This window comes from Eubalaena glacialis, chromosome 4 (genome assembly GCF_028564815.1).
Source record: "Eubalaena glacialis isolate mEubGla1 chromosome 4, mEubGla1.1.hap2.+ XY, whole genome shotgun sequence".
Lineage (NCBI taxonomy): Eukaryota > Metazoa > Chordata > Mammalia > Artiodactyla > Balaenidae > Eubalaena > Eubalaena glacialis.
Window position 1 is genome coordinate 176,039,801 of NC_083719.1, and position 66,673 is coordinate 176,106,473.

Sequence of the window (66,673 nt, forward strand, 5' to 3'; positions counted from 1 at the left end):
GGCAGCCAACTTGGCATGGGCAGATGCCAGCCTGGACTGAGGGTCCAGCCAACACTTTCCTCTAAGCCCTCTCCCACTGGGACAGCAAAAGACCCAGAATGGGGGGGGGGGAATCTTGGTGGAATTTTCTTGGCACACCTCAAATTGGGAAAGGACATCAGGGGGAGAGATGTTCAACCAAGAAATGAATCCAGGACCAAGGAGAAAGATATTTTCTTGCTGTTTCTGAATGCCCAGAGAAGTCAGGAAATAAGGCTAGGGTCACAGAAGGGAGTCAGTACTAAGACTGGGGACAGAGTGGAGGAGACCAAGGTTATGGTTCAGCTCCATCTTGCAGCCCTGCCTTGTGGGGTCACTATGACCTTGGATGAGTGACTTGACCTCTCTGGACCACATTTTCTATTTTTGTAAAATGGGGTTGCATTATACAGATAAGACACAATGCATGTAAGGAGACTGGCACAGAGTAGGTGCTTGGTGGAGGTGAACTCCCCTCCCTCTATCCCCATTTCAACTTTTTTCATAAACTATGGATGCTATTCTTTCATTTGTCTCACAGATATTTGTGGTTTTTTATTTTATTTTATTTATGTTTTACACAGTACGTTCTTATTAGTTATCTGTTTTATACATATTAGTGTATATATGTCAGTCCCAATCTCCCAATTCATCACACCGCCACCACCACCAACACCCGCCACTTTCGCCACCACCCACCACTTGGCGTCCATACGTTTGTTAACTACATCTATGTCTCTAATTCTGCCCTGCAAACCGGTTCATCTGTACTATTTTTCTAGATTCCACATATATGCGTTAATATACGGTATTTGTTTTTCTTTCTGACTTACTTCACTCTGTATGACAGACTCTAGGTCCATCCACCTCACTACAAATAACTCAATTTTGTTTCTTTTTAAGGTTGAGTAGTATTCCACTGTATATATGTACCACATCTTCTTTATCCATTTGTCTGTAGATGGGCATTTGGGTTGCTTCCATGACCTGGCTATTCTAAATAGTGCTGCAAGGAACATTGGGGTGCATGTGTCTTTGTGAATTATGGTTTTCTCTGGGTATATGCCCAGTAGTGGGATTGCTGGGTCATATGGTAATTCTATTTTTAGTTTTTTAAGGAACCTCCACACTGTTCTCCATAGTGGCTGTATCAATTTACATTCCCACCAACAGTGCAAGAGGGTTCCCTTTTCTCCACACCATCTCCAGCATTTATTGTTTGTATATTTTCTGTTGATGCCCATTCTAACTGGTGTGAGGTGATACCTCATTGTAGTTTTGATTTGCATTTCTCTAATAATTAATGATGTTGAGCTGCTTTTCATGTGTTTCTTGGCCATCTGAATGTCTTCGTTGGAGAAATGTCTATTTAGGCCTTCTGCCTATTTTCTGACTGGGTTGTTTGTTTCTTTAATATTGAGCTGCATGAGCTGATAATATATTTTGGAGATTACTCCTTTGTCTGTTGATTCGTTTGCAAAGATTTTCTCCCATTCTGAGGGTTGTCTTTTCATCTTGTTTGTACTTTCCTTTGTTTTGCAACAGCTTTTAAGTTTCATTGGGTCCCATCTGTTTATTTTGGTTTTTATTTCCATTACTCTAGGAGGTGCGTCAAAAAATAGCTTGCTGTGATTTATGTCAAAGAGGTTCTTCTTATGTTTTCCTCTAAGAGTTTTATAGTATCCGGTCTTACATTTAGGTCTCAAATCCATTTTGAGTTTATTTTTGTGTATGGTGTTAGGGAGTGTTCTAATTTCATTCCTTTGCATGTAGCTATCCAGTTTTCCCAGCACCACTTATTGAAGAAACTGTCTTTTCTCCATTGTATATCCTTGCCTCCTTTGTCATAGATTAGTTGACCATATGTGCGTGGGTTTATCTCTGGGCTTTCTATCCTGTCCCATGGATCTATATTTCTGTTTTTGTGCCAGTACCATACTGTCTTGATTACTGTAGCTTTGTAGTATAGTCTGAAGTTAGGGAGTCTGGTTATTCCAGCTCTGTTTTTTTCCCTCAAGAGTGCTTTGGCTATTCGGGGTCTTTTGTGTCTCTATACAAATTTTAAGATTTTTGTTCTAGTTCTGTGAAAAATGCCACTGGTAATTTGATAGGGATTGCATTGAATCTGTAGATTGCTTTGGGTAGTATTGTCATTTTCACAATGTTGATTCTTCCAATCCAACAACATGGTATATCTCTCCATCTGTTTGTGTCATCTTTGATTTTTTTCATCAGTGTCTTATAGTTTTCTGCATACAGGTCTTTTGTCTCCTTAGGTAGGTTTATTCCTAGGTATTTTATTCTTTTTCTTGCAATGGTAAATGGGAGTGTTTCCATAATTGCTCTTTCAGATTTTTCATCATTAGTGTATAGGAATGCAACAGATTTCTGTGCACTAATTTTGTATCCTGCAACTTTACCAAATTCATTGATTAGCTCTAGTAGTTTTCTGGTGGCATCTTTGGGATTCCCTATGTATAGTATCATGTCATCTGCAAACAGTGACAGTTTTACTTTTTCTTTTCCAATTTGTATTCCTTTTATTTCTTTTTCTTCTCTGATTGCCATGGCTAGGACTTCCAAAGCTATGTTGAATAATAGTGGCAAGAGTGGACATCCTTGTCTTGTTCCTGGTCTTAGAGGAAACACTTTCAGTTTTCACCATTGAGAATGATGTTTGCCGTGGGTTTGTGGTATATGGCTTTTATTATGTTGAGGTAGGTCCCCTCTATGCCCACTTTCTGGAGAGTTTTTATCATAAATGGGTGTTGAATTTTGTCAAAAGCTTTTTCTGCATCTATTGAGATGATCAAATGGCTTTTATTCTTCAATTTGTTAATATGGTGTATCACATTGATTGATTTGTGTATATTGAAGAGTCCTTGCATCCCTGGGATAAATCCCACTTGATCATGGTGTATGATCCTTTTAATGTGTTGGATTCTGTTTGCTAGTATTTTGTTGAAGATTTTTGCATCTATATTCATCAGTGATATGGGTCGGTAATTTTCTTTTCTTGCAGTATCTTTGCCTGGTTTTGGTATCAGAGTGATGGTGGCCTCGTAGAATGAGTTTGGGAGTGTTCCTCCCTCTGCTATATTTTGGAAGAGTTTGAGAAGGATAGGTGTTAGGTCTTCTCTAAATGTTTGATAGAATTCACCTGTGAAGCCATCTGGTCCTGGACTTTTGTTTGTTGGAAGATTCTTAATCATAGTTTCAATTTCATTACTTGTGAATGGTCTGTTTACATTTTCTATTTCTTCCTGGTTCAGTCTTGGAAGGTTATACCTTTCTAAGAATTTGTCCATTTCTTCCAAGTTGTCCATTTTATTGGCATAGATTTGCTTGTAGTAGTCTCTTATGATGCTTTGTATTTCTGCAGTGTCTGTTGTAACCTCTCCTTTTTCATTTCTAATTTTATTGATTTGAGTCCTCTCCCTCTTTTTCTTGATGAGTCTAGCTAAAGGTTTATCAGTTTGGTTTATCTTCTCAAAGAACCAGCTTTTAGTTTTATTGATCTCTGCTATTGTTTTCTTTGTTTCTATTTCATTTATTTCTGCTCTGATCTTTATGATTTCTTTCCTTCTACTAACTTTGGGTTTTGTTTGTTCTTCTTTCTCTAGCTCCTTTAGGTGTAAGGTTAGATTGTTTATTTGAGATTTTTCTTGTTTCTTGAGGTTGGCTTGTATTGCTATAAACTTCTGTCTTAGAACTGCTTTTGCTGCATCCCATAGGTTTTGGATCGTCGTGTTTTCATTGTAATTTGTCTCTAGGTATATTTTTATTTCCTCTTTGATTCCTTCAATGATCTCCTGGTTATTTAGTAACGTATTGTTTAGCCTCCATGTGTTTGTGTTTTTTACATTTTTTTCCCTGTAATTTATTTCTAATCTCATAGCAGTGTGGTTGGAAAAGATGCTTGATATGATTTCAATTTTCTTAAATATACTGAGGCTTGATTTGTGACCCAAGATGTGATCAATCCTGGAGAATGTTCCAAGTGCGCTTGAGAAGAAAGTGTAATCTGCTGTTTTGGGGTGGAATGTCCTATAAATATCAATTAAATCTATCTAGTCTATTGTGTCATTTAAAGCTTGTTTTTCCTTATTAATTTTCTGTCTGTATGATCTGTCCATTGGTGTAAGTGAGGTGTTAAAGTCCCCCACTATTATTGTGTTACTGCCGATTTCCTCTTTTATAGCTGTTGGCAGTTGCCTTATGCATTGAGGTGCTCCGATGTTGAGTGCATATATATTTATAATTGTTATATCTTCTTCTTGGATTGATCCCTTGATCATTATGTAGCGTCCTTCCTTGTCTCTTGAAACATTCTTTATTTTAAAACCTATTTTATCTGATATGAGTATTGCTACACCAGCTTTCTTTTGATTTCCATTTGCATGGAATATCTTTTTCCATTCCCTCACTTCAGTCTGTATGTGTCCCTAGGCCTGAAGTGATTCTCTTGTAGACAGCATATATATGGGTCTTGTTTTTGTATCCATTCAGCGAGGCTGTGTCCTTTAGTTGGAGCATTTAATCCCTTCATGTTTAAGGTAATTATCGATATGTATGGTCCTATTACCATTTTCTTAATTGTTATAGGTTTGTATTTTTTTGTTTGTTTTTTTTATAGAAACGCATTTTATTTTTTTTTTATTTTTAAAAATTTTTATACAATTTTTAAATATAGGTTTGTTTCTGTAGGTCCTTTTCTTCTCTTGTGTTTCCCACTTAGAGAAGTTCCTTTATCATTTGTTGTAGAGCTGGCTTGGTGGTGCTGAATTCTCTTAGCTTTTGCTTGTCTGTAAAGCTTTTGATTTCTCCATCGAATATGAATGAGATCCTTGCTGGGTAGAGTAATCTTGGTTGTAGGCTCTTCCCTTTCATTACTTTAAATGTATCGTGCCACTCCCTTCTTGCTTGTAGACTTTCTGCTGAGAAATCAGCTGTTAACCTTATGGGAGTTCCCTTGTATTTTATTTGTCGTTTTTCCCTTGTTGCTTTCAATAATTTTTCTTTGTCTTTAATTTTTGCCAATTTGATTACTATGTGTCCCAGCGTGTTTCTCCTTGGGTTTATCCTGCCTGGGACTCTCTGCACTTCCTGGACTTGGGTGGCTATTTCCTTTCCCATGTTAGGGAAGTTTTCGACTATAATCTCTTCTAATATTTTCTCAGGTCCTTTCTCTCTCTCTTCTCCTTCAGGAACTCCTATAATGTGAATGTTGTTGTGTTTAATGTTTTCCCAGAGGTCTCTTAGGCTGCCTTCATTTCTTTTCATTCTTTTTTCTTTATTCTGTTCCGCAGCAGTGAATTCCACCATTCTGTCTTCCAGGTCACTTATCCGTTCTTCTGCCTCAGTTATTCTGCTATTGATTCCGTCTAGTGTATTTTTCATTTCAGTTATTTTATTGTTCATCTCTCTTTGTATGTTCTTTAATTCTTCTAGGTGTTTGTTCTTTCATTCTTCTAGGTCTTTGTTATACATATCTTGCACCTTCTCGACCTTTGCCTCCATTGTTTTTCCGAGGTCCTGGATCATCTTCACTACCATTTTTCTGAATTCTTTTTCTGGAATGTTGCCTATCTCCACTTCATTTAGTTTTTTTTTTTTTCTGGGGTTTTATCTTGTTCCTTCATCCGGTACAAAGTCCTCTGCATTTTCATTTTGTCTATCTTTCTGTGAATGTGGTTTTCCTTCCATGGGCTGCAAAATTGTAGTTCTTCTTGCTTATGCTGTCTGCCCTCTGGTGGATGAGGCTATCTAAGAGGCTTGTGCAAGCTTCGTGATGGGAGGGACTGGTGGTGGGTAGAGCTGGGTGTTGCTCTGTTGGGCAGAGCTCTGTAAATCTTTAATCTGCTTGTCTGCTGATGGGTGGGGCTGGGTTCCCTCCCTGTTGGTCGTTTAGCCTGTGATGACCCAGCACTGCAGCCTACCCAGCTCTTTGGTAGGGCTAATGGCAGACTCTGGGAAGGCTCACGCCAAGGAGTACTTCCCAGAACTTCTGCTGCCAGTGTCATTGTCCCCACCGTGAACCACAGCCACACCCCGCCTCTGCAGGAGACCCTCCAACACTAGCAGGTAGGTGTGGTTCAGTCTCTATGGGGTCACTGCTCCTTCCCCTGGGTCCCGACGCGCACACTACTTTGTGTGTGCCCTCCAAGGGTGAAGTCTCTGTTTCCCCCAGTCCTGTTGAAGTCCTGCAATCAAATCTCGCTAGCCCTCAAAGTCTGATTCTCTAGGATTCCTCCTCCCGTTGCTAGACCCCCAGGTTGGGAAGCCTGACATGAGGCTCAGAACCTTCACTCCAGTGGGTGGACTTCTGTGGTATAAGTGTTCTCCAGTTTGTGAATCACCCACCCAGCAGTTATGGGATTTGATTTTATTGAGATTGTGTCCCTCCTACCATCTCATTGTGGCTTCTCCTTTGTCTTTGGTTGTGGGGTATCTTTTTTGGTGAGTTCCAGTGTCTTCCTGTTGATGATTTTCCAGCAGTTAGTTGTGATTCCGGTACTCTCACAAGAGAGAGTCTCACAGATATTTTTTGAGCACCTACTATGAGCTGAGCAGTGTGTGGCCACTGGAGAAACAATGATGAATAACTTTGAATCACAGACTTGTAGCTTTGCTCAACTTTTCTCCCAGGCAGGACCCATGCATTTCTGGAACTTTCCACTGGGTATGACTTCAGGGATGACCAATAAATATTGGTTCAAGTCGTTCCATTTCCCAAACATACAGCAGCCCCTGCCCTGTACCGGAATCTGTGCTCACAGCTGCAGATGAAGAGATTGGTCAGACCCCCATCTCACCCTTAAGAAAAATGTTCTCCACCTACTTTCCTCCAATGCCCTTAACTGAGGGAGTGTGGGACAGTTTCCATTGTGTCTTCAATCTGATCTCATATATATGAATTTGGTTGATACTCTTTAATGTTTGTGGTAAAGTGTCAGTGGATTTCCTTTTTGGATCTCTTTAGCTTGATGGGTTTCAGGGAAGCTAAAGAGCTCATCACTTCCCCAGGGGTCTGTCATATCTTCATTGTATTTATCTCCAGTATATGAATGAATGACTAATGCACTCGCCTGTCTCCCTCCCTTGTCCAGGACCTTTTAGAAGGGAAATTTGCTTCCCTGTCATTTTTCATGTCTAGCACAAACTGTGTATACCATAAATGTTTATAAGATAAAATTCCCACTAAGGATTGACAGGTAAGTGTTCTTCAAATCCTTGGTCAACATTTTGCTCAGGAGGTCCCTCTTTTTCTGAGGTAAGTGACTGTCTGAAAGTAAATAGAGGAAGGGACTCTCATGCTTGAACTGTTCTTTGACAACTGGGAAAAGTCAGAACTGGCCACACTCACTGGTTAGTTTGATAAGCATGACCAGCCTCAGCATTTAAAGACTATGTGTGAGATAACGCTTATCTCCAGCTCAAAGGAAGTCCAGCCTCAGCAATCATGTGTTCAACAGATGTGTAGGGAACATCTGAGCCCATCTCTGGGGAGACCACAGTGACCAGAACTAACACAATACCCACTTTCGTGGACATTACAGTGGAGGGGAGAAGGCAGATGATGAATAACTGAATTTAGTCAAGAAGGTTAGGAGTTTTAGGATAAGGCAATTATTGTCTATGAGAGCCCAACAAGATAATCCATAGAGAGTAAGGCATGTTTGGAATGGCTTGGAGGGGTGGTTCATGGAGAAGGTGGCATTTCAGCCGAGACAATCTGCTCCAGGGGCAGAGGGAGAGGAAAGGTTGCACCAGGTAGAAGAGACAGCATATGCAAAGGACCTGAAGTGGGAAAATGATGGCCCATCCAAGGAACAGAAGAAGGCCAATATGACAGCAATATGACAGGGAGACTGGGCAGCAAGGAGGGGTGTGAAGGGCTCAAAATGGCCTAAAATGACGTGGAGGAGATTACAAAGGACATTACCCCACAATCCCAACAGGCATGAGATGACACTCATTTACACAGCGGATACTGGCCATGATACATACACAAGGGCAGGTGGGTTGCTGTGATGTCAATCGCACCTAAAAAGTGAATTTCAGATAAATAAGGGACTAGCCACTCACATTTCAGAAGGATTTTGCAGCTCACAGACTTTCCCATAAAGTTGTTTGTTTTCTCAGCAAGTATTTAATGAGCAGGTATTAGGTGCCAACCTGTGGGAACACACTGGTGAGCGAGTTCAGAGTGGTCCTACCCTCTCGGGGCTGCCAGTCTAGTGGGGGCGGAGGGGAGGTGTTGATCAGTAATTTATATAACACAGCACAGTGAGCACTACAATGGAAGTAGAAACATCAGCCACCCTCAGAGCTCTAGAGACCTTCACTTCCATGCATACGCAGCAGCCTGGAGCCCTTGCAGTGGCTACTCACACCAGGGGCTTACCGTGCTTTGGGTTCTGCTACCCAGAGCACCACAGTGCATGCTGTAGCTAGCATTTGGCTACTTGGAACTGTGGGGATTTTGTCGCTTAAAGGAAGAGAATGCCACCTCCAGTTCCCACTTAAGTCTCTTGATGCTAATCAAATGCCCAAGTTTGGGCTTGAAGTTAAGGGGTGAAACTCTCTGGGGACCATTCCTCCAGAGTGGGGTGAACCCGTGACTCTGTCTGCACCTTATCCCTAAGGTATGCATCAGACCCCATCTGCCTGCAGCACTGAGGCTGATCCTTAGGGAAAGTGAAGGGAGAGAATTGCGAGTCAACTTTTAATGAGCCCCAGGTGGCACTGAAAAATCCCATGACTTGTTCTCTAACAAAACTTGGAATTGACTTCTAGGGATTACTATGCCAGCAGAGTTTGGCAGACTGTGCCAGATGAATGCCCCATTGGGCTCTATAATGCCAGTCAATTCCATAATATTTCTAATTTATAGTCTTCTCAAGGAAGAATGCCCAGGGACCTTGACTGATGGGCACAGAGAGCCCATGGGATGGGGCTGGAGGTGGCAGATTCAGATGAATTCTACTAATTATCTGCTAAGGAGACCCTATGACATCACTTCAGTTGAATTCTCTGGGGACTTTTTGTTTTCTTTTTTTCAATTTATTGTTTTCATCTATTAAACAGAGACCAGCTGGCCACCAGGGTGAATTGTTCACTTCTGTTCAGGGTTTTAAACACAGATTAATAGGCAAGAGGAGATATGTAGTAGCATGGATAGCTTCCTGCTTTAGGGCACTGACTCACAGCAGGCAGTTATGGGTTCAAAACCTGACCATACCACTTCCTGGCTGTGTAAACTTGGTGAAGTATATTGACATCTCTAAGCCTCTGTCTGCAAATGGAGAAGCTAATTAGTAAAAAGCACCTGCCTCATGGTGCTTTCCATGAGGAAAAGCACCCAGCCCACCCTCCCGCCCCAAACACCAGCAGGTCAAGCACCACTCAGAGAAGGGGGCCTTTAAAGGGCTTTAGAAAAATCTTAGAATCCGGATATGGAAGCTACTATGTTTCACTTCTGGCTGATAGCTCTGCTCCCAGAGCACAGGATGACCAAGGGGGGCGAGATGGGAGGGCCTCGCTGTGACCCCGAGGCACTGCTGGCCTTTTCAGCCACATGCCTGCCTTCCTTGGAAATACATTTCATTAACAGCCAAACGGAACACCCTGAGAAACAGGAGGAATTATTGGTTCGTTTCAACCCTTAGCAACAGTGAGTTTTCACTACCTTGTATTTCGCCTGCTCTCTGCAATGCGCTGGAACCTTCCTTTGGGTGAAAAGTGCCTCAGCTGTCCAGGGCACCCGACACACTTGGCGACTCCGGCTGACCCGGGAGCGCCCTGGGCCCCAGGGACAGGGTGCCTCCTTCCTGACCACCCCCTCGTGGGAGTGCTGAGGCCAGTCAGCCCCCAGCTCTGGGGGCTCAGCGTCCCCTCGGAAGTGACTGCGAGTCAAGCTCCCCACCGACCCCCTCCCCCCGGTCTCCCTCCCGCCAGGGCCGCTTCGTGCGCGGTGCCGGTCGCCCCTCCTCAGGGGGGAGGAGGCCCGGGCCGACTCCGCTCCACTGACCTGCCGCTGCCCGTCCGGGACGTGGCCGAACAGCCGGTAGGTGTCGGGGAAGCCCCGAGGGCGGGCGCCCTCCCGCACCCTCACGACGCGGTGCTGCTCCGGGTGGAGCCCGCGGCCCGGGGGGCAAGAGGCGCGACGGGGGTGGGAAGCAGACGGGGCCACGGGAAGCCCGGGCCGGGGCGCGGAGGCAGGCGGCGGCGAGGGGGGCCGGCCCAGCCGCGAAGCCCGTGCCTCCGCCCCGCCCAGAGCGGCCCTCAGACCTCCGTGCCGGCCCCTGGGCTCGGGGTGGGTGACGGGCGCGCCGAAGAAGCCGTCCCGCTCGAGCCGTCCGGAGAGGCCGGCCCAGGGGTTGTGCCTGTTCCCGGCGTGGGGCGAGCACCGGGGCCTGAGGGTGTGGAGCCGTCCGGCCGCAGGTCACAGGCTTTGCCTGTCGGAGGGGAGGGCTGCGATGGGGCTGTGCCGACGGAAGGGGAGGATGGAGCCGCCCACAGTCCCCGTTTGCCAGGCAGAGCTTCATCGCGGACCCTGTTCTCAGCAGCCGTGCGCAGCAGGGACACCCAGGCCTGGCGAGTCTGCGCCCCACCCAGGGCCGCTGGGTTCCTGCGCGGCAGCCCCGGCATCTCCTGCTGAGAAACCCTGGAGACCGTGCTCCTTCCCCCGAGCCCACCGCAGCGCTGCAGAGCCCAAGGGGGCTGGGGCTTCACCCCAAACTTGAGGAAGCCACACCTGGGGGCCGGGGCACAAGCGGGGGTCGCACCTTCCCCGCAGGAGCAGACCCCGCGGAGGGTCTATCTTTTGGAAGTAAATTTAGACTAACAGGTTTTACACACAGAATCTTAGAGCTGGGAAAAGTCCTTTGTGTCATTCATGTAGCTTCATAAGATGTTTTTTTAATGAGAGGATGGATTTCCTTGAGCAAGAGTGAATTTCCAGGAATGGGTCCCTGGATACCAAGGAATGTTTTGGGGAAGAAAGATGAATCTATTCTGTGAACGCCTTATAGAACTTATTCTATGTTGTAGTTCTGTCTGGAAACACATGTACCGTTGATCTTTGTAGCAGCCCTTAACATCCTCAAGAGAAGCTCTCATTTCCCCATTAGTACTTGTTATAGACTGAATATTTGGGTCCCCCCAGCATTCACATGTTGACACCCTACCTCCAATGTGATGGTATTAGAAGGTGGGTCTTTTGGGAGGTGATTAGGATTTGATGAGGTCATCGGGATGGAGCCTTCATGATGAGATTCTTACCCTTGTGAGGGTCATGAGAGAGCTGGCTTTTTCTCTCTGCTCTCTGCCCTGTGAGGACACAATGAGAAGCGGACAGTCTGCAACCCGGAAGAGAGTCCTCACCAGAAGGCGATGATCCCGGCACCTAGATCTCAGACTTCCAGCCTCCAGGACTGAGAATACATTTTTGTTGTTTACAAGCCCCTGCCCCACCCCGTTTATGGTACTTTGTGACAGCGGCCCAAACTGACTTAGCACTCTTTTCTTCAACTAAATGGAAGAATTTGTGGAGCCCATCCATTTTATGATACAATTTCCCAAGTAACCGAGATTCTCTCTATACACTCTGATTTCTCAACTTTTTATTTATCAAAATTGTTATAAAAATGTTTCCATATTTTTTCCTAATAAATTGTTTCCAATCCATGTTGTCACTATAATGGTTCTATGATATTAATAATTTGAGCCCTAATACCCTGCTTAAAATAATCATTTATTTGTCTTATGAATAAGTTCAGGATTCAAATGCAAAAGTTTTAAAAGGATATACTGTGTAAAACATCTGTGTCATCCCTCTGAAGGAAAGAAGGAGGGAAGAAAGGAAGGAAGGAAAAAACATTGAATTTGCCCTCAGTTTAGCTGCCACTTCCTAAGGGAAGCCCTTTCCAACTCCAGACCCCCAGGCATCACAAATAAGCTCTCATGGGACACAGTCCATACTGTTGCACGTCATGTTTCCTGAAAAGCTGATTCTGAGACAAGGACAGACTTTCACGAAGTTTCTTGGGGTGTGTATTTTGGGATAAACATAGAATTACCGTATGACTCAGCAATTCCACTCCTAAATCATTAAAAACAAACACTCAAACAAATCTATGTACACACGTTTATAGCAGCACTATTCACAATAGAAAAATCATGGAAATAACCCAAATGTCCATCAATGGATGAATGAATAAACAAATTGTGGTATATACCTACAGTGGAATAGTAATTCAGTCATAAAAAGGAATGGAGCAATTAAATATCAAACAATTACACGGCCAAAAACATTTTTTTAAGGAATGAAATACTAATACATATTACAGTGTGGATGACTCTCGCAAACATCATGCTAAGTGAAAGATGCCAGACACAAAGGTCACACATTGTATGATTCCATTTATCTGAAATATCCAGAATAAGTAAATCCATAGAGAAAGAAAGCAGATTGGTGGTCTCCAGGGCCTGGTAGAGAGAGTGAAGTAGTATCTTCTTAATGGGTACAGAGTTTCCTTTTGGGGTGATAAAAATGTCTGTGGGAAGAAAAAAATTTTTAATTGGAAAATGATTGATTAAAACCAGAAGTCTGTGGGTTATTTCTTGGTACTGCCTTTCCCAATTTTGACAGTAAATGGTCAAGTACAGCAGCCATGGTTTGAGAAAGAAATGATGACCAGGGCTCAGAACACTCACTCAGGGATGAGGGTGAGGGTCACCCCACCAAGTAAGCCATCCATTTTAGCAGAGATATTATCCAAGGATGAGGGGACTTGAGAATGGATAGCACAGGAGGGAGACAATGACTATCAGTTGTGGCCTTGAGGCCACCTACAGTAACAGAGGCTATAGTTCCACCCACTGACCCTCCTTTCACTAGTAGTTCATCTCACTCACCCTCTCCCCTACAAACGATCCATGGAAACTATGAAAGAGTTGTTTCCAGAACTTATGCAAAGACGTTGATCCAAGTAAAGGCAACAAAAGCAAAAATAAACAAGTGGGGCTACATCCAACTAAAAAGCACAACAAAGGAAACCAACAACAAAATGAAAAGGCAACCTACCGAATGGCAGAAAATTTTTACAAATCATATATCCTATAAGGGGTTAGTATTCAAATTATATGAAGAACTCGTACAAAAAAAAAATAGAAAAAATATCCAACTAAGAAATGGGCAGAGAGTCTGAATAGACATTTTACCAAGAAGATACAGAGATGGACAGCAGATAATTAAAAAGACACCTAAAATCACTAATCAGCAGAGAAATGCAAATCAAACCACAAAGAGATGTCACCTCATACCTGTTAGAATGGCTAATATCAAAAAGACAGGAACTAACAAGTGTTGGCAAGGGTGTGGAGAAAAGGGAAGCCTTGTGCACTGTTGGTAGGAATGTAAATTGTTGCAGCCACTATGGAAAACAGTATGGAGGTCCTCAAAAACTTAAAAATAGAACTATCATACGATCCAGCAATTCCACTACTTGGTATTTGTATGAAGGAAACAGAAACTCTAATTCAAAATGAAATCTGTACCCCCATATTCATTGCAGCATTATTTACAATAGCCAAGACTTGGAAACCCCTGTGTTCATCGATGGATAAATGGATAAAAGACATTAGGCATATATATGTGCCAAATTATTTATATATATATATATATAATTCAGCCATGAGAAAGAAACAAATCCTGCCATTTGTGACAACATGAATGGACCGTGAGGGCGTTATGCTAGGTAAAATAAGTCAGACAGAGAAAGAAAAATCCTGTATGATCTCACTTTATATGGAATTTTTTAAAAAGCTCATAGATACATAGACTGGTGGTTACCAGAGGCAGGGGGTGGAGGCTGGGTGAAATGGGTAAATGTTGTCAATATGTACAAACTGGCAGTTATAAAATAAGTCCTGGGGATGTGACTATAGTTAATAATATCGTATTGCATATTTAAAAGTTGCTAAAAGAGTAGATCTTAAAAGTGCTCATCACAAGAAAAAACGATTTCTACCATGTATGGTAATGGATGTTAACTAGACATACTGTGGTGATCATTTTTTAAATTGAAGTATAGTGGATTTACAGTATTACATTGTAATAACAATATATTAGAACAGTGATTCAATATTTTTATAGATTATACTCCATTTAAAGTTATTATAAAACTGACTATCCTTATAGCTTATTTATTTTATGCATAGTAGTTTGTGCCTCTTAATCCCCTCCCCTACCCCTATCTTGCCCCTCCCCCCTTTCCTCTACCCACTGGTAACCACTGCTTTGATGTCTATATCTGTGAGTTCATTTCCTTTCTGTTACGTTTATTCTTTATTTTTTAGATTCCACGTACGAGTGATAACATACCGTATTTGTCTTTCTCTGTTTGACTTATTTCACTAAGCATAATAGTGTTGCAGCAAAAATAGAAATGAAGTTTTTCCTCTCCTGAAAATAAGGAAAGTAAAGGGGACATTGAAAAGTAAAGGCTAGAGAAGACACATAAAGTGGCCTGAAAGGGTTAATCGATCCTAGTTTTATTTAAACTGTTACTAATCTATAGAGTAAGTAACTAGATTTATCTTTCACAGAGCTAAATTACATTCTGTTCCGATCACTCCCTAGCTGTCTATGTAAATTACATCCTGCATCCGGTGCTTAAGCTCCCTGCACTCTATTGTAGCAAATCACCCTGTGTAGCTGTTTGCATTTCAGGAAGCAGATGGCAGGCAGATAACGCAGAGGCAAATGAACCTAATTACCGGTCCCCCGGACCCAATTACCGGACTGCCTGACGCCAGCGATGCCGGTTTTGAAATAATGCAAGAAGAAGAAGAATGCAGGACTTTTACCACTTTGCTCCTTATTATCACTCCCTGGGCTGCGGTGGCCGTCCGAGGGGCGGGGACGCCAGCCGGGGCCTCCAGGCGTGTGTGGGCATCGTGTCTGCAGCCAGCGTCCCCGAGGCCGCGCTCGGCCCATAATCACTCAGTGAAGCTGCGCCGCGACAGCGCGGCCGACTTTTTCTGGCACTGTGAGGACCTGTGCGCATTGCAGGATTCAGTGCCTCTGCCGCCGTGCGCGCCTCCCTGCGGGAGGGCCTGCTGGACTTCAACGCCGACCGCCTCCGCGGGGTGGACTGGGCGCCGCCCCTGCGCACCCTCTGCCCCCGATCTTCTTCCAGCCACGGCTTGGCGAGACGGGTTTGTACTTCCCGCTTCCAGGGGCTCTCGTGTGGTCGCTGCGAAGCTGGGTTTTAGATGGTGCAAGGCGGAGGGTGGGCACGAGAATCGGTGCCCGGTGCCCAGTGCCCGGGTGTGCGTGCACTAGACGGGGCGTGCGGCCTAGGACTCCTGCCGGCTCAGTGACCCCGGCCAAGTGCCTTAAGGCTTCTAGGTCTCAGTGTTCTCATCTGTAGCATGGGCTTAACAGAACCCACTCTGTGGCGGTTACAAGGTCGCATTCTGTTAATGCTTGTAGACTCAACAATGTAGAACACTTAGCGCAGTTTGGAGCATCGTTAATTGTTGCACAGATGTTACCTGGTCTGTTGAACGACTTTGCCTGGTACACGCCAAAGCGTTTAGGAAATGGATATGTCCCAGCTTCATTTCCTTTCCATTAAAACAGGGCTCAGGAAAAAAAAAATCTTTTTTTCAATAGTCATATCATATAGTGGAAAGAGCACTGGTGTGAAGGCAGCTTAGGGTTTGAATTCCAGGGCTTATGCTCTCTGTGGACTGCGCAGGTTACTTTTGAACTACAATCCCCACACTTGTAAAATGACATTAAAAAGCACTCTTTCTGTGGGTTCTTAGAATTAATTAAGCAGGTTATGTGTGTAAAGTATCCTGGCACTTGAATGAGTTGTCAGAACCAAGGGCTGCTGGAGACGATGCTTCTGCCCTAGGTAATCTCCCCTTCTACTGGGTGGCAGGTAAACACAAGCACAGTAGTCAGTGCTCTGGAAGAAGTGAGATCTGGTGCTACAGAGCACAGAATCTTTTTTTTTTTAATTTAATTTTTATTTTATATTGGAGGATAGTTGATTTACGATATTCTGTTAGTTTCAGGTGTACAGCAAAGTGATTCAAAGTGATTCCGTTATACATATATCCATTCTTTTTCAGATTCTTTTCCCATACAGGTTGTTACAGGATATGGAGTAGAGTTACTTGTGCTATGCAGTAGGTCCTTGTTGATTATCTATTTTATATAGAGTCGTGTGTATATGTTAATCCCAAACTCCTAATGTATCGCTCCCCCCCACCTTTCCCCTTTGCAGAGCACAGAATCTTGGAAGGGAAAGTTCAGGGTAGGCTTCTTGGAGGAGGTGCCATCCTTTCTAAGGATATGTAGAAGCTCCTGGGGTGGCAGGAGGGAGCAGTGTGTGTCAAAGTTTGAGAAATATAAGAAAATATGGCAAAACTAAGGTACACGAGTGGAACTCCGGGTTTGGGAAAGAAATGAGAGTTGATACTGGAAACCTAGTGGGGCCCAACAGAAGGGGGCCTTGTTTGTCCTGTCAGAAGTTTAGATGTTTATCCTGAAGGCTGTGGGAAACCCTAAAGAACAGTGAGATGGACTTCTGGTTTAGAGACTCACTCGGACCTCCATGTGGAAGGCACTTGATTTGGTGCAGGGTGAATTGTAATCTAAGGGTCCCACTTAAGTTATAAAAGGTTGGACTGGATTTTGCAGATCTGAGAGAGAATGGGTGGGGACTGGTGACCAGTTAGAAAAGGGAGGGCAGCAAGTGTGGGTGACAGTTTACAGCTGCATCTTTTTGTGAGATACAGAGCACAGTAGGAGGGGATTGGGGCTGGGGAGAGGATCTTACTTCATCTTCAGTGCTTTCGAGGGGCCTGGTAGACAGGTCTGGGCCCAAGGTACAGATCTGGGCTTTTTGGGAGGACAGGTGTTTGAAGGCATGGGAGAGACTTAGGTTACCCACAAGAAGATCCAAAGAATCATAGGTCTGAGGGCTTTTTAAGTGGGTATATTGAGGATGTTTATAAGCTGAAAGAAAGTAGCCAGCAGAGAAAGGGTGTGAAGATCTAGGAGAGGAAATGATTGTTCATTTGTTTTCAAAAAGCTGAATACTTATTGTGTGCCTGGCCCTTTTCTAGGATCTGGGGTTCTCGCCATGTGTTATCTCTTCTGCAAGGACAGTTCAACTCATCCCCTGGTGAAGAGAAGTCAGATTATTCTTTGCATCCCATTCAGGTGTAGGAACTGTTCTGTCCCTCTGAAGGGACTTTACTTAACCAGAGTAATAAGTTAGAAATCAAAAGAAATTAGAGCTGGAAGGGACCTTAAAGGCCACTGTACTTAATTTTGCCTAATATTTTATATTGATTGTAAGAAAAATTTATTGCAGAGCCCATTCTCTTCAGAGTTCCTTCACTGAACTTTCTTTATGTCTTTCATCCAGTGGGTCTAGCTTGTAGATTTTGGCCTCCTCGTAAATTTGCTTCTTCATCCACGTTCCATTTTGCCCGGACTATGGCAGAAGCTTCTGGGTGGTTTCGCGGCCCCTGGACTCAGTTCCTCTAAGTTCATCTGCCTACTCGGGTTGAGTGATCTTCTAACGTGAAAAGATACGCCTAAAATAATGCTGCTAATGACTTGCCCACACAGAGTTAGTGCGTACTAGCCGCCCAGCGTGTGCTCTGCCCAGAGGCCTGTAGTCTGAACTGTGCTCGGCCAAGCCTCCTGGGGCTCTTTGGCCCTGAGGAAGGGGAGCTTTTTGTGATCACTCCCTTTATCTAATTGGTCCTTCAGCAGCAGGGCGCCTTTTTCTAATCAGCGGAGGCACCCTTACTCAGCCAGTGGTAGCCCCAGGCCTCATCACCTGTGGGATACAAGCCATGCTCTCTCCCAGGCTTGCTTCGGCCAACATCTCTATTTTCTGTCCCCTCTCACACTTGGCCCCCTGGCCTTTAGTCATCCCCACCTGCAGTATTTACAGTGCCCAGCAGGTGTCAGGCTTGAGTGTCTGCACAGGTGCTCCCTCTGCAGTTAAGGCACCTCCTCCTCCACCTCTGCAGGGCCTCATCTTTCTCGATTATACTTCAGGGTTATCATGAAGCCGTCACTTAGATATAACTTTTTGCCTCCATAGGAACCTCTGTGCATAAAGGTTATGGTTCTTTATCTCATGTGATTGAAATTTTGAGTTTATACATGTCCCTCCTTAATGAGGCTTTAAGGGCAGCAGTCGTTTCTAATCCTTAGCACAGAGCAGGTGCTTTTTTTTCTTTTTAGATGCTTTTTAATGATGATAAAATGTACGGTTTAAATCACTCATTTTACAATAATTTTGCTTTAGGTTGTGACAGAAATAAAGTTTCCAGAAGTTGCGTTCCTGCCATAAGAAATAAAGATGTGACCTTCCAGTTGTGTAAAGCTCATGAATGCTGTGTAAGTGCGTCGGGTGCAATAAGGAACCTGGAGCTAAATGGGCTAGTTCTGAGAGAGAGAGACTTAACTACGTTAACAAAGGTAAGCCTTCATTGTGTCCTGCCAACATTTGATAGTTGCTTTAGGGGCAAACTAAACGGTTAAAATTTTAAACTGTTTCTCCCCATTAAAGGGATTGAATAAATCGGCCACTTTGGTGCACCTGTGTCTTGCGAATTGTCCAATTGGAGATGGAGGTTTAGAAAGTGAGTTTCAGTCTCGTTTAAGTCTCTTCCCATCAGACTGGTCTCGTGATTTCCTACACACCCTGTTATTTCCTGTCTACCTTTTCTTGGTGTTGTTCATGCCTGGATTGTCTCCTGTACCTGCTCAAACCTTGGTCCATTCTCATTTGTACCATGGAAGTTTGTCATGCTGGATACTGTCAGAACTAATTTTACTTAAGTTTGTGTTAAGCCGCAAAGCACACAGTTTGTATATTTTCTGTTTTTTGTGTTTGTTTATATTTTTATGGTTTCTCTTCAAGAAATATTATGAGAAGGGAAATAGCAAGATGTAAAGAGCAAAAAAGTCATCATTCTCTTTAAATTGTTAGAACATGTATCTGCAATCATAATTATAATGCACTGTGGTATGTGTTAAAATAGGAAATATATGTAATGTCCCGTAGGAGCAGCAAAGTCAGTGGTGTTAGTGGGGGTGTGTTATGGAAGTAATCACAAAGCAGGTGACTGTTGGTTGGGGTCCTGAAACATTAGTGTGTGTTCCCTGTGTCCAGTAGTGGTCTGGAGGGGTCAGGAAGCCTGCCTTTCAATTTGAGGGAACAGAGGGTTTGAGGTCCTCTCTCTCATATTGCTCTAGTATACTGCATAGCACCTCATAACATACTGGGTTTATAGTTGACATTTAAATCGCTGATTGATCATCAAGGTTGGGATGTATCATTGGAAATGAAAATAGGAAGAGTCTTATGCTTTTTAGGTTTTTCTTTTTTTTCCTATGTCTCAAAAGGTACGTAGTACTTTACTGAGTGGTTGGGAATAAAGTTTGCAGTATTCAGTGTATTCCGTTTTAGTATCTAAATAGAATTAAACTGTTGCTGTAAAGTGGAATAACACTTTGTTACTGACAAGTTTTAGAATGCATCTGTTTGTCAATTACCTGTTTGGGACGATTGTAGTTAATGATTTTAAGAATGTGGCTATAAACCTCCAATTGACTCAAGAAAAGCAAGTAAGTTAAGACTGACAAATGTATAGGCTCTTCATCTTATTGTGTGTGTGGTTTTTTTTTTTTCCTTTCAGTTATTTGTCAAGGCATAAGGAACTCTATCACTCTTAAGACAGTAGACTTCACGGGCTGTAATCTGAAATGGCAGGGAGCAGATCACATGGTCAAGATCTTAAAGGTGATTTTATGTTTAAACTTCCATGAAAACATATGTGATTGAAGCACATTAACATATTGATACAGATGGCAGTTAATTTTTGTCTTTTAATACATGTGAGTGCAGCTTTCGTTTTGTTGAAAGAATATGACCAGTTTTCAGTTTGGGATTCTACCATTTAGTAAAGATAGTCCACTTAATTTTAGAAATAAGAGATTTAATATATAATACATACTAATACTTTCATGTATTTTTAGTTACTGAAAACTTTGTGATACTGTGAAGAAAGTATGCCATTATCGTCTTCAAGACTTAAATGAATCAAGTGTTTATTAGCTGCTGTAGTTTATAAACTCATAAAAATCACTGCATCAGCAATTTGTAAATACAGTTTTTAAAATAATGCCTTAACAACTTTACAGTGGTTATAATGACTGTATTTAGGCCTAAAGTTATTTAATAATTTGACATGAAGCCTTTTTAATAGTTTGATGGTGCAGATCAGGGATAGGTAAACTATGGCTGGTGGGCCAGATCCAGCCCGTCGCCTGGTTTTGTAAAGAAAGTGTTTTTGGAACATAGTCGCACCCATTGTTTACATGGTAGTTGTGGCTACTTTCACCCTACGCCAGTGGGGCAGAGTAGTTACACCAGAAACTGTAAAGCCCAGAAAGCTGGAAATGTTTAAATTTAGATTTGAAAAATTGAAAAATTCTTTGAGCCTATACAGGGCAAGTCCATTAACTCCTGGGGTAGAAAACAGTCAAAAACTTGGGTGCCGAAGCCAAATGGCCTAGGTTCAAATTCCCTTTCTCCCTTTTCATAGCTAGTGACCATGGACAAATCGCTTAACGTCTGTGCCTCATTATGAGGTTTAAATGAACTCATTTGTATAAATAGTGCCTGGCACATACTAAGCACTGTGTAAGTGATTGGTGTTATTTCTGCTTGGAGCTTTTATAAGTTATTGTTAATAGAAAAATGACACTAATGATTTTCCTTTTAGAGTATCAAAGGCACTTGGAGTCTTTTGTTTTTTCAAGAATGTAACAAGACTTTTTCCATTTAAAGTCAGTGTTCCCTGTTACCAAAATTTATTTTATGAATATAAAGAATTGAATGTCTTTAAGACAAGACTTGTGGTTAAATGTCAAACCACTATTTTCCCAAGGCGCATCCCACTGGCTCTGCATAGTCCAGGCCTCTAAAGTTGGTGTGCACACCCAGCATGTGAGATCCATTTTGTAAATATAGTTTTAAAAATAATGCCTGGGACTTCCCTGGCGGTCCAGCAGTTAAGACTCTGCGCTCCTAATGCAGGGGGCCTGGGTTCGATCCCTGCTCAAGGAACTAGATCCCACGTGCCTGCCGTAACTAAGAGCCCAAATGCCACAACTAAAAGATCCGGCATGCTGCAACTAAAGACCCGGCACAGCCAAACAAACAAATAAACAAATAAATAAATATTTTTTAAAAATAAATAAAATAATGGCTTAGGAGTTAGGAAAAGAAAATATTAGAACCTATTTAGCTTTGTATCATTTAAAAAATATCTGTGTAGCTTATAATGTACGTACATTATACGTATAGAACTTCGTGTATATAATTTGTTAAAAAATAAGATGCATATTAAAAAGTTTTCTTAGGGATTGCCCAGTCAGGTGTTTGGAGACCATTGGAGGACAGAATGATGAAATTTAGAGCCTCAGCAATGATAGAATTTAGAACCAGTTCCCTGACTTAGAAGATAAGGAAAATAATTCATAGACTGTAATTGAGTTGTCCAACTTTACATAACTGTTCAAAAGCAGGTCATCCAGTGGCTGGAATCTAATCACTGACCGACTAGAATCTGGGTCACTGGACTCATAAACCAGAACTGACTGTTTAATTTCTCAGGTTGATTCCCCTGCCATATATGCTTGATATGTGTGTGTGTAAATCTCTGACGTAATAAGCCATACTCAGTAGGCACACCCTGTTTCCTTATTCAAGCATCGTAATTTCATCCCATTAAATCTTTGAAGTATCAGACTACCAGAAGGCATGAAGAAACCTGGGCTGAGAGTCTTCGTTCCAGGAGACCTGATCTTGACTGTATGGCTGGTTTGAGGCGCATCACTCTGAACTGCAGCACGCTCATTGGTGACCTGGGTGCAAGTGCTTTGGCAGAATCTCTTAGTGAGGATTTATGGCTTAGAGGTAAATTCTAAAATTGAAAATATTGAATTTTTAATATGATATATGCTTAGCTTTTGGCATGATACTATTGTGATAGGATTTTTTTGTAAAGCCTCATCTTACTGATAGCTTTTATTTTGCTTTTAAACTTTCTCTAAGAGTTGCATATATTCTTTACAGAAAATACAGAGTAACAAGAGAACAATTACCTATAATCTTAATACCCAGACATAATCACTGTTCATTTTGGTGCATACACTTTCAGTCTTTTATTTTTCTATAAATATATTTGTACACTTAGGGATTACAAAAATAGAATTGTAGTATACTTGCTATTTCATATTCCTGCTTTTTTCACTTAATGATGTATCATGTAGTATTCCATCGTATTGATGTCCCATAGTTTAATCAATTCTTTGCAATTAGATTTACACAGTTTGCTTTTCCCTGTCAGAAACAATGTGACTACGTTATATATACGTCTCTGTGTCCATTGGGATTACTTCTATAGAACAAGGTCCTAGAAGTGGAATGACTAAGTGTGACATATTTTTAAGACTTTTTTTTTTTTAATACTGCAGGTTCTTATTAGTCATCAATTTTATACACATCAGTGTATACATGTCAATCTCAATCGCCCAATTCAGCACACCACCATCCCCACCCCACTGTGGTTTTCCCCCCTTGGTGTCCATCCGTTTGTTCTCTACACCTGTGTCTCAACTTCTGCCCTGCAAACCGGTTCATCTGTACCATTTTTCTAGTTTCCACATACGTATGTTAATATACGATATTTGTTTTTCTCTTTCTGACTTACTTCACTCTGTATGACAGTCTGTAGATCCATCCACGTCTCAACAAATGACTCAATTTTGTTCCTTTTTATGGCTGAGTAATATTCCATTGAATATATGTACCACAACTTCTTTATCCATTCGTCTCTCGATGGGCATTTAGGTTGCTTCCATGCCCTGGCTATTGTAAATAGCGCTGCAGTGAACATTGGGGTGCATGTGTCTTTTTGAATTACGGTTTTCTCTGGGTATATACCCAGTAGTGGGATTGCTGGATCATATGGTAAATCTATTTTTAGTTTTTTAAGGAACCTCCATACTGTTCTCCATAGTGGCTGTATCAATTTACATTCCCACCAACAGTGCAAGAGGGTTCCCTTTCCTCCACACCCTCTCCAGCACTTGTTGTTTGTAGATTTTCTGATGATGCCCATTCTTACTGGTGTGAGGTGATACCTCATTGTAGTTTTGATTTGCATTTCTCTAATAATTAGTGATGTTGAGCAGCTTTTCATGTGCTTCTTGGCCATCTGTATGGCTTCTTTGGAGAAATGTCTATTTAGGCCTTCTGCCCATTTTTGGATTGGGTTGTTTGTTTCTTTAATATTGAGGTGAATGAGCTGTTTATCTATTTTGGAGATTAATCCTTTGTCCATTGATTCATTTGCGAATACTTTCTCCCATTCTGAGGGTTGTCTTTTCGTCTTGTTCATGGTTTCCTTTGCTGTGCAAAAGCTTTGAAGTTTCATTAGGTCCCATTTGTTTATTTTTGTTTTTATTTCCATTACTCTAGGAGGTGGATCAAAAAAGATCTTGCTGTGATTTATGTCAAAGAGTGTTCTTCCTATGTTTTCCTCTAAGAGTTTTATAGTGTCTCATCTTACATTTAGGTCTCAAATCCATTTTGAGTTTATTTTTGTGTATGGTGTTAGGGAGTATTCTAATTTCATTCTTTTACATGTAGCTGTCCAGTTTTCCCAGCACCACTTATTGAAGAGACTGTCTTTTCTCCATTGTCTATCTTTGCCTCCTTTGTCATAGATTAGTTGACCATAGGTGTGTGGGTTTATCTCTGGGCTTTCTATCTTGTTCCATTGATCTATGTTTCTGTTTTTGTGCCACTACCATATTGTCTTGATTACTGTAGCTTTGTAGTATAGTTTGAAGTCAGGGAGTCTGATTCCTCCAGCTCCGTTTTTTTCCCTCAAGACTGCTTTGGCTCTTCGGGGTCTTTTGTGTCTCCATACAAATTATAAGATGATTTGTTCTAGTTCCGTAAAAAATGCCATTGGTAATTTGTAAGGGATTGCATTGAATCTGTAGATTGCTTTGGGTAGAATAGTCATTTTCACGATATTGATTCTTCCAATCCAAGAACATGGTATGTCTCTCCATCTGTTGGTATCATCTTTAATTTCTTTCATCAGTGTCTTATAGTTTTCTGCATACAGGTCTTTTGTCTCCTTAGGTAGGTTTATTCCTAGGTATTTTATACTTTTTGTTGCAGTGGTAAATGGGAGTGTTTCCATAATTGCTCTTTCAGATTTTTCATCATTAGTGTATAGGAATGCAAGAGATTTCTGTGCACTAATTTTGTATCCTGCAACTTTACCAAATTCATTGATTACCTCTAGTAGTTTTCTGGTGGCATCTTTAGGATTCTCTATGTATAGTATCATGTCATCTGCAAACAGTGACAGTTTTACTTCTTCTTTTCCAATTTGTATTCCTTTTATTTCTTTTTTTTCTCTGATTGCCGTGGTTAGGACTTCCAAAACTATGTTGAATAATAGTGGTGAGAGTGGACATCCTTGTCTCGTTCCTGATCTTAGAGGAAATGCTTTCAGTTTTTCACCATTGAGAATGATGTTTGCTGTGGGTTTGTCATATATGGCCTTTATTATGTTGAGGTAGGTTCCCTCTATGCCCACTTTCTGGAGAGTTTTTATCATAAATGGGTGTTGAATTTTGTCAAAAGATTTTTCTGCATCTATTGAGATGATCATATGGTTTTTATTCTTCAAGTTGTTAATATGGTGTATCCCATTGATTGATTTGCATATACTGAAGAATCCTTGCATCCCTGGGATAAATCCCACTTGATCGTGGTGTATGATCCTTTTAATGTGTTGTTGGATTCTGTTTGCTAGTATTTTGTTGAGGATTTTTACATCTATATTCATCAGTGATATTGGTCTGTAATTTTCTTTTTTTGTAGTATCTTTGTCTGGTTCTGGTGTCAGGGTGATGGTGGCCTCATAGAATGAGTTTGGGAGTGTTCCTTCCTCTGCAATTTTTTGGAAGAGTTTGAGAAAAATGGGTGTTAGCTCTTCTCTAAATGTTTGATAGAATTCACCTGTGAAGCTATCTGGTCCTGAACTTTTTGTTTGTTGGAAGATTTTTAATCACAGTTTCAATTTCATTACTAGTGATTGGTCTGTTCATATTTTCTGTTTCTTCCTGGTTCAGTCTTGGAAGGTTATATCTTTCTAAGAATTTGTCCATTTCTTCCAGGTTCTCCATTTTATTGGCATAGAGTTGCTTGTAGTAGTCTCTTAGGATGCTTTGTATTTCTGCAGTGTCTGTTGTAACTTCTCCTTTTTCATTTCTAATTTTGTTGATTTGAGTCCTCTCTCTCTTTTTCTTGAGGAGTCTGGCTAATGGCTTATCAATTTTGTTTATCTTCTCAAAGAACCAGCTTTTAGTTTTATTGATCTTTGCTATTGTTTTCTTTGTTTCTATTTCACTTATTTCTGCTCTGATCCTTATGATTTCTTTCCTTCTGCTAACTTTGGGTTTTCCTTGTTCTTCTTTCTCTAGTTCCTTTAGGTGTAAGGTTAGATTGTTTCCTTGAGATTTTTCTTGTTTCTTTAGGTAGGCTTGTATAGCTATAAACTTCCCTCTTAGAACTGCTTTTGCTGCACCCCATAGGTTTTGGATCGTCGTGTTTTCATTGTCATTTGTCTCTAGGTATTTTTTGATTTCCTCTTTGATTTCTTCAGTGATTTCTTGGTTATTTAGTAACGTATTGTTTAGCCTCCATGTGTTTGTGTTTTTTACATTTTTTTCCCTGTAATTGATTTCTATTCTCATAGCGTTGTGGTCAGAAAAGATGCTTGATATGATTTCAATTTTCTTAAGTTTACTGAGGCTTGATTTGTGACCCAAGATGTGATCTATCCTGGAGAGTGTTCCGTGCGCACTTGAGAAGAAAGTGTAATCTGCAGTTTTTGGATGGAATCTCCTATAAATATCAGTTAAATCTATCTGGTCTGTTGTGTCATTTAGAGCTTCTGTTTCCTTATTTATTTTCATTTTGGATGATCTGTCCATTGGTGTAAGTGAGGTGTTAAAGTCCCCCACTATTATTGTGTTACTGTCGATTTCCTCTGTTATAGCTGTTAGCAGTTGCCTTATGTATTGAGGTGCTCCTATGTTGGGTGCATATATATTTATAATTGTTATATCTTCTTCTTGGATTGATCCCTTGATCATTATGTAGTGTCCTTCCTTGTCTCTTGTAACATTCTTTATTTTAAAGTCTATTTTATGTGATATGGGTATAGCTACTCCAGCTTTCTTTTGATTTCCATTTGCATGGAATATCTTTTTCCATCCCCTCACTTTCAGTCTGTATGTGTCCCTAGGTCTGAAGTGGGTCTCTTGTAGACAGCATATTTGTGTGTCTTGTTTTTGTATCCATTCAGCAAGCCTGTGTCTTTTGGTTGGAGTATTTAATCCATTCACGTTTAAGGTAATTATCGATATGTATGTTCCTATGACCATTTTCTTAATTGTTTTGGGTTTGCTTTTGTAGATCCTTTTCTTCTCTTGTGTTTCCCACTTAGAGAAGTTCCTTTAGCATTTGTTGTAGAGCTGGTTTGGTGGTGCTGAATTCTCTTAGCTTTTGCTTGTCTGTAAAGTTTTTGATTTCTCCATCGAATCTGAATGAGATCCTTGCCGGGTAGAGTAATCTTGGTTGTAGGTTCCTCCCTTTCATCACCTTAAGTATATCATGCCACTCCCTTCTGGCTTGTAGAGTTTCTGCTGAGAAATCAGCTGTTAACCTTAAGGGAGTTCCCTTGTATGTTTTTTGTCCTTTTTCCCTCACTGCTTTCAGTAAGTTTTCTTTGTCTTTAACTTTTGCAAATTTGATTACTATGTGTCTCAGCGTGTTTCTCCTTGGGTTTATACTGTATGGGACTCGCTGCACTTCCTGGAGTTGGGTGGCTATTTCCTTTCCCATGTTAGGGAAGTTTTCGACTCTAATCTCTTCAAATATTTTCTCTGGTCCTTTCTCTCTCTCTTCTCCTTCTGGGACCCCTAATGCGAATGTTGTTGCATTTAATGTTGTCCCAGAGGTCTCTTAGGCTGTTTTCATTTCTTTTCATTCTTTTTCCTTTATTCTGTTCCGCAGCAGTGAATTCCGCCATTCTGTCTTCCAGGTCACTTATCCGTTCTTCTGCCTCAGTTATTCTGCTATTGATTCCTTCTAGTGTTGTTTTCATTTCAGTTATTGTATTGTTCATCTCTGTTTGTTTGTTCTTTAATTCTTCTAGGTCTTTGTTAAACATTTCTTACATCTTCTTGATCTTTGCCTCCATTGTTTTTCCGAGGTCCTGGATCATCTTCACTATCATTATTCTGAATTCTTTTTCTGAAAGGTTGCCTATCTCCACTTCATTGAGTTGTTTTTCTGGGGTTTTATCTTGTTCCTTCATCTGGTACCTAGCCCTCTGCCTCTTCATCTTTCCTATCTTTCTGTGAATGTGGTTTTTGTTCCACAGGCTGCAGGATTGTAGTTCTTCTTGCTTCTGCCTTTTTAAGACTTTTGATACACATTGCCAAATTACCATCCAGAAACGCTATGCCAGTTTGTAGTCCACCCCAACAGTGCATGTGAAGCCTGCCTCACACAAACACTGGCTTGTAGCACTTTTAAAAAAGTGTAAAACTACAAAAATGAGTACCTCTCCCTTTTTCATGCAAGTGGGATTACTCCAAATTTCATAACTTTTTTCAGTTAATTTAGTGTGAGCATCTTAGCAAGTCAGTAAATTTGCATCTACTGTATCATTTTTTGTGACTGTTCAGTGTTCCATTATATGAATATGCCACAGTACACATAGCTTATCCATTCTTGTATATAAGCTATGTCCAGTTTTTCAGTTCCAAATAGTACTCTGATATGTATCCTTGCCTATATCTCTGACTATTTCTTTTGCTTAAATACTTAGAAAGAGAGTTGTTGGATCAAAAGGATATACACATTTTAAAGGCTTGGCTTAATGTGATAGGAGAATAACCACATTTTGTATTCATTTGATTTACTGGTGGGTTTACTGGCTATTTGTATTAATTTGGCTACTTGGTTAATTATACCGTGTGTCCATTCTTCTGTAGTGAGAGTTTGTAATGGTTGTATCCTATCCTGTCAGATCCATATGTCTGACTTTCGATTTCTGTGTGTCGTGGGGTGTTGAAAGACTCCAGTTATTTTAATGTGATGGTCCACACAACACTTAAAAAAATGACTCATGATAGTTGCCTTTCATGTAATATTTTTTAATACCTGTGCTTTTGTGATGATCCCTTTTGTTTAAATGAGTAGGTTGTTCAGCCCCAGAACTACTAGAATTCATGATCATTTGTTCTAGTTTTTGTCTGACCTTTTACTGAGAGAGTTCTTGACCATCATACTTTCATGATAGGTTTTTAGTATGTATTGTGTATTCACACATTGTTTGAATTTGTTATTATTTGTATCCTCTTAGACTTGTCTTTTTTGTACTAAAACTAACAGTTATTACATTTCTTCTCTTTCGTTTTCCCCTTTTAACTAGTTTCAAGTGTGATTTGAAGCTCAAGATCATGATCAAAAGAATGCAGTGCATTTCTGAGCTCCACCAGTTTTTGCTTGTGAGGTTTACATGCCACTGCCGCCCTTCCTAATTATGAACTGAGATTCATTTTGTGATGTTTTTTGCTCATAGGTTGTATACAGTTATTCTTCAGTTCTATAATTGTAAAATATGTTGGATGATTTATTGGTACTAAAGGCAGGGTTATCATGGCACATCCAAAAAGAGGTTTTTAGATTGGATTATGCATTATGTGTGTGCGTATACGTTTCTGTTTTTCTCCGTACCCAAAATTACAAACCTGCCATGGCTGGTCTTGTGCAGGACTCTTCCACACGTGAGAAAATGAGTGTTGTCTATATGTGAAATCTGTATAGACTTCGCAAGTGACCTTTTGTCTTTCATCAAAAGCACTTGACCTGCAGCAGTGTGGCCTCACCAGTGAAGGAGCAAAGGCTTTACTGAAGGCCCTTGAAACCAACAGAACTCTGGTCATTCTGGATATAAGAAAAAATCCACTTGTTGGTATGTGGTCACTTTTTTTTTTTTAATTGATTAACACATAGCAAAACAAAAAGAGTTTGTTCACGTATTGACAGTTTTAAAAACTTAATGTGTTTAACTTTCCTCATCGTATACAGTTGTCCCTTGAACAACATGGGGGTCAGGGGTGCCGACCCCTACGCAGTTGAAAATCTGGGTATAAGTTTATAGTCAGTGGTTCCGCATCTGTGGATTCAACCAACCTTGGATCGTGTAGGACGATAGTACATATTTATTGAAAAATATCCATGTGTCAATGGACCCGCGAGGTTCAAACCCATGTTGTTCAAGCGTCAACTGTACTTTTCTAATGTTGCACTTCCCTTATGTTTTTAGCAGATAATGTACTAATTAAAGTGAGTTATACCTTTAAATTGTTCTTATCTCTACTCTGAATAGAGGTGAACGTAGATACTAAGCCTGCTTCCACCAAGAGCATTATTGCCTTCTCGTGCAACCTGTGACTTCTTGCAAGGAGTACTTTATTCATTTGTCAGTTTCACAAGTAATTTTTTTAATACCTTCTGTGTGCTAGATACGGCTCAGGCACTAGGGATAAAGCAGTGAACCAGACAGGCAAAAGTCTTGCCCTCATGGAGCTTACATTCTAGTGAAGGAGTTTAGACAGAAATGAGTAAACAGATAAGTAATATAATTTTAGATAGTAGGAAGTGCAAAGATATCTTAATGTAAGGAGAGTGGGGGGGGCAGGTAGGACTCCATTGGATAGGTTTGTTAGGGGACAGCTTCACTGGAGAAGTGGCATTTGAACGGAGACCTGAATGAAGAGAGGAGCAAGCCATGGAAGATCTGGGGTAAGCACATTCCAGGACAAGGAGGCAATGCGTATGCAGGCATGTAGGTGGGTGGGGTATTTAAGGAAAAGCCAGGAGGCCAACGTGGCCAGAGTACTGAGTGAAGAAGAGTGTGGTATGACATGAGTTCAAGGAGCTAGCCAGGGGTCTGATCTTGTAAAGTCTTGAAGGCCAGAGTAAAGATGTGGATTATTCTAAATGAGTAGAGGGTTTTGAACTGGAAAAAGGCATGATCCAAATAGTATCTGAATAAGATGACCTGGTATAGAGAATAGACTCGGGGGGATAAAGAAGAGAAACAGGGAGACCAGTTAGGAGACTGTCACAGTGGTCCAAATAAGAGATGTTTATGGCTTCGCTTAGGTTGGAAGTTTGGAGCAAGTGAAAAGTGGTTGAATTCAGGTTGTGTTTTGAGGGTGTAGCTAACAAGAATTGTAGATAGATTAGATGTGAGGTATGAAGGAAATAGTAACAAGGAGACAAGTCGTTGATGATTATGTGTGCAACTGGGTGGTATCACTTAGAAGAAGGGAGCTGATGGGAGGAGCAGCTTTTGAGGGAATATCAGGACTTTGGTTTGATATCTTAGATGCCCTTTAGGTATCTAAGTGTCTGGACAGTGCTCAGACTGTACTTTCTATCCAAAGGTATGCAAAGCCACTTTAGATGCAAAATGTTTAAAGTTGACCTTTGCTGCTGCCAACATAGTAGCCACTGGGGGCAGTCTGCAAGATGGCATCTAAGGTTTTTGAGGAAGAAATTAGAATACACAAAGGGGGAAATAAGTGTATAATTACATAATGTAGATTTCGTATTTAATTTTATGGGAAAAGCAATAATTAGTTGGCTTTTGGTTTTAAATGGAAATAGCCACTCATTGGGAAATAATTACTCTAATTTCAATTTATTTTACTTTAGATCATTCTGTGATGAAAGCAGTTATCAAAAAAGATCTCCAGAATGTAAGGAGTGCCAAGTCAGAGGTATATAACGTGTTTTAGTTCTCTCGGAAGAATTTCTCTTTAATGGCTTGTTTTTCTTTCTTTCTTAAAAGAAAATTATCAAGGTACTTTCTGCCATCTTAAAACTAAGTTTTTAGTCAAATCAAATGGCTTTTCTGTTTTTGAAAATATTGTGTGATGCTTTAATTTAGATTCCCAGAAATGCAGATTGAAAACCTTTTATTAACTTAAAGTATCTTAATTTCCAATTAAGATCAAACCCTCATAAATTACCTGTAACTGAAATGGCATATTTATCATTTCTCTCTCAGTACCAGTGGATAACGTCTCCATCGTGAAGGAACCATCCAAAGCGCTAGACAGAAAAAGAGAACTATAATTTTGGGAAGTAGTTGAAAAGGAAAAGTTACTATTAGAATTGGTAACTCTTTCTTGTTTTTAATGCTGCTAGAACTTATACCCCTTATGTTTTCCGGTGTGCTAAAATTAAAACAGCCAATATTAACTGCATGCATATTAGGAGGCCTATAATTATTTTGATACTTATGAGAATTTGTAGAATATAGATATAATAAATGAATTTAAAGAGATGTTAATATTAACCATATTAACCAACATTATTGTTTGAATTTCATAAAAAGTTCGTTATTTTGAAAATATTTCCTGGTTGATGATTACTTCTAATACTTTGCAATTGAAATTTGGGGTGCACTTTGATGATAGTTTTAGTAGTGGTGCTTTTGAGGGGTGATTTTTTTTTTTTATATGAAGAATTACCTTTTGTGCTATACGAAACAAAATTTCTTCCCAGTTCCAACCTTCCCATTGTTCCCTGCTTCTTTCTTAGAAATTCTTACCTAAATTTTTGAATCAGATAATATCTTGTTTCTCTCAATGATAAAAAAAACTTGAAATATGTATTATCCTTATAAAAGACTTCTACAGACAAGTTTATTGACCTAGATGGAACATTTTAGAAAAACATTTTCTAAATGTTTACTGTAATGTATATTTAAATTTCCAAATGATAGTTAACCCAGGATTTTACAACTAAGCCTAGAATTTTGTTACCAAATGTAATAAAAAGCTTTTAAAACCCTTTAACAATCAATGGTATAAGTTTCACATTCTCCTGAATATATAAATTTGGTATACTTCACTTCTACTGATAACGTTTGTATTGTTTCTAAGAGACCTTAACTTTTAATTTTCTGGAACATATTATCGTTAAGTCACAAATAGTCTTTTTTTTTTTTTTGGTGATAAGAATGAATAGCAGGAGCAGCATTTGTTAAACCAAATCTAATATGAAACTGACTCTTGCTTGTGAGTAAATTTGAATTTTGAAACAGTAAAACAATAGGTTTAATATAAAGCAAAATAAATTTTTTATGTTTATGATCTGCCAATTTCCCAGAAAAAGTTTTGTGGTGACTTTACTTATATACCAGATATATTAAAATCACCAATGGACAACACATATTTTATTCAGGTGCCATCTGAAAGTTTTAAAAATTTGTTGACTTAATATCACTGAACTGTCCACTTTAAAATGGTTAAAATGATAAATTTTCTGTTTTGTGTATTTTACCACAATTTTTAAAAAATGTGTTGTTTCAAGATTTTTAGGCTTTATAAAGGTATTGTATTAGCATAAAAATGAAAAATTTAAAAGACCATCTCTAATCTCATTATCCTATCAAGCATTGTTTACTTTTTTTTTCACACACACACACTGTATTTTATTTTTATAAGAGATAAATAGACTGACACCAAGCATTGTAAATGGATGACCACAACAAAAGCAACAATGATTGCAATTACCAAATATGAAACACACTCATACTATGTCATAATATTGACATTCAGTCCAGTAATCCTCCACTGTAACAGCTCCTTTACTTTGCAGTGAAAATTGATTTGTATATTCTTTGCCTCTGAGTCCTTGTGGGATTTTTTGTTTTTAATTCAAACAGAAAGTCACAAAAATTACAATCATCCTCATCAGTTCACTCAGTCCCATGTAATTAATTTTTTTTTATCTTGATCTTTTGTTAGCACTTTGATGAGTTCATCAGTTTTTCATTAGAGTTCTGAAAATGCTTATTCATTCAGTTCAGCAGTATAGTTACCAGAAACCTGTACTTGTCAGTGTCTTTTCTATGAATTCCTTGAAGATGAACCCCTTTTATAGGAACATATTTGCAAAAACATCAGAGTACACCCAGAACTGTCTGTAAATGACAAAAGACTTTAAAATGACCACAGTTAAAGATTTGATGAAAGTTCATAATAGTGCAATTGACAAGGAAATTTAGTTATTTCTGAGATACACATTTTAAAGTAATAACTAGAATTATGACTTATAACATTATACCAGAACATATAAGATTTTTAGAAATTTCACGTAACGTCTCAAACATTTATATTAACATATTTCCATACAAATAACCCAATGAAAGTTTAGTATTAGTTGTTTTGTTTGTTTGTTTTTTTATACTGCAGGTTCTTATTAGTCATCAATTTTATACACATCAGTGTATACATGTCAATCCCAATCGCCCAATTCAGCACACCACCATCCCCACCCCACCGCAGTTTTCCCCCCTTGGTGTCCATATGTCTGTTCTCTACATCTGTGTCTCAACTTCTGCCCTGCAAACTGGCTCATCTGTACCATTTTTCTAGTTGCCACATACATGCGTTAATATACGATATTTGTTTTTCTCTTTTTGACTTACTTCACTCTGTATGACAGTCTCTAGATCCATCCACGTCTCAACAAATGACTCAATTTTGTTCCTTTTTATGGCTGAGTAATATTCCATTGTATATATGTACCACACCTTCTTTATCCATTCGTCTGTTGATGGGCATTTAGGTTGCTTCCATGTCCTGGCTATTGTAAATAGTGCTGCAATGAACATTGGGGTGCATGTGTCTTTTTGAATTATGGTTTTCTCTGGGTATACGCCCAGTAGTGGGATTGCTGGATCATATGGTAAATCTACTTTTAGTTTTTTAAGGAACCTCCATACTGTTCTCCATAGTGGCTGTATCAATTTACATTCCCACCAACAGTGCAAGAGGGTTCCCTTTTCTCCACACCCTCTCCAGCATTTGTTGTTCGTAGATTTTCTGATGATGCCCATTCTAATTGGTGTGAGGTGATACCTCATTGTAGTTTTGATTTGCATTTCTCTAATAATTAGTGATTTTGAGCATCTTTTCATGTGCTTCTTGGCCATCTGTATGTCTTCTTTGGAGAAATGCCTATTTAGGTCTTCTGCCCATTTTTGGATTGGGTTGTTTGTTTCTTTAATATTGAGGTGAATGAGCTGTTTGTATATTTTAGAGATTAATCTTTTGTCCATTGATTCATTTGCAAATATTTTCTCCCATTCTGAGGGTTGTCTTTTTGTCTTGTTTATGGTTTCCTTTGCCGTGCAAAAGCTTTGAAGTTTCATTAGGTCCCATTTGTTTATTTTTGTTTTTATTTCCATTACTCTAGGAGGTGGATCAAAAAAGATCTTGCTGTGATTTATGTCAAAGAGTGTTCTTCCTATGTTTCCCTCTAAGAGTTTTATAGTGTCCGGTCTTACATTTAGGTCTCTAATCCATTTTGAGTTTATTTTTGTGTATGGTGTTAGGGAGTATTCTAATTTCATTCTTTTACATGTAGCTGTCCAGTTTTCCCAGCACCACTTATTGAAGAGACTGTCTTTTCTCCATTGTCTATCTTTGCCTCCTTTGTCATAGATTAGTTGACCATAGGTGTGTGGGTTTATCTCTGGGCTTTCTATCTTGTTCCATTGATCTATGTTTCTGTTTTTGTGCCAGTACCATATTGTCTTGATTACTGTAGCTTTGTAGTACAGTCTGAAGTCAGGGAGTCTGATTCCTCCAGCTCCGTTTTTTTCCATCAAGACTGCTTTGGCTCTTCAGGGTCTTTTGTGTCTCCATACAAATTTTAAGATGATTTGTTCTAGTTCTGTAAAAAATGCCATTGGTAATTTGATAGGGATCGCACTGAATGTGTAGATTGCTTTGGGTAGTATAGTCATTTTCACGATATTGATTCTTCCAATCCAAGAACATGGTATATCTCTCCACCTGTTGGTATCATCTTTAATTTCTTTTATCAGTGTCTGATAGTTTTCTGCATACAGGTCTTTTGTCTCCCTAGGTAGGTTTATTCCTAGGTATTTTATTCTTTTTGTTGCAATGGTAAATGGGAGTGTTTCCATGATTGCTCTTTCAGATTTTTCATCATTAGTGTATAGGAATGCAACAGATTTCTGTGCACTAATTTTGTATCCTGCAACTTTACCAAATTCATTGATTACCTCTAGTAGTTTTCTGGTGGCATCTTTAGGATTCCCTATGTATAATATCATGTCATCTGCAAACAGTGACAGTTTTACTTCTCCTTTTCCAATTTGTACCTTTTATTTCTTTTTCTTCTCTGATTGCCGTGGCTAGGACTTCCAAAACTGTGTCGAATAATAGTGGTGAGAGCGGACACCCTTGTCTCGTTCCTGATCTTAGAGGAAATGCTTCCAGTTATTCACCATTGAGAATGATGTTTGCCATGGGTTTGTCGTATATAGCCTTTATTATGTTGAGGTAGGTTCCCTCTATGCCCACTTTCTGGAGAGTTTTTTTTATCATAAATGGGTGTTGAATTTTGTCAAAAGCTTTTTCTGCATCTATTGAGATGATCATATGGTTTTTATTCTTCAAGTTGTTAATATGGTGTATCCCATTGATTGATTTGTGTATATTGAAGAATCCTTGCATCCCTGGGATAAATCCCGCTTGATCGTGGTGTATGATCCTTTTAATGTGTTGTTGGATTCTGTCTGCTAGTATTTTGTTGAGGATTTTTGCATCTATATTCATCAGTGATATTGGTCTGTAATTTTCTTTTTTTGTAGTATCTTGTCTGGTTTTGGTATCAGGGTGATGGTGGCCTCATAGAATGAGTTTGGGAGTGTTCCTTCCTCTGCAATTTTTTGGAAGAGTTTGAGAAGGATGGGTGTTAGCTCTTCTCTAAATGTTTGATAGAATTCACCTGTGAAGCCATCTGGTCCTGGACTTTTGTTTGTTGGAAGATTTTTAATCACAGTTTCAATTTCATTACTTGTGATTGGTCTGTTCATATTTTCTGTTTCTTCCTGGTTCAGTCTTGGAAGGTTATACCTTTCTAAGAATTAGTCCATTTCTTCCAGGTTCTCCATTTTATTGGCATAGAGTTGCTTGTAGTAGTCTCTTAGGATGCTTTGTATTTCTGCGGTGTCTGTTGTAACTTCTCCTTTTTCATTTCTAATTTTATTGATTTGAGTCCTCTCCCTCTTTTTCTTGATGAGTCTGGCTAATGGCTTATCAATTTTGTTTATCTTCTCAAAGAACCAGCTTTTAGTTTTATTGATCTTTGCTATTGTTTTCTTTGTTTCTATTTCATTTATTTCTGCTCTGATCTTTATGATTTCCTTCCTTCTGCTAACTTTGGGTTTTGTTTGTTCTTCTTTCTCTAGTTCCTTTAGGTGTAAGGTTAGATTGTTTCCTTGAGATTTTTCTTGTTTCTTTAGGTAGGCTTGTATAGCTATAAACTTCCCTCTTAGAACTGCTTTTGCTGCACCCCATAGGTTTTGGATCGTCGTGTTTTCATTGTCATTTGTCTCTAGGTATTTTTTGATTTCCTCTTTGATTTCTTCAGTGATTTCTTGGTTATTTGGTAACGTATTGTTTAGCCTCCATGTGTTTGTGTTTTTTACATTTTTTTCCCTGTAATTGATTTCTATTCTCATAGCGTTGTGGTCAGAAAAGATGCTTGATATGATTTCAATTTTCTTAAGTTTACTGAGGCTTGATTTGTGACCCAAGATGTGATCTATCCTGGAGAGTGTTCCGTGCGCACTTGAGAAGAAAGTGTAATCTGCAGTTTTTGGATGGAATCTCCTATAAATATCAGTTAAATCTATCTGGTCTGTTGTGTCATTTAGAGCTTCTGTTTCCTTATTTATTTTCATTTTGGATGATCTGTCCATTGGTGTAAGTGAGGTGTTAAAGTCCCCCACTATTATTGTGTTACTGTCGATTTCCTCTGTTATAGCTGTTAGCAGTTGCCTTATGTATTGAGGTGCTCCTATGTTGGGTGCATATATATTTATAATTGTTATATCTTCTTCTTGGATTTATCTCCTGGTCATTACGTAGTGTGCTTCCTTGTCTCCTGTAACATTCTTTATTTTAAAGTCTATTTTATGTGATATGAGTATAGCTACTCCAGCTTTCTTTTGATTTCCATTTGCATGGAATATCTTTTTCCATCCCCTCACTTTCAGTCTGTTTGTGTCCCTAGGTCTGAAGTGGGTCTCTTGTAGACAGCATATATATGGGTCTTGTCTTTGTATCCATTCAGCAAGCCTGTGTCTTTTGGTTGGAGCATATAATCCATTCACGTTTAAGGTCATTATCGATATGTATGTTCCTATGACCATTTTCTTAATTGTTTTGGGTTTGCTTTTGTAGATCCTTTTCTTCTCTTGTGTTTCCCACTTAGAGAAGTTCCTTTAGCATTTGTTGTAGAGCTGGTTTGGTGGTGCTGAATTCTCTTAGCTTTTGCTTGTCTGTAAAGCTTTTGATTTCTCCATCAAATCTGAATGAGATCCTTGCCGGGTAGAGTAATCTTGGTTGTAGGTTCTTCCCTTTCACCACTTTAAGTATATCATGCCACTCCCTTCTGGCTTGTAGAGTTTCTGCTGAGAAATCAGCTGTTAACCTTATGGGAGTTCCCTTGTATGTTATTTGTCGTTTTTCCCTTGCTGCTTTCAATAATTTTTCTTTTCTTTAATTTTTGCCAATCTGATTACTATGTGTCTCAGCGTGTTTCTCCTTGGGTTTATCCTGTATGGGACTTGCTGCGCTTCCTGGACTTGGGTGGCTATTTCTTTCCCATGTTAGGGAAGTTTTCGACTATAATCTCTTCAAATATTTTCTCTGGTCCTTTCTCTCTCTCTTCTCCTTCTGGGACCCCTATAATGCGAATGTTGTTGCGTTTAATGTTTTCCCAGAGGGCTCTTAGCCTGTCTTCATTTCTTTTCATTTTTTTTTCTTTAGTCTGTTCCGCAGCAGAGAATTCCACCATTCTGTCTTCCAGGTCACTTATCCGTTCTTCTGCCTCAGTTATTCTGCTATTGATTCCTTCTAGTGTAGTTTTCATTTCAGTTATTGTATTGTTCATCTCTGTTTGTTTGTTCTTTAATTCTTCTAGGTCTTTGTTAAACATTTCTTGCATCTTCTCAATCTTTGCCTCCATTCTTATTCCAAGGTCCTGGATCATCTTCACTATCATTATTCTGAATTCTTTTTCTGGAAGGTTGCCTATATCCACTTCATTTAGTTGTTTTTCTGGGGTTTTATCTTGTTCCTTCATCTGGTACATAGCCCCCTGCCTTTTCATCTTGTCTGTCTTTCTGTGAATGTGGTTTTTGTTCCACAGGCTGCAGGATTATAGTTTTTCTTGCTTCTGCTGTCTGCCCTCTCGTGGTTGAGGCTATCTAAGAGGCTTGATGGGAGGCTCTGATGGTGGGTAGAGCTGACTGTTGCTCTGGTGGTCAGAGCTCAGTAAAACTTTAATCCACTTGACTGTTGATGGGTGGGGCTGGGTTCCCTCCCTGTTGGTTGTTTTGCCTGAGGCAACCCAACACTGGAGCCTACCTGGGCTCTTTGGTGGGGCTAATGACAGACTCTGGGAGGGCTCACGCCAAGGAGTACTTCCCAGAACTTCCGCTGCCAGCGTCCCTGTCCCCACGGTGAAACGGAGCCACCCCCTGCCTCTGCAGATGACCCTCCAACACTAGCAGGTAGGTCTGGTCCAGTCTCCCCCAGGGTCACCACTCCTTCCCCTGGGTCCCGATGCGCACACTATTTTGTGTGCACCCTCCAAGAGTGGGGTCTCTGTTTCCCCCAGTCCCATCGAAGTCCCGCAATCAATTCCCACTAGGCTTCAAAGTCTGATTCTGTATGAATTCCTCCTCCCGTTGCCGGACCCCCAGGTTGGGAAGCCCGACGTTGGGCTCAGAACCTTCACTCCAGTGGGTGGACTTCTGTGGTATACGTGTTCGCCAGTCTGTGAGTCACCCACCCACCAGTTATGGGATTTGATTTTACTCTGATTGCGCCCCTCCTGCCGTCTCATTGTGGCTTCTCCTTTGTCTTTGGATGCAGGGTGTCCTTTTTGGTGTTTTCCAGTGTCTTCCTGTCGATGACCGTCCAGCAGCTAGTTGTGATTCTGGTGTTCTCACAAGAGGGAGTGAGAGCACGTCCTTCTACTCCGCCATCTTGGTTCCTCCCATTGTTTACATTTTTATTTTCTCTTCCTGTTGTCTATAAACATAATTCCACATAGCTTCAATATAATTTGCCATTCTTATCTTTTCATACTAAATTTAAATTTTATGATTCATAGTTATACTTTTTAACATTGGGTTCAGAAGGTTTCATTGAGTTGGTCCATTTTTTAAATTGGTGAAAAATTTGAAGTAACCTAAAATAAACTATTGTAAACATCTTCATAAATACAACTTTTCTTTTTCTACTTAAAGATGTATGTTTTTGATTCTCCATTAATCAACTTGCTTGGACAATAGTGTATTAAATAGAAGTTGTTAAGAGTGTTTAAGAAGTAAAAAAAAAAGCTTATGATTTGTCTGCTAATTGTTATTTCAAGACAGTGATATTTTAATAATCAAATAGTACATACAAAGAAGTTAAGATTTGTGGTATCACACTAATTACATAGTATTATTAAAAATTTATATGATATGTAAAGCATTCTTAAAATAGCTAAGTTGCCTTTTGCTATAATATTAGAAATGGAAATATATATAAATAAAACATGTATATGTAAAACATATTAGGAATTCTGTAATATTAATACCTGGTGGTATATAATATGGCATCATGGAATGAGAATACAATTAAAATTTTTTTTTTTAATTTAGCATGATTAAACAAAGTGGAAATGTAACTGAAGTATACAAGCTCATTGAGCTATTTTAAGAGTAATTTTATTTCTTGGGCTATTTTTTGTATTTGCCTCAGTTATTTGGAGACATAGAGGTAAGCCAAATCAATAGCTGGGTATATACTTAGATCCAGGTGAGTATAGGGGTAAGATAATGGTGTGAATTGTGTCACATTTATATTGTAATTATGTATGCCTAAAAAAGATGGGAACTTTTATTAGAAATTTTTTTTTGTCTCCTAACACAAGAAGTGTAATTAAAAAATTTTTAATACAAATGTAATTTGCATTAGTTTCTGAAAGTAAAGGACAGGTATACACATACAAACCACATTCATACAGACATTTTTTCTGGAGGGTAATTAAGTTAAAAAACAAAATAAAATAGCACAAAATGAACTGAGCTCCTATATATTTTTAAGAGGCATGTTAAATCACACAGGATCATGTGGTGATTATCAATAAGCTACACTCTATGAAATATTTATCCTATATTACCACATACACTCTATTTTACACTCCATCCTAATGCTGCTAAAATGTAGAAAGCAGCAGCATAGCACAGGGAGATCAGCTCGGTGCTTTGCGATGACCTAGAGGGGTGGGATAGGGAGGGTGGGAGGGAGGCTCAAGAGGGAGGGGATATGGGGACATGTGTATGCATATGGCTGATTCGCTTTGTTGTGCAACAGAAACTAACGCAGAATTGTGAAGCAATTATACTCCAATACAGATCTATTAAAATAAATAAATAAAATAACATGAAATATAGTAGATTTGAAGGATAAATATAACCATTTTAACCTATGATGTTTGTTTTCAGTAAATTCAAATTAAATACTTAAATGTGAATTTTAATATATGGCTTGTTCTAAATAAAATATTAACACGTAGGTCTAGTTTTTGCAAGCAAATATTTCATATAAAGATACTTGCCTCTTTACTACTGAAATATAGGATAAGTCTCCACATTTCACTCTTTTATCCAGTGGGTTTCATTTGTTTTTTTTGTGTGTTTTCTATATGAAATCAAAGGAGCAGTGAAGGTTGACGGGCTTATAGGAGAGTAACATTGACTCACCTACCACCCAGCAACTTGCAGTCTTATAACTTTTATTGTTTTTACATAGAAAAATTCATCTTAAATTGAAATTTTGGTCTAATTCTGAAGATTCTGTTTGGCAGAAGTCATGGGTGTACCTGTGTTTCGCTATCCTTGAGATTCAGAAATGCCAAAGGTGTTCTAAGATTCAATAAACTTGAGTGTTTCTGCATGATACATAAAATGGATCATACTTTGGGATTTTTTAAAAATTTATTTTTCCATTTCTGCACATCTCAATACTTTTGTTTTAGTTAAAATAACTTGTTACTGTAGAGAACTTATATTTTTTAAAAATGCTGGCTTATGTAAAACCTTTGTACAAAACGATCCTTTTTTTAATGGCCTTGGCATCATTGTCCAGTGCCTGTTTGATTCCTTTCAAACTGTACACGTTTGAGAGTTGCTCTGTAGACCTTTGGTGCATCTTGATTCCTTCTTTCGTGCTTTGTCAAACATAGGATTGGCCACAAAGAAACCTGTAAGTAATGGAAGGAAACACTCTGCTGGTAAAGAATGTTATGCTCCTGAACCTCTACCACCTGGTGTGTCTGGTTTCCGGCCGTGCCATACTGCAGAACGTGCGAAAAGCAACAGGTAACGTGTTTGCATTCCCTGTCTTTTTCAGCTGTTCAGAATTCTTTATTTTGGAACTTCCATTACGTGGGCGGTCTCTGGTGCTTTCTATAGAGGAAAAAAGATAACTCACACATGGCTTCTGCCTAATGAGCCCTCTAAGGAAGAAAAACAAAAAGTAATTGGGAGTTTCAAGTTGTTTCTCAAGTGTCACAACAGAGGTAACCCCGTGGGAGTCATGAGGAGACTAAAATTATCTCCAATTGTGCAGGTGAGAAAAGTTTCACTAAAGGCAGGTGTAGTTGAGCCAAGCCCTACAGCACAGAAGTAGGAATTTGGATATGTATGAATGGGAAAAAAGACATTTTAGGCATGGGAAGTAGTTTAATGCAGAACGGATGAGAAATCTGCATTAGACCTATTCTAAATCAACTGGCTTATTAACTCAGTAAATCCGATTTAGTGAGTCAGACTAGCTTTAGCTGATTACTTATCCAGGGGATAGCTGTTCATAGTAATTTTTGTCATAGAACAGTAAATAAAATTATTGAATTATAGCTTTAGGCTTGCTAAGTGAAATAGATTGCTCTAGATGATTTTCAAGTGACTTACTTGGTAGTATTCAGGAAATTGGGGGTTAACAATTGCTTAAGAAAACAAAGAGAATTGATTTTAAATAGTACTTGAAGGAGTTACTGTGTAAAGTATCTGTTCAGTAGCTCATGTTAAATGGATGTTTATAATCCCTATTGGACAACCAACTAATTTTTTGCAAATGGTAATGTGAATTGCTGTTGCATAAACTATAGTGTTGAATCCCCAGTCTTTGCACTTGAGTTTAACAGCTCTGTGGTTTCCTGTCTTCTTGGTGAGACACTTAATCTCAGGTCCATCCTCGTCACACAGAGTGGTAAATTAGAGAACGATTAATATCACCATTTAAAGAAGTGAGACTGAAATCTCAACCATCCTGAACATAGGAACTGAAGGGGCCTCTCAGCAGTTCAGAGAGTTATCACCAAGCCAGTCGGCTGAATTCTGTTCAGTTTTCTCCGTAGCAGAGCCCTCCAGGTCCTTCTTTTGAGCTTATTTATTTTTATACACAATTCTGTATGGATACTGTACATAATACTAAACAGTTGTATTAACTGGATTTAACTGGTGATGTATTTACATCAAGATCTAACTTCGTTTTGTTGATATCTTTTTAGGGGCTTTCCATTCATCAGACTCGTGATGTATGTAGGCAGGTGCAGGTATGTAGCTATCATATTTATGATATATAGGGGTTGAATTGGGAAAGGTGGGTGGTCATTCTTTTTGCTTTTTAAACTGACAGAGCCTTACAAGAAGCATTTCCCTCTCTGAAATAAATCCATGTAAAACTTGTCTGATCGCTCTCCCAATGCAACCGTGTAGTTGTGTGGATTTCGCACACAACTGGCAGCCTTGTGGTTATGTCTGTAAACAAGGAAGCCTGTTCTCCAGTCCGCAAATCAGCTGTTACCCAGTGAAACGAACTTGACTGCCATTTCTGACCCCTCACGTGGAGCTGTCATTCTCAAGAATGTTCATATGTTTTCAAGAATTGTTGTTTGCAGGCTATATGTACAAATTCCTGATCTGAAAGCCAATATAAAGCAACATCTCCCAAACCTCTGCTCTCTCACCAAGGCCACACACATTCCCTCGCTTATGGCGTCCTGGCAAGCTAATACTGTCAGTATCAGATTCTCCTTCCCGTGGTCTTGGGAGACTGCATAGTTGCTCTGTGAAAGGCACCACTGCTGAGGTTGAGAGAAGAGCACCTTGGGTGTCAGTCCTGCCCTTGCATGCCCAGAGGGAGGGGTGTGCGCCTCGTTCTCCTGTTGGGAGTTTCCTGTGCTGCAGGTTTGCTGCTTGTTGTGAAAATGATGTCCTAGTGACTTGTCTTCTGTGTAGTTATATAATCCCAGCACACTTCTGTATGATCTGTAGACTTTTATGGGGTTGTGGCCAGGTCAGTTTTTAAATGTTTGGAAATGTCCTATGGAACAACATTGCAGTGGCAGTGAAGCTTGACAGGAGAATTGTATTACTGTTACCCTAGTTTTGGCTTAAGGGTGATGAGAAGATGAAATTTTTGATGGGTCAGTTTTAGTTGTGTATGTGTATGTGATTTATTTTTTAAAATTCTAATGTCTGTTATTCACAGCTTAGATATGTTGACTTTCTGATTATTCATCAGTCCCTTTACTGATGTATTTTCCTCCGAAAAACTACATTTTCTTCCAGACTGTTTTCGTCTGATGGTAAAGAATAAATTTTTCATTTGCAGTATAAAGTTGATCTGAGAAAAAATGTTTACCTTGGCTCTTCACTTGGCTTCTGTGAAAGAAACTTAATAAAATAATATGGGCAATTCCCATTACTAATCCTAACCATGTACAACAGAGGTCTGTACAGTAACATAGCAAAAATAAGTTACTGTACTTTTACTTAGTCATTGCCTGTTCTAGACTAAGGAGCAGTGAGAGACATTTATAAATAATGATACCTCAGATCACTTTTGTTAAATGTCCTCTAATATTTGGGTATTTGGTATCTGGCTTGTGTTATCTTTTATACAATCTTGTCTTCTTTCTTTGCACTTCAGTTTAACAACTCTGTGGTTTCCTATCTTCTTCTTGTGACACTCAGGCCCATCAGAATTTCCTGTGACTGTGACAGTAGAGAGTCCTTCCTCCTCAGAAATCGAAGAGGTCGATGATTCCTCAGAAAGTGTTCAGGAAGAGCCAGAGAAAATCAGTTTGAAACAAGAAGCATTGCAGGTACACAGTTATCACTTTAAAGCTATAGAGAAGATTATCTTTCAAATGGAAGCCTGATTGCAACACTGCACAGCTTGAGTGAGGGTTCTGTCTTCTCCTCCCATCTGCATTGTATCCCCTTGAATGGTTCCTTAAGCTTAGACCAAGGTGAATGGTGGACATTTGAACTCTAAGAAATAAAAATCAAAACATGTCGTTAGTAATATAGTTTCCTTTCCTTAGAACCTTAGGATATTCGATTTAGGGAGAACCTTAGTGATCATAAGATAAAGAAATTGAGTTCTGAATGAATCTAGTCAGCTGATTCAGTGCTTTTGTTTTACAAATGAGAAAATTGACAGTTCTAGTTGAACACTCTTTTTATAAGAGGAAAATATGGCCTCATTTTAAATAAAAGTAAAGTTGAAAAAAGTTTTGATGTTAATATTCTCCTTTCCTAAAATAAAAAGCATCAAGAAGCTACATTATATTCCCTAATAAACCTGACATCTAATGTGATTCCATATTTTTGTTTGTATGGACAGAAAAGAAAAATTGATTTTCATAAGAAACTTTTGCACCTCAAAAATAATATATTTGTTTTATTTCAACTTTAATGCAGAGCTGAACATTTCTAGTAAATAAGGGACTACCATTTGGGGGAACCTTGTCTTTGTGCTACAAAGTCCATGTTTAATTTTTTAAAATTATTTAATATGATTCTCTTATCGTATGAAACATGAAACTTGACAGGTTTTAGAACTAATTATCCCATTATTGTAGGACTATGGTAATTACTCTTTGATTTTCAAAAGAGAAAGTTAGATTTTTATTTTTTTAATTAAAATTAATGATAATATAGAGAAATTTTAAGAAAACTTAGAAAATTATGAAATGTTACAGTAGGAGAAATCTATAGTTCATGTAGAGTTACCCCCTTTCGTTTTATAAATGAGCACCTACAATTTGTAGCACATAAGTGGTTTCTTAGTAAATTGCAGAGTACGACAAGACCCTAGAGCATCTAACCCGCATTCCTTGTCATTTTAGATGTGTTGTATTCATTTCCTTCATGAGTAGAACAGGAGATTGTATTTCGAAAAGCAGTGATAGACTGGGGAAGACCAAGAACTTTAAACACTGGGACCACAGAATAGCAGATTTAGAATGCACTGAGAAGCCTTGCAGCTCTTCTCCGTTTTGACAAGACACTACAAGGATGGTATCAAAGTGTTTAAGTACATAAGCCAACAACAGTCAAGAGATTTCAACATAGTTTTGAAAGACGGAAGACACGTGGAAGAGTGTGAAACTGAAGCAGTAGAACAGAGGAAAAGCATCACCTAGAATATGCACAGGGACCACCTGCAACTGAGGAGGATTCTGACCCCACCTGCAGAAGTAGCTTCATGCTTTGATGCGCATGTAGGAGAGAGGGTGGAGTTAGTTAAAAGTGTGACTGAAATAGGGGAGCTCATTGAAGGGTTGTGTTTGGAGGAGTGGACTCCCAGCCCCGCCCTCACGCTCCTGAAATGAGATGATTTCATTTTGAAAACAGTGAAACTGGGGAGAACTAGGGCAGCTAGTGTGAGTTTTTACACCCTAGGAAAGAGTGTTTGGGGGGGATCCTATTACAGTCACTCCCCACTTCTTCCTGCATAAGAAGCCAATCAATCGTTGACTTCAGGGAGCTTTCTGCGCTCATTCTTAAATAGAAAATAACTGTCATTTGCCTGATAGTTGAGTAAAGCTTACAACATGAGAGAGGGGGAAAAAGAGTGAAAACATACCCTGGTAGGACCGGGGACAATTTAGGGAACAAAATAATTTAAGAAAAAACCCTAATTAGTATTCTGAGAGAGGTTTAAAAAGAGCTAGCAACTATAAAATAAGACTAGGGTGTTAATTAAAAAGAGAATGGTCAGAAAGCAAGAGAGGTGTCTTGGAAATGAAAATATGGTTGCTGAAATAAATTCAGTAGGAATTTAAAAAATTTCTCAGTATATAAAAAAGAATGACACAATGGAAAATGTGATAGCAATATGTTAGAGAGGCTGCATCTGGGAGATCCAACATGTTACCATTAGAAACTCCAGACCCAGACAAAAAATGGAGGGAAGCTGTCAAAGGGCAACAAAATTCCCCACAGCTGAAAGTAGACATCAGGCCTCAGATTGAAAATAGTTACTCAAGTTTTGAGCAAGATGAACAAGAATAGACTCATACCTAGGCACCCTTCATTGTGAAACTTTAAAATACTGAAAAAATAAATTAAAATAGAATAAAATACTGAGAGGATACATCCATTCCAGAGAGAAAAATACTGGTCACCTAAAAAAAAAAAGTTAAAATCTGACTTTATCATAGTTGTCATCAGCACCATGGATGCTGGAAGGCATGAGAAAGATACCTCCAAATTTTTCCAGCACATAATTTTCACCCTAGGGTTTTGTATCCAGCCAAACTATCAGTCATAAGTGGAGGCTGAATGAGATATTTTGTACCCAAAGAAATTTGAAAAATTTACCTCCTGTGCTACACCTTAAGCTATTTATAGAAATAATCCAGCAAAATGAGGCAATAAACCAAGAAGGAAGGTAATAGGGGATTCAGTGCAGAGAGCAGCTAGTCTAGATTGGAGAGGCTTCTATTGATTGTGTGATTGAGAGCTTAGAAACACCTTGAGGCATATTGTACTTACTAGGTATTAGGCACTGTTGGAAGGGAGGAGGGAGAGGAAGAGGAGAAGGAACTTGAACTCCAGAGGAGAAAAGGCTATACTGACATGAAGCAAACTAAACTATGGTTGATTTTTAACCTACTATTGGTGAGGAAGAGAAGAATCCACTTAAACTTGACACTATAGATGTCCCCGTTTTCAGTGACACACAGGGGTAATGACCACCTATCTAATTTGTTGTCCAAACCAGAACTTGTCCAAACTCCTTACACTTCAATAGTGTAAGGAGGCGCTCTAATGCTGTAACATCAGGACAACAGGTATAAACTGAAACAGCCCAAGGCGGCTTGGGGTATGTGGTCACCCTGCACAAGGGCAGTGACACTGACACAGTATGGAACGAGGTGTAGTCTATACACAGAGACACAGTACATCTGCAGTGGGCAATATTAATTTAATTGTAATAATGGCAATACTGTCTTGGTTTGCAGCTTTTATTGTCAACTTGCATGTAATAACAAATAACTAACCTAAACTATACTTAGTATGTATTAGTATTAACTTGGTATGTACTGAAATGTATTGTGTACTAGTATGTACTTAGTATATATTAGGCTCTAAGTGTTTTTGCATTATTAACTCATTTAATCCTCTGAATAGCCTTATGAGGTTGGTGCTAATATCATTCCCACTTTTGAGGAAAGGATGCTAAGACAGGGAAGGAACTTGCCCAGGCTATACCGAATTTAGGGTTGGATCGAGGCTTTGAGTTTAGGCTCTCTGCCTGTTCTCTTAAACCTTACTCCCTACTGACTCTCAAATAACAGAAGACTTAACTGCACATAGAAGAGAATATAAATTTCAACTTTGACAATGTAAAAGCTAGGTTTGGAAGGTAGACAGGAGGTAGAAAAAAGGGAAGATGGTATGAATGTCCTCATTTTACAAAGCGTGACGTTGAGAGAGTTTATAGTGGATCAACAATGTAGGTTTTTAAGTATATCACTACAAGTCAAAGAGATCATGAGCAGTGGAATAACTAATGATGACATAACTTTACCGAGCAGTGTGGACATAGGAAAGAGTGTAAAGGAACTAAACCCTTACTTAGTAAATCAGAAAGTGAACAGATAATGCCTCAAATTTAGTCAGAAAATAGTCATGTGAGAGTATTACTTGGAAATGGAGAAGAATTCAAAATAACAATAGTTGGACCTCCCTGGTGGCACAGTGGTTAAGAATCTGCCTGCCAAGGCAGGGGACACGGGTTCGAGCCCTGGTCCAGGAAGATCCCACATGCCGCGGAGCAACGAAGCCCGTGCGCCACAACTACGGAGCCTGTGCTCTAGAGCCTGCGAACCACAACTACTGAGCCCAGGTGCCACAGCTACTGAAGCCCGCGCGCCTAGATCCTGTGCTCCACGACAAGAGAAGCCACTGCAATGAAGAGTAGCCCCCGCTCACCGCAACTAGAGAAAGACTGCACGCAGCAACGAAGACCCAACACAGCCAAAAATAAATAAATAATAATTTAAAAAATAAGAATAAAAAATAACAATAGTTGATGTAAACCTCATAAAAAAGGAAATCCAAACAGCCAGTAAACACAGAAAAGTGTACGACTTCATTAAGTAATAAGAGAAAAGTGAGTCAAAACCAATGAAACTACATGCCAATCAGATTGACAAAGACATAAATAAAGTCTGGTAGTATCAGGTATTGTAGACCTGGAGTACTATGGGAATCTTCTACCCTGCTTATACTGGAGTATAAATCGACACAACTACTTTGGAAAGCGTTTAGCACTCTCCATCAACTGAAGGTATATAAATAGCCTGTGACCCAGCAGCCCTCAACCCCATCCTGTGTAAATGCACCAGAATAACCGGTACAGCAGGATTCGTGTGCATGATTTGCATTAGCACAAACTGAAAACAAACCAAATGTCCATTAAGAGTCAAAAATTAAATAAATTATGTGTATTCATACAGTGGGAAAACTATCAAGCAATAAAATTGAATGAACTAGAGCTACAGGCTGCAATGTGGATGAATTTTTTAAACCAATGTTGAGTGAAAGAAATAAGATAGGAAAGACTTCATATACTGTGATCCTCTACATAAAGTTAGATGTTGACAAAACTAAACTCTTTTGTTAGGGATGCATGCAGGTTAAAGGAAATGATTGTCGAGAAAAGAGGATGGTGTTTAACCGGGAAGAGGGAAGGAGCTTGTTATGAGAAAACGATATGGGGGGTTTTTGAGATGCTGACAAGTATCAATACTTTCAGATTCGAGTAGTGGTTGGTTATGTAAGTATTCTCTTTTTATTTGTCACATTGACAGTTTTGTCCTGTGCACTTCTCAGTACACATATCGTATTTTACAATTAAAAACCTGCGTACAGAATTGGTCGCTTCTTGAGTGCTGGATGTGGGAGTGGGATGAGACTATTTCATTTTAAGCCCTTCACTACTGCTTGCGTTCACATGTTCATTCATTCAGCATTAATTGAACATAGGCTGTGTACCAAGCACTCTTCTAATTTTATATGTGTTTTAACTCATGTAATCCTCACAAGAGCTCTGTGATATGGGAGCTTATCTCCACTTTATAGATGAGGAAGTTGAGGCCTAGAGTTATAGAACTTGTCCAAGGTTATATAGCTAATGGGTAGTGCCAGGCCCATTTGCCTCAGAGAATCTGAATTTTTACAATGTAATATAAAAGAGAAATTTAATTACTAATTATAAGCAAAAAAATTGCACATTAAAGAAGATGACAAGTTTTCATCTATCCAGTTAGAGAAAAACACACAGTCTGTCTTTCACACACGTACACCTCGTATCGGCAGGGATTTTCCTTATTAAGCAATTATTTATTGACCGTCTACGTTGTGCTAGGCACAGGTGCTGGGGATAAACACTTAATAAAATACACCCCCTATCTTCAAATAACTTGCACTCTAGGTGAGGAAGTAAGCCAACAGTTATAGTAGAGGTTATATACCAAGTGATACATCGCTGATGGCAGTATAAAATCTCAGAAATCTTTTGGAAAGAAGTTTGGAGATAGGTACCTCAGAGCCTTAAAAATATTCATTTGCTTTGATCTCAAACTCATTTTTATGGATTTATTGTAAGAATGTTATTCTCAATATGGAAAAAAGCCTTCATGCATAAAAACGGTTATTTTGTCTTATAATATTGGGAAGTTGGAAAGAATTTAAATATGTAAAATGGTTAACCAGTAAACCCACTCAGTGGAATATTTTGTAGCCCACAAAAAAAAAATCAAGGTTATGAATCCCTTGATTATATGAGAAATGATTGATTTCAATGTTAAATGGAGAAAAGTTGAACATAAAATTTGATATCCAATATGATGGGAGCTTTGTCCCAGAAAAATCACCCTAGCCAGTGTACAGAAGGGAGGAAGGAGAGCAGATGACAGGCAGGAAAATTATTCCAAAGCCTTATCATTAGTCTTACTTAAGTAATAGAATATCAAGCAATTTTACTTTCTAACTTTTTTGGTTCCATATTTCCATGTAAGGGACATGAATTATTAATACTTTGTAGGAGGAGGGTACACTTTTTCACAAAAGTTTCACACTGTGTTCTAATTCCCTCCATTAGAGGGAGAAACTATTTCATGTAATTGCACTTTGATGTGCTCTTTAGAACCAGTCAGGAATTTTAGTCTACTTTCCTCTGACTGTGGTGAGGGTTTTTTGTTTGTTTGCTTATTTGTTTAGAATTTCTTTGAAATCAGTTTTAGAAGATTGATTAAACCATTATATTAAAAGTAGAGGAATTTTGCAATTTTTTCCCCATTGAAAACTTGACTGGCTTTAGTAATGAAACATTAAAGAATTTGAAGTTCTTAGACTCTCAATTTTTTAAACATGTTCTGAATATAAAAATATATGTTCATTGAGCAAATCTTTGAAAACAGTGAACAACTTATTGAAGGAAATAAAAGCCACCTCTGCATGTACACACACCTAATCTGCTCTTTTGTCTTAAAAAAGTTTGAAAAATATTTTGCCATGTCACTAAATACTCTTCTACATCAGAGAATTTGATTAAGCTTATGCATCATCTCCCAGGAGAAACGCACAGATATATTTTGAATGTAGAACTCCTGAAGCCCATTCATAAACTCTGGTTGAGACCTCTTGTCATTCTTTTCTTAGTGGCTTCACAGCGCATTCCTTCATACGGTGAGCTATTTTTATTGAAACCAATCCCAATTTGGAGGCTCTTAGCTTTCTTCTAGGGTTTGGTTATAAACAATCTTGTGACATCGTGTTGGTAGATAAATCTTTGCCCACATCTTTGATTTCCTTAGGGTAAACTCCTGGTGTAGGATTGTTGTTAGGTACCAAAAGCTACTCTCCAGAAAGTGATGCCAGTTACTCTCCCAATGACGGCATATGATAGAGTTCCTCATTCTTTAAGTGATTGTTCAAAGCAGTTAAAATGTATAAATATACCTTACTGTTTTCATAAGTATAGGTATTCTGATTGTTTATCGCTGCATAAGAAACCACCCCGAAACAGTGGCCCAAAACAATGACAATCATTTATTTTGTCCACGAACCTGGAGGTTGAGTAGGATATTAATGCTTTTACTACACTCTCACTGACTGAAAACAATACCTATTAGACTAGATCACAGTTCTGCAGGTCAGAAGTCCAGGCACAGCGTGACTGGGTTTCCTGCTCAGATACACGCTGGAACATGTGGGTTCCCTCCTGAGAGTGTTAAAGCACGTGAAATTTAAGTGTAAACATTGAGCCCCAAACGTTGGATGTTCACCATAGTCTGTGTGGGTCACAGAGCTGAAATCAAGATGTCAGTCTGGCTGTGTTAGCATCCAGAGGCTCTGGGAAAGAATGCCTCCAAGCTTCTTCGGCTTGTTGGCATAATTCAGATTCTGCAGTTGCAGGACAGAGGTCCCCATTTCCTTGCTGGCTGTCAGTCGGGGGACGGTCTCAGCTCCTAGAGGCCTCTCGCTTGCCTTCCCTGCCGCAGCATTGGACTTCTTCAGAGCCAGCAATGGAGAGTCTCCCTCTTGTCCCTTTTGTACTTCAATTCAGGAAGAGTTCAGGTCCTTTTCATGGGGTGCCTGAGTAGGTCACATCCACCTAGAATAATCTCCCTATCTTAAAAAATCAACTGATTTTGAATCTTAATTCCGTCTGCAAAATCCCTTCACTACAGCACCCAGATTTAGGGTTTGATTGGATAAGTGGAAGGTTTGTGTACTTCAGTAAGTAGGAGTCTTAGGGGCTGTTAGAATTCTGCCTATTGCAAGCAGTGTCCCCACTTCAAGGACCGAAGTGTCTTAGTTCCTAAAGCTCCTAAGAGAGTTGATCAGTGTTCATTTTATTTGATTGACCTTGGTGAATGGGGAGACTACCACCTCCGTGAACAGGAATGGCACCCAGCTTCCTGAGTCCACAGTGTGGCTCTGTTACTTAGTGGTGTCACCTCGGCTGTGCTGCTCTACTTTACTTCTCTGCCTCTGTTTCCCTCATCTGTAAAATAACATGGAGTTAGTGATTGTTCTTTCCTCGTAGGGTTTTTTTTTTAAATAAATTAATTTTATTTATTTATTTTTGGCTGCGCTGGGTGTTTGATACTGCTCACGGGCTTTCTCTAGTTGCGTCGAGCGGGGGCTACTGTGCGTAGTGGTGTGCGGGCTTCTCATTGGGGTGGTTTCTCTTGTTGCGGAGCACGGGCTCTAGGCGCGCAGGCTTCAGTAGTTGTGACACGGGGGCTCTAGAGCGTAGGCTCAGTAGTCGTGGCGCACGGGCTTGGTTGCTCCGCGGCACGTGGGATCTTCCCGGACCAGGGCTCGAACCCGTGTCCCCTGCATTAGCAGGCGGATTCTTAACTCCTGCGCCACCAGGGAAGCCCCCTCTTAGGGTTTTGATGATTAGATAATTTAATGCCCAGGGAACTCCAGGAACAGTGCTTGACTGTAACTTGCTTTAAAAGTGATTACTTTTTTAAAAAATGCTTTTGAATCTGCAATTATGCAATTCAGGTATATTAAGTATGTTCATTAATAGGACTTCCTACTATAAAGAGACCCACAAATAAAAATAGAAGTTTTCTTTCTTGGTCTTAACTATTTATTTCTGACTTGCTATGTCATACGCATATGCCTTTTATGGTGGGCTGCCACAAATTTACGTTGGAAAAAGTGGAATTTAATAAATCTTTACTATGCTAATTTGATAGATTTTGATAATTCATTTCACTAGCATGGTATGATATTACCAGTAGCAGACTAAAACCTGAGTTCACTTCTGGCTCTGCCCCTAAATCCTGATGAGTCCTATAGCTGGCAAGGCTTTTGGATATTATACTACGAATTAGTTATAATATTTACTCTGTTTGTTTAGGAAAAACTGGAGGAGTGCCTAAAGCAGTTAAGGAGGAAAGAGTAATAAGACTGAAGGCTGATAAATGAGTCAATGAGACAAACAATTTCTTACACTTTTGAGAGTGTTTTTGTTTTATTTTGATTTGATTTTAAGCCATATACACATAGTTTGTAAACTTTAAAACTGTAATATGTTGCAAATTGGTTGTATCATATGGACTTTTGCATTTACTGGTATTTAGTGATCATATGATCTATATTCCAGAAAGCATGTTTTTAAAAATGTGAAAATCTCGTTTTGTGTGTGTGTGTGTGTGTGTGTGTGTGCTTTCATATGACACTAGCTTATTTTCTGTTCATGATTCTTTGATTCAAGAAAGCACTTTTTGTGCATATACTGTATATACAGTAGCATAAAAGACATGATGAGAGTCTCCTGGCAATGAATTAGGAAAGTGAATCATTTAAATAAATTTAAGATATTGGAAAACTTGTACAAATGCAATGCAAGATAAAAATATATACTATAAGAATTACATTAGGTAATGTGCATGAAAGCAGGGCATAATCTAAAAAGTTCCATCTAAATATACTTTATCATAGGTTGAACGTAGGGAGGAATTTTTCAAAGTGCATCCATTGGATTGGCGGACACTCGTTCAATAAATGCGGAGCACCTGCTTATATAAGGCAAAAGGGGCATCATGAACATAACAGCCTTTCTGAGAAATACTAGGGTTGAGCTTATAGGGGGTTTTAAGTGCATAGGTGATAAGCGGAAGGGGAAGAGTGCACGGGAGTGAATATTTTCAAGAAGCCAAAGAAAATATTGGTGATCGTACATTTAATAAATTGGGTTGGGTATGATTTAGGACTTTTAAACGTAAGCATTAGATATTTTGCTCACTAAAGTTAATTCTTAACATTCAGCAGAGTTGTAATATGTTTTGTTCAAATCAGATTCTATAATTCACTTTCTCATTTAAGGGAAACTTAAAGCAGGTAATTTTCTAATGTGGAATGAGGCTCCATTATGAATTTAACCAGTAAGAAATGTGATCTTTTGTGAAATATCATTAATAAAACGATAACTTTGGTTTATTTATATACCACCTAAGTGTTATATAGGAAACCTTGTTGGGTGCCTGGGGGTTTTGGTTATTATGTGATATGGTCTCTGTCTTTACTGGTGGAGAGTTAGGTTAATTACAGATTAATTACATTTTGAGTGTTTTAGTTTTGTTCCTTGAAACTAGACAAGACTACTTTTGATGACAATGAGAAAAAATCATGTCAGACATTTTCAGTCTTCTTTTATAGCTGGAACATGAAAATGCCCAGTTAAGAAATATAAATTTCTCTTTGTCTGAAGGCCTTCATGCCCACTCATTGACAAGCATGATCCTGGATGGTGAAGGTGTTTTGGGCAGCACTGAGAATTCTTTTCAGAAGTTCCATGCTTTCTTGGATCTCCTTAAAGATGCTGGGTTAGTTCATTTCTCTTCATGGCATTCTTCTCTTTGCAACTATAACGGTAGTTTGCTGGGGAACTGGAGCAATTTTCATCACTTACATGGCCATATTTAGCCAAATTTAGTGTAATTATAGGTAATATAGTTGACTTTTAAAATGAGGAATTAAATTTTTTAAGAAATGCAAATAGGGGAGCCTGCTTTGGTAGAGTGGGGAGCCCATTATAAAAGAGTAACCTGTAGACAGAGTAATTAGTAGGTATAGTTTTTTGTAAAGACTAAATTGAAGGCAGTTTTCATTGAAAATATTCGGGAATGGATAAGAATTTTCCTATCTTTCATTTATTTTGCTTGTTTGATAAGTTTGAATTAAAGTTATTTTTGTCTGAGACATAAAAATTATTATTAATCTTCAGGGAAGATATAGGTCAGTGGTTCTCAACTGGGAGCGATTTTGCTGAAAGAGGGAAGTAGAGATTGATAGTTGATGGAGTGGTGTTTTGTCAGTGAATGAATTGGTGTTGGGAAGGAAGGAACAAACACATTCTTGGAAACTGGAGAAAGGTGGTAAAGAAGTGTGGGAATGGAGGTGTGACAGGCAGTGGACGAGGTGCGTGGTACTTGTTGAAGCTGCTAGTGAGACAGTGGGATGTCTCCTAGAGGATGAATCTGGAAAGGGCTGAGAATTTGGGGGAGAGAGAGGCTTGTAGTCTGGAGTAGGATGTTGGCTTTTAAGATTTTAGAAGTATTTCACGATTGTAGGTCTGGGGAAATCTAAACTGCTCTTATGTCGTTATAATAACCTTTGTCTTTTCTCCTTTCCTCCTCTGGTCCAGGCTTGGGCAGCTGGCCACAATGGCTGGTATAGATCAGTCAGATTTTCATTTACTAGGTCGTCCCCAGATGAATTCTACTGTTAGCAGTCCACCTAAAGAAGAAAAGAAGGCACTTGAAGAAGAAAAATCAGAATCAAAGCAGAGTGCCCCAGTACAAACGCAAAATCTCCAAGTAAGTGGACAGGACAGCACTTAATGATTCTAAGAGTGATTAGCAAAAAGGAAATGACCAAGTCAGAGAGAAAATAATAACGGTCAGTCTCTAATAGTTCACATGCTCAGGAGCTAGAAGACTGTGGAGTCCTCTCCAAATCTGAGATTAGTAAATGTGGGCCCATTTCATGATACTGTATTGTTTTTTTTTTTTTTTTTTTTTTTTTAAATAAATAAATAAATTTATAAAAAAAAAAGAAAAGAAACACACAAAGAGGTGGACACATCCAGATAAACAGCGGAGGTCTATGGAAACTATTGCAGAAGGGAATGGAATACAGCCAGGGTGATTCTTGAGAGCACAACTCAACACGGAATCGGTCAGGAGGCCAAGACGACGGCTCTCAGAGGAGGACGTGTCGCAGCAATTCTTTGGGACTGGGCCTCAGAATATCAAGATGATAAATTGATCCGCACCACCAGCTTGCACTGCTCTGAGCTTTCCAGATTTCCAAGCACTCCCCACAGGTCTGAATGCAGGCCATCCTTCTTTCCCCAAGAGGAAAGGCTCTGGTGGATGGCCTGAGAGGCCCAGCTAGTTCCTCCGGCACAGCATGTCTGCTGGGGACAGCATGGGCCACCAGCACGGGCCCTCATGGCTGGGGTCGGGGTGGGGAGGGCTTCCAGAGACCTGTCTATATGAAGGAACAAAGTGGCCCAGGAATTCTTCCAAGACCCATAGTTCCTGCGAGAGGGGCTACATCAGGGCCCAAGATAGTAAGCAGCACCCCAAGGTGCTCTGGTCAAGTGTGCGGGGGTGGGGTCTTTGGCCTGCTGGGCAAGGTCTAACCCAGGGCCGGGTCACTTAATTCCATCCTTCTGGGGCAAAGGGCTGTACTCTCAGCAACAATCCTAGAATCCCTCTGGATTAAACCTCTCTTCCTCCAGGGTTTAGCCTGGAGTCTAGAAATAGACCCCAAATATCTTTAGCCCTGGACCACTACTAGGGTCATTAGTTTTCCCCCTCAAGGGGCAAAAGGTCCCAGCTGTGTATTACTGGGGACTCATCTCTCTTCCCTCCCACTGGACCTCTCCAAATTGTGGGCAGAGTCTGGTTTGCCCGCACGGGCCAAACAACTCCTATGACTGTTGCTCGTTCCTTCCTGGAGTCTATCCACACAAACTCCAGACCTAAGGTTCTCATAGGATCAAGGGATCTGGGACTTCTTGGATCTGAAATTATAAACTGAATTTTGCATTTGTCCAGTTTTCTGAAGAGTGGATCCACTCAGCTTTCACCAGACTCGTGAGCAATGGGGCCTGGACTTTCCAAAACACCTATTCTATCTGTCAAAGTAGAACACTTATATTCTTGGACTCTGCATTCCACTTCTGGGAACTTATCCTATAAATCCAATCCCACCTGTGAGCAGAGATATTCACTGGCTATTCACGATAGTATCATTTGCAGCAGAAAACTACTGGAAACAACCTAAACGTCCATCGATGGAGAACTAATTAAATAAATTATGACAGACTTCCATGGAATGGAATGCCACATACCCATTAAAAAGATCCAAGAGGCTCCACGAGTAGCTCTGTGGGAGGGGGAGGCGGAGGGGAGGGGGGGTTCCCCTAAGGACATTTAGCAGCATCCGGAGACATCCGTGGTCGGTGCGGGGAGCTCCTGGTATCGACTGGGTAGGGGCCAGGGATGCTGCTCAACGCCCCACAGTGCCCAGGAGGGCCACCACAACAGAGAATGACCCAAGGTGGAGAATTCTGGCTCTAGTGCGATCTCCAAGACACATTTAATGAAAAACATCAATTACACGGTTCTGTGTAGACGATGTTACTGCTACGTGTGTGTTTTTAAAGGAGAGGCATACCCTTCTCTTTGGTAATTGGTGACAGTCCCTGTCTCTGGGGAGAGGGACTGGATGCCTGAGGGACTGAAGTGGGAAACTGACTTTTCACTCTACCCTTTCAACTTTGTACCCGGCCCACTGAAAAGGGTTTTTCGTTTGCTGTCTTTAAAAAAAAAAAAAAAGAATTGTTCTAGACACAAAATTTCCCTGACCCTGGGCTCTCTAGCAAGAGTCCTGTGTCGACAAGCTCGGGACTGCTTCTTCCCCTTCTCTCCCTGCCCCCCCCCCACCCCCCGCCCGCCCGCCCGCCCGCCCTTTTAGAGGGAAGGACGGGAGGAGAGGGGTCCACGTCCGGGGCCAACCTCTGGGTGCACCTCCGCGCCTCTAAAGCGTCTGCCTACCCCTCTCGAGAAGACTAGAGCCCACATGGCGGGCCGGGTCTGGGCCACCTCGCACGCAGACCCCCGCCCCTCCTAGGCTGTCCCCACCCGGCGGGGGACGAGTGCCAACGCCGCCCCCTCAGTACCCACGGCTCCCTCCCGAGCCAGGGCCTGGCCTGGCCCCCCTCCGAGCAGCCTGTGGCCCGGAGCTCGCCCCCCGCCTCGGCCTCCGCTCACCTGGCTCGCCTTGTAGAACTGCTTCTTCAGCCCCGCTACCGACATGCTGCCTCCCGCCGTCGGGCCTCCCGCGCGGACCCAGCGAACCGGAGGGACCGCACAAGCGACAGGCTTCCGGGCGCCGCCAACCCCCCGCGCGCCTCAGCGGGCCCCTACGGCACCGCCTCCGCCACCCTCCAGCCAGCTCCGCGCCCGCCCCGGCGCCGCCTCAACCCCTCGCGCGCCCGCGCGGCCAGGATATTACATGGCAACCACACACTCGATACTGTATTGTTGTACATAAGAAAACTGGAAGTTCTCTAGAAAATTTATGAGTTAAAGCAAACTCTCCTTAATGAAGAAAGAAAACATTACAGAAAATATTCCAAATTTTAAATTGTATAAATGTCTATTCTATTCATATTTTATCTAGGTTTCTATTTGTATGAAGTCAGCTTACAATGAAGGAACACTAATGAAGGTACACGTACTGATAGAATTTTTAAAATAAGTAATCTTGACATAGCTAATACGTTAAGATATTATAGTGACTCACCTGGTCATGGGAATGGGAGGGGAAACCTGTCAGCTTTTCCTCTAGCCTTACTTGGAGCCCCCTTCGCCCACCTCAGCCAATCTCAGACTGGTCTTGGGAACTGACAGCTTGAGAACACAGTCTGGTCACAAACTATATACTGTTTACATGTGCCTGGAGGATAGAAAAGAAATTAATTTTCTTACAGAGTAGGGTTTCATTTTTAGTGAGGGAAAGGAAATGGGTAATAACTACCCCAATCACCAAAGTCTGAAAATGTAGCAGACATAGCCTTGGGATATAGCTAGGTTAAGTTGAGAATCGCTTGGCAAGATAGAATTAGAAAAAAACTGGCTCTGAAATCTTCTGAATAATCAATTACTGTGTTAATAATAAGATCACAGAATAACAATGAAGTTTTGAACTTTACTTTTTAATGGTTGGCTTTGTTCATCACTGAATTTTTGTCTTGTCTTTTGTCTTTCCCTCCAGTTTCAGAAATTACAGGTGATGCTGGGATTCCTTTGCCTCTCGACTCCTTCCATGTCCCAGTCTCTACTCAGGAGGCCTTAGAAACTTCCAAAGACTGGGGGTCCCAGTCACAGAGCAGCGGCAGGAGTCTTTTGAAGATTTCATTGCTAGAACATGTTCTCCTTCAGCAGACGTCATTTCTGGAACTGGAAGTCAAAGAAAAGAAGAGGAATTATCTAGAAATAGCAGGCCTTCTTCAGAGAAAATGAGCAAAGCAGGTGAATATACCAAAAAATACTCTAAGAAACAACCTGGGAAGGACCTGCATTCCTGCTCTGACTCACCTGTAAAGCAGAAAAGCAAAGGAATTGGGCAAAATAATTCTTTGCCTAATGAACCAATTAGAAGTGAGTCTTCGAAAAAACACATTTTTCTTAAGAAAGAGTAGAATAGTGACTGTTTCATCAAAGACAACTAAAAGTAAACTCAATCTACTAGAACATTCTGAAAGTGATACTCTTGGATCTGATTGTGAATTTCAAGAAAGCATCCATACTCCATCACACCTAACATAGGTCTAAATCTTTTAAAATCTTTTAAAATTATGTTTTTGCCTTCAAATTTTAATAAATTACTTTTGTTTTTATTATAGCATATGGTGTTTTAAAATACTTGACTGGAAGCCATTAGAGAAAGATTTATCTATACTTTTTTATTATAATGAAAGTTTTGGTGTATTTTTCCTTGTGACAGTTTGCACCATTCATTCAGCTAGTGTTTACTGAGGGCTTCATATGTACCGTACTTTTCTGTGTGCTACTGCTTTCAACAGTGAACAAAATAAAGCCTTTACTCTCCTGGAACTAACACTCTGTGGTGGGAGAAAACATAAACAACAAAACAGGGTAAGGGGTAAAAAGAGATGGGAATAATAAATGGAATTGTTTTACCATTTGGTTAAATGTCAAACTATTATGAATCACATGGCCAGAAGCCATTGACATATTTTAATTCACAATAACCAGAGAGCATCAAACATTTACCAAGGCACTTAACTGTGTTTATGGATTACAGCAACACTATGAGGTAGGGAACTATTACCATCCCCATTTTATAGATGAGGAGTCTGAGGAGACATTATGTGAGTTACCCAGAATTACACAGCTGTAAGTAAGTGGTAAGCTGGGATGTGACCAGAACCCATGCTCTTTTTTTTTAATGTATGGACTTTATTATGTTTCATTTGTTTCTGATTTATGTGATTTTTTTTTTAAGATTTTTTTTGATGTCGACTATTTTTAAAGTCTTTATTGAATTTGTTACAGTATTGCTTCTGTTTTATGTTTTGGTTTTTTGGCCGCAAGGCATGTGGGATCTTAGCTCCCCGACCAGGGATCGAACCCTCACCCCCTCCATTGGAAGGCGAAGTCTTAACCGCTGGACCACCAGGGAAGTCCCCCTTATGTGATTATTTTTATGGCAGTTTTTTTAAATTTTATTTTTTATTGACGTATAGTATATAGTAGAATTACAGTGTTGTGTTAATTACTGCTGTACAGGAAAGTGACTCAGTTATACATTTATATACATTCTTTTTCATATTCTTTTCCATTACGGTTTATCACAGGATATTGAATATAGTTCCCTGTGCTATACAGTAGGACCTTTTTGGTTTTCTTTAAATACATCCACTTTTTTTTAATAAATGTATTTATTTAATTTTTTATTTTTGGCTGTGTTGGGTCTTCGTTGCTACACGCGGGCTTTCTCTAGTTGCGGTGAGCGGGGGCTACTCTTCTTTGCGGTGCACGGGCTTCTCATTGTGGTGGCTTCTCTTGTTGCGGAGCATGGGCTCTAGGTGCATGGACTTCAGTAGTTGTGGCACACGGGCTTCAGTAGTTGTGACTCGCAGGCTCTAGAGCACAGGCTCAGTAGTTGTGGTGCACGGGCTTAGTTGCTCCACGGCATGTGGGATCTTCCCGGACCAGGGCTCGAACCCGTTCTCCCCTGCATTGGCCGGCATATTCTTAACCACTGCACCACCAGGGAAGTCCCATGTAGGACCTTTTTGTTTATCCATCCTGTATATACACCAGTTTGCATCTGCTAATCCTAAACTCCCAATCCAACCCTCTCCCACCCCCTCCCCCTTGGCAACCACCAGTCTATTCTCTATGTCCTTGGTTATGTTTCTGTTTCACAGATAGGCCGAACCCAGGCTCTTAATTACTTTGTTATCCTGTTGCCTTGTTAAGAGAAGAATGGTTTAAGGAAGGCACCGAGAGAGAAGCCAGTGAGCAGTGAGCAGTAGAAGTGCAAAACAGTGGGGCTGTCAGAAAGCACACCTGTCTCCTTCCCCCATCTGAGCAGAATTTTTAAACGGCAGAGTATGTAAGAGTATGTGATGACACATCTCTGGATTAAATTATGTCTCCGTGGTAAAACATGCACAGATAAGTCTTTAGTTCAATCAGACTGAAAGGTGAGATCAGAGAAAAGCTAGAGTGTCAGATTTCTTCTAGAAGTTCCTGCCTGATTGTTACCAAGAGGACTACTAGAGTACTAGTTAGTTCGTTAGTCATGGATTGAGTGTTAGAGGAGCGAAACAATGAGCAAGATGTAGCGTCGGCCCTTTAGCAGTGGAGTGAGAGGGGAAGATGCACAGCAGATGTCTCATCCTGCGCGTGACATGCTGTGACGGACATATTCAGGGCGTTTCATCAGTGTTTGTGGAAGAAGAGGGGGAGCTGTGAGGCAAAGAAAAGTCATCGAAGGAGGCAGTCCCTAAGCTAAGTCTTAAAGGACTCGTGAAAAACTGGTGAGTCAGCCGGTGAAGGGCAAGGACACTCAAGGCAGAGAGGACAGCGGAAGTCCAGAGCCGTGAGTGTGCGAGGGGTGTGTTACGGAGCCACAGGCACAGGCTCTGGAGCATCAGTGCAGTGTCACCAGGCAGTGGCAAGCGCCCCTAAAGGAGGCAGCGAGGAGGAGGAGAGCGGGTCTTAGCCATCCATGTGCGTGGAGCTGGTTTCCTCAGAAAATAGCTAAGAATGGAAAGGACAAGTTCAGGTGGCATTTTAGACCACTGACGTCAGTATGGATGAGGAATTTGAAGAAGCCTGGAGACAATTATGCCCCACTCTTCTGAGGAGCAGTGTTTTTTATTTTCGAGTGGGACTTTCACGCTGCCACCTCCTCTCCTGTCCCTACTGAAAGGTTTATAGGCTGGCAGAAGGGAGAACCTAGCTTAAGTAAAGGTAATCAGGTTTCTTTACTGTACAGCTTCTCGGGGCTGCTGTAGGCTAATGTTCATTCTGGATCATCGCAGCAGGCGTATGGTACACAGCCATCCTCAAAGCTATTTGACTCTAGAGTCCTTTTTTAATAGAAGTGTCTAACAACTGGTTCCACCAAACAGCAATTTGGTAACTTCTAGACCAGGTAATAGAAAGGGGTCTGAAATAAGGTATAGATGAAGGGAGGAAATAAGTTCTAATTTTACTTAGGAAATTACAAGCAAGACTTGATCTTGGGAAGTAAGGAAGAAGTAGGAGGTGGAGGCTGAACCCCCATCTGTGTGACTAAGGTTGGGTGGTGGTATCATTGAGTTTGGAAATAGGGGATAAAGAACTGAATTAGGGAAAAGACTTTAGTTCTGGACATGTTGAATTTTAAAGCACCTGTAGAATTCAGGAGACAAACTGGTAGATAACTGGACATGCACGTGAAGACATGGAAAGATAAAAATTTGAATGTCATCAGCACTTAGCAGTCATTAAAATCATGAAAATGGATGAGATTTCAGAGAATTCTGAGTACTGACAACGTTTAAGTAATAAGCAGAGAAAGAATTCTGGGAAGGAGAGAGGTGATAGAGTTTCAAGAAGGAGGAAGTAGATGACAGCGTCATCCTTCAGAGAATGTTAAGTGTCCATTGGATTTGGGCAGTTAGGTCCCCAGTGGCCTTAGAGCAGTTCAGTGAAGTGGTGGACAAGAAAGCCAGATGGCAATAAATTGAGGGTGTAGGGCTGCCTGTGGGGGCCAGGCGGGGCTAGTGAAGACAGTGGGAATAGGCTGCTCTGAAGGAGTTTGGATGAAAAGAGAAAATAATTAGCAAAAAAGAATTTTTTAGAATGAGAAGGACTTATATCTTATATGTTGAAATGAAGGAACTGATAAAGGAGATCCTGAAGATGTAGATAATAATTTAGAGAACTGGGGAAACATGGACATATGAATTAGAAAAAAACCTTGCACAGTATATAAAACTCACTTGTATCCTTCGAGTTGGATGGATACTGGTAAGTTTGTGAGGAAATAAAGGTAAGAAGAGATAGAAGTTAAATGAGTTTCTACTGATAGCCTCAGTTTTCTTTGACACAGATTTTTCAGACACATATATACACATACGTAATTACAGTTTTAAAATTCTTTCGTAGTTACATGTTTTATTACTTGCGTCTGAGAAAAGTCATTGATTTTCATTTTGTACAGCATTATCTTGTAAGGACAAGATACAGTGACAACTTCCAAGCTTTTTGCATATCAGAGCTGAAACTGAAAGTATCTCCGTAATTGAATTTTCACTTCTTATTTGTAATCAGTTTATCCTTAGGAGGATACTTCATAGTGTTTGATCACAGATGAGTTTGGGCATTGCTATCACTCAGTAATGTTAAGGATCTGTCAGGTTCTCTCCCATACTATATATTAATTTTTTCTCCGTTTAGCAAATATTTATTGGCGGCCTGTGGGAATAAGATACACCTAGGTCCTCTTTCCTTGGTATATTCACAAAAGCCTCTGAAACTAAATTTTCACGTCAGGCCATACTAAGGCCTGGCATAATGTTTTCATCGTTAACAGTTTTTTTGTGTTTGTGGGTTTTTTTGTTTTTATTTTTTTGAAGCAAGGATAAGACACTGTCTTAACTCAGTAGTTGTCCATTGATGAATAAGTCAAAGAAGACATTGATGAAGCATGGTATTTTGAATATCCTTTCCACAGAATAGGTAATGGGCCGTCCTGAAACTCTGGTGAGATGCTTATCATTTTCAGATTTTGGAGTGGCAGAGAAAACCCTATTACACCTTGAATTATCTTTAGAAACATGAATTCAGCCAAATAAAAACAGTGCCTCTGCCTACTGAGGTTGTCAATTTCCATCTTAACAAAAGTGAACATTTCTCCTTTAGATTAAAATCAAGAAAATCCCCTCTGTCCAAGATGCAATAATGGGGTACAAGAAAGAGGAAAACTGAAGGTATTCCCTCTTTACACCTGAACAGTGAATTCATTCTGATATCAAACATTTGTTATGATTCTGCTATGACCAGGTGCTTTATTGTGTTTAGAGATCAAGTTACTGTTCATTCTTGGTAAGTAAGAAAAATCCATGTTTTAGGACTCTGAATAGTGTAACTTTATATATTTTATATATATATTAAAAATAAATATATATATTATATATAATATATATTCCACCTATTCAACAAAATTGTAATTTTCATCATCTCTTACGAATGATGAACTGTATTTACTCTTTGGAAAGGGCTTATAGGAAATTAAAGTCTCCATATACTTTTTATATAAGACCATGGAAACCAAATTCTCAACTGGGAGCAAACTTAGGTTTTGCTATGAAGGTTCATGCTTGCCTGGCCTTAGAGTGGTAGGCCAGGAACTCAAGGTGGAGTTTTTTTCCTCTAAGTTACTTTCATTGATGCCACCCTGAAAAAATGTGGAGGGAGTATCTTTTGAAATAGCTTTATCTCAGTAACCCTTTAAAAATGCTTCAGGGTATGGGGAACACACCTGTCAAAATGTTCAAGCAACTCGTGTTGATTTAAGTGTAATTGATCAGGAGCAATACAGGAAAGAGCTGGGTACAAAAGACAAAAGGCCCGAGGCTATTTCATGTATAGTTTTTCATCGCGGTGCGCGGGCCTCTCACTATCGCGGCCTCTCGTTGCGGAGCACGGCTCCAGACGCGCAGGCTCAGTAGTTGTGGCTCACGGGCCCAGTTGCTCCGCGGCATGTGGGATCCTCCCAGACCAGGGCTCGAAACCGTGTCTCCTGCATCGGCAGGCAGACTCTCAACCACTGCGCCACCAGGGAAGCCCAAGATGCGTCTTTTACAAATGTTTTCTCCAACTCTGTGGCTTGTCTTTTCATTATCTTGATAGTGATTTTCACAGAGCAGAAATTTTCTATTTTAATGAAGTCTAGCTTATCAATTGTTTCTTTCATGGATTGTGCCTTTGGTGTTATATTTTTAAAGTCACTGCCATACCCAAGGTCATCTAGGTTTTCTCCTATGTTATCTTCTGGGAGTTTTACAGTTTTGTGTTTTACATTTAGGTCTGTGGTTCATTTTGAGTTAATTTTTATGAAGGATATAAAGTCTGTGTCCAGATTTTTTTTTTTTTTACTATGGACATCCAGTTGTTTCAGCGCTATCTGATGAAAAGACTATCTTTGCTCCATTGTATTGCCTTTGTTCTTTTGCCAAAGATCAGCTGACTGTATTTATGTGGGTCTATTTGGGGGCTCTTTATTCTGTTCCATTGATCTATTTGTTCTTTCACCAATAGCACCCTGTCTTGATTACTGCACCTTCATAATAAGTCCTCAAGCTAGGTAGTGTCATCACTTCAACTTTGTCCTTCTTCAATGAGGTGATAGCTATTCTGGGTCTCTTGCCTCTTCATATGGACTTTAGAATCAGTTTGCCAATAACCATAAAATAACTTGCTGAGATTTTGATTGGGATTGCACTGAATTTCTATAGATTAAGTCGGAAAGAACTGACATTTTGATAATACCGAGTCTTCCTATTCATGAACATGCAATATCTCTCCATTTATTTAGTTATTCTTTGACTTCATTCATCACGGTTTTGTAGTTTTCCTCCTATAGAGGTTGTACTTATTTTATTAGATTTATACTGAAGTATTACATTTCTGGCAGTGCTATTGTAAATAGTGTGGGGTTTTTTAAAACCTATTCCACTTGCTCATTATTGGTATATAGGAAAGCAATTGCCTTTTGTATATTAACCTTGGATCCTGCAACCTTGCTATAATCACTTATTAGTTACAGGAGTTTTGTGTCAACTCTTTAAGATTTTCTACATAGATGATCATGTCACCTGTGAACAAAG

At 39.9% G+C, this 66,673-nt stretch overlaps 1 pseudogene; it reads left to right on the top strand.

Moving 5' to 3' along the window:
- The first annotated feature begins 14,986 nt into the window (after positions 1-14,986).
- On the top strand, positions 14,987-60,089 carry LOC133090673 (centrosomal protein of 78 kDa-like; annotated as a pseudogene).
- Positions 60,090-66,673: the final 6,584 nt, after the last annotated feature.